The sequence below is a fragment of the Artemia franciscana genome, unplaced genomic scaffold, assembly GCF_032884065.1.
Source record: "Artemia franciscana unplaced genomic scaffold, ASM3288406v1 Scaffold_1648, whole genome shotgun sequence".
NCBI classification, from domain to species: domain Eukaryota; kingdom Metazoa; phylum Arthropoda; class Branchiopoda; order Anostraca; family Artemiidae; genus Artemia; species Artemia franciscana.
The window spans coordinates 6,339-70,304 of record NW_027062905.1 but is presented as its reverse complement, the minus strand read 5'-3'; the positions used below and the strand labels follow the sequence as shown (position 1 = coordinate 70,304).

Below are 63,966 nucleotides of genomic sequence, written 5' to 3'. Positions count from 1 at the left end.
CAAGAACACCATATCTTTTTATACCATTAATAAAAAAAAATTCTGCAAAAGAAGTTTCCAAAGAAAAATAAAGAGTCATATTAAATTTAAGACAAACAGAAATAAATTCTTATAACGATTCAAAATCAAATCAACCAGAAATTTCTTTTAAAGAAAAAATGAATCTCAAAACAAACAAAACATTAAAATAAACAATTATAGAGATAACAGGTACTAATATAGATGAATAAACAAATCTTAAAACGAGTAAAAATTTATTTTAATATTTAAGTCAAACTTGAAACTTGAAAGAAAAAAAAAAAAAAAAAAAAAAAAAAAAAAAAAAAAAAAAAAAAAAAAAAAAAAAAAACTGCTATTGCATGCCCCAAAGGACCAAATTCAGTTTTCAGGGTTAATAAACAAAAAACAGGATTAAAAACATCAAAAAAGCTTAAGAAATAGCAATACACCTTAAACTGGGTAAAAGAATGCAAAAATCACATTTGCAAATGAATAGAGCATTTCAAACCATAGTTTGAACACATTTTATAAAATTCACACACACATATATATATATATATATATATATATATATATATATATATATATATATATATATATATATATATCTATATATATAAAAATAAGTTGTCTGTCTGTCTGTGGATGGATGGATGGATGTGTCAGGTGACGTCACCTGAAAAAACTGGATTAGGTGACGTCAAAACTGAAAAAACTAAAAAAAGGCAAAAACTACAAAAAAAACTAAAAACTAATAAAAAAAATAAAAAAGCTAAAAAACTAAAAAAACTATAAAGGTAAAAACCAATAAAAAACTAAAAAAAAACTGAAAAAACTAAAAAAAGGCAAAAACTACAAAAAAAAACTAAAAACTAATAAAAAAAGTAAAAAAGCTAAAAAACTAAAAAAACTAAAAAAACTAAAAAAAAGGTAAAAAACTAAAAAAAATAAAAAATAAAAAAAAACTAAAAAAAAGGAAAAAACTGAAAAATAAGCTAAAATAAAGGTAAAAACCAATAAAAAACTAAAAAAAAAAGGAAAAAACTAATAAATGACGACACTCAAAGAGAAAGCGACCAGGACAAAAGGAATGTTCGATTAGCAATCAACAAAGCACCGGGACACAGGGAGTATAAATGACGACCAGGACATAAGTAAAAAAAAAAAAACTATCTATATATATAAAAATAAGTTGTCTGTGGATCTGTGGATCGTGGATCAGGTGACGTCACCTGAAAAAACTGGATCAGGTGACGTCAAAACTGAAAAAACTAAAAAAAGGCAAAAACTACAAAAAAAACTAAAAACTAATAAAAAAGCTAAAAAACTAAAAAAACTAAAAAAAAGGCAAAAACTACAAAAAAAACTAAAAAGAAAAAAAACTAAAAACTAATAAAAAAACTAAAAAATCTAAAAATCTAAATAAACTAAAAAAGAAAAAAAAAGGAAAAAAATAAAGGAGAAAAACAAAACTAAAAAACGAATGTATATACAGACCGGTACACCGGGATACAAATGACGACCGGGACACAGGGAATATAAATAACGACCGGGACACAGGGACACAACTACAACGAGGACACCGGGGGAAACAGGGGGATATAAATGACGACCGGGACAAAAAAACTAAAAAGAAATAAAAACTAAAAACTAATAAAAAAAACTAAAAAATCTAAAAATCTAAATAAGCTAAAAAAGAAAAAAAAAGGAAAAAAATAAAGGAGAAAAACAAAACTAAAAAACGAATGTATATACAGACCGGGACACCGGGATACAAATGATGACCGGGACCCGGGACACAGGGAATATAAATGACGACCGGGACACAGGGACACAACTACAACGGGGACACCGGGGGAAACAGGGGGATAACCTGACAATCTATTTATATGCAAAGACAATGGGACAGCAAAGAATGTTGTATATTCGCAAGTTTTACGTAGTTAAAACCATATATATATATATATATCTATATTCACAGGTGGGACATAGGGACACAACTACAATGGCGCGTAACTATTATGGCGCGTAACGACTTACGCGCGCGGGGGGGCTTGGGGGGGGCGCGAAGCGCCCCCACCAACTAGGTGTTGGGGTGGCGCGAAGCGCCACCCCAACAGCTAGTATATATATATATATATATATATATATATACATATATATATATATATATATATATATATATATATATATATATATATATATATATATATATATATATATATATACATATATATATTCTGTAAGCATGAGCCAAAAGTGCCTGAGGCTGTTTAGGTGGATGCTAAAACAGGTCAGCACATTCCTCCTCACACTCCCAAACTGCTCAAACCTTCATGGAAGATTTAATGAGCCATTTATAAAACATTTTATGAGCCATTGATGCATTTGGTGGCTCTCCTTTGGACGCCTTCAATAAGCTGGATGTCACTCTTGGAGAAAGGACCAGCAAGACATGTCCTGAAATCCAGGATTGGCCAGACCAGAGCTTTGTATAGTTTCAGAAAAACTGTGGAGGATTGACTACTGATGGTTCTTTTCAGGAGTCCTAAATTTGCATTTGCTCTCAAAACTGCTTGGGTAGTGTGTTCATGGAATTTTAAAATGTCATCCAACAGGACTCCTAGGTCTCTACCACTACTAGAAGTAGGAAGCAAGACTGTCAATAATGTTTTGCCATCATACATGTGTACTGGTGCTGCAGATTACCACAGCCAAAATCAAGAGTGATGTATTTTGAGATTTTGAAGGGCAGAAACCACTTATCTGCCCAAGTTTGAATTTGGTTAAGATCAGCTGTTGCCTGCAGTACCAAATAGCTTGGAGTTGTCAGTGTAAAGAGTCAGTTGTTTTTTTTGTTTCAGCTACCAGGTCATTATTGTAGATGAGGAATAAGATTGGTCCAAGGACCAGGGGTGGATCCAGCCTTTCGTTCTAGGGGGGGGGGGTGATTCTTACCGAAAAGAGTGGGGGTAGTGTCTTTTTTGTCGGCCACAAGGCTGACTTTATTTTTTATGTTTTACGTTTCCCTGGCAGTCTCTTGTTTAACGAATATGTGGTTTTCATATATTACAATAATGATTACGAAAACTGTACTTGATCAACTGACAACTGTTTACAAGCGAAATTCAAGCTTCCTGGCTCCGCTGTTGGCAAACCTGTCGATTCCTCTATCAATGCTGATATCAATGTCGTGGTGCACATTAAGGAGGGCCAAACCACTGAGTCTAGTTTGTCCCATCTGTGCTCTCAGCCAGGTTTTCAGTTGGCGTAAAGTTGGGAAGCTATACTTGGCAGATGCCACACTCACTGGAAGAGATATAAAAATATCAAGAAGTGAGCTGACATAAGGATATAGGTGTCTGTCACATTCCTAGGCAGTTTCTTCCACTGAACTAGGAAAAATACCTCCTTCTCTCTTGACTTGAAGCCTCAATGAGCCTGTCTTTGTGTAATCCTTGAAACTTCCAACAGCCAATCGGATTTTATCTGACAATTCTTTTACTTGCTCGAATACTAATGCAAACTCTTCATCACATGTTTCCTTTCGCTTTGCTAGAACATCCAAAAGATTGAAAACATGGCCATTGGCAGCACCCAAGTCCAAAGTCTTCTTCTGGAATAGCTGACTAGGAGGCAAGGTCAGAGCACAAATACTGTGTAGACACTGAAGGGAAACCACGAAGTCCGCACTATGTAATGCTGTGACAAGCCTCTTTGCCTTTGGAGCGGTCACTGATTCACTCCAGTGACTAATGTGTCCCAAGGACTGGATGATTTTTGGAAGTTCAGACACAAATTGCATAAATGACTCATGTCACTCAATCCACCTCGTCGTGCCGATTCCCGTGAGCTGAGCTTTTAGAACCTTATTCAAGACATAATTTCTCTTTGCAGATGCATTAAAAAACGCAACAACTTTTATAATGCCTAAGGCATTTCTGATGCTCAAAACAGCTGAGCTTCTTGACAAAAAAAGTTCAGGGCATGGTTAAAGCAAGGACAACAAGAAGCATTTTTAGCTTTTATCTGAATTTCAACTACAGCACCACAGTTATTTGATACCATCATTGCACACCCATCCGTACCGATTCCAACACAGTCAAGTAAATTCAAACCCATTTCTTCTAAAAGGCTTAGAACTAGCTGACCAGTCACTTTTCCGTTGACAATCGGCTCTTTGTCTGCAGTGGAAGGTTCAAAGGTGGCATGATGAACATCAACAAAACCTAGGAAGTCCTCATCTCTTTGGTTATTGAAGGCATAGCAGAGCTAAGCTAAGTTGCGATGAATGTGACACATCTGTTGTCTCATCAAAAATGATGCTGTAATACCTTGCTGACTTTACTCTTTCTAGAATGACACCTATATCTTCTTTCACGCAACACTCAATCAACTGGTTTTGAGTTGTTTTGCTGATGTAAGTAGTATTTTTTCCTGATGTTTTCAGTTGTTCCTTTAATTTACTGTTGCCATTTTCAGCACGATAACATAGTAGTTCTCAGAAGTTTTCTTCATTGGAAAGTGGCATGTCATCCAAGTTTAAGCTGCCATCATCCTGATGGCCCTTCAGTGGAATATTCTGCCTTCCTAGAAATATGATTGATTCCAGAATCAGCTTAAGCCTCTCTTGATTTTCTGTTACTTACTTCATTTGCTGTTTGTTGACGCAATTATTTACAGATTCCTGTGGAGAATAGTAGGCTCTTAGAAACGACTTTCCAGCCTCTACTGCATCATGACGGTACTGTCAGGTTTTGTATCTTTTCCCAGTAACTTAATAAATTTTGTGACAGGCTTTGTGACCAGCTTTTGCAAGGGAACCTGTCAGTTTGAACCCCCGCTAGCCCCAGTTACAAAAAGAGGGCAGTATTTGCAAAAAATGCCTTTCTGGGCAGCAGAATATACAAGCCAGCGGAAACTCTGCAAATGAGAATTGTTCAAATACTTTTTTTTTTTGTCTTTCCCCTGCTTTAAATGAACAGAATACAGCATTTGGCATCTAATCAGGAGGTTCCATGGCCTCTCCAGAAGCTTGCACTTTATTTGGTTGTCAATGGCATGTATTGTACCAATGTGGATCCTAATATTGTTTTCTGAAAACAGGGTAGGGGACAGGGGTGTTGTTGGATGATCACTATGAACGCTAACAGGGTTAACAGAAGATTGCAAAGTGTTAGGAATTTGCCTGTCTTCACCACCTCCAACAGAACTAATTGAAGAGCTACTTGCAGTTACAGTTACACTATCCATTCTCCCAGACTTTGAAATGACAAAGCTGTCAAGCTTCTTTTGTCCGCATTTTCCCGACATCAATATCACTTAAATGACAAAAATCCTCATGACACACGCACATTCAAATTTAATTACACACTGGAACACTTCAGGTCTGGTTACATTGCGCAACCCCACCCACTTCCAATGTTTACTTCTAACAGGGAGGCCAGAACTAGCCAAAATTTACCGGGTGAACTGTTGCTATGCTATGAGTTAACAAAAAATACTTGAGGCTAGCTTGATAGTGGAAAAGCTGTGGAATGAATGTAATGTAAAAAGGTTTTATAGTCTAGTTACAGTTGTTAGAAAATGCGTTAATGCAGACTTCCATAAGTGCAGTAAAAAAAAATTATAGCCCATCTAGGGGGCGATTGCCCCCCCCCCCTCCCCTGGATCCGCCCCTGCCAATGACATTTCCTTGAGGGACACCAAAAAATATAATTTTTTCTTTTCAATTGCTTGTCAAAACACAGACAATATTTTTAATTTATGCTAACAAATTATTGATGATAATTCACCAACAAGGTGATCTTATTAGTACCCTCACATTGCATCACGCTGTAGTAAAATAGGGGCAGTCTAAGATCCCATCTTTATTATTCCAGAATGCCAAAGAAAAGTGGTCTTTCCCAAAAGAAATCTTTTACTTTATTATTTTCCTTAGTCTAAATAGCCTAGTAAAATGTAATTCTGAAAACAAATTTACAGAAACTTTTAAGGAGCTAGGAATGCTTCAAATATGGAGCCAGTTTTTCTGTGATGTCATTTCAAGGGGTCTATTTTTATGTATTTCCCCAAATTTGTTTTCAAAGTAACATCTTACTATTTAGACTAAGGAAAATAATTACCATCCCTGAATCAGCTACAATTGACAGTTTTTTGACTAACAAGTCTTTTTTAGAAATATATTTGCAGACTTTTGGTTACTATGGGCTATTTTGATCCCTTTAAGGGCTCAAAATGCAACTCCCCCAGAAGCAATTTTTGAATTATGAAAGAGCAAAAAAGACATGAGGTGATATAGGCCTATTCACTTTAATCCTAGATAAGTTATTCTATAAACTACAAATTTAGCCTAGCCTACCATATATTTCTGGCACTGTTATGGCTGGGCCACTGTGGAATGGCTTGACAGAAAAGACAGCCTAAGCAGCCACTCAAGACTTGTTAATAGCTGGGATTAACAAATATACCCTAGGCTCAACATTAACTGGAAGCTAAATTGGAGCCCAAATATCAACCAAAGTTCACATAACATTGCCAACAAAAAATAATCAGGAGGTCATTGCTACCTTACGTTGAATATAGGCTATAGGCCTATATTTTCTGGCATTGCTAGGGATGGGTCACTGTGGAATAAGGTGACAGAGAAGACAGTTTAAGCAGCAACTTTAGACTTGTTCATAGCAGGGGTTAACAGATATAAGCTAACCTAGGCCCAACATTGGTTGGATACTAAATTGGAGCCCAAATATCAGTAATTTTTTTATAGTTCATATAATTGACTTACCAATAAAATGAACATACCACTTGATGCCTTTTTTTACGTTGAATATAATAATTGCTGGTAAAATTCTAGTTAATTGACTTTTTGCTATCTTGGAAAGGGTTTAGGTTAGGAAAATGAAACTTTCAAGGCTGAATCTACAGACTAAAGTATGTCCCGGGAAGGTAATTTAAAGTACCCATCTCCACTCCTTCTCCCTCTAGAGGGCCCTGAAATTTGCCTACATGACAGGTCTCAATTTCCAGTTACTAGTTGCTTTTTCTCTACCTTTAATTCTGAAAATGCAATTCCTGTTATTTGAGTAGAATTTTGAGCCATAGCCTATCATTTTTTTTTTCAAAATTTAGGAAATGTATTTGCATATCTTTAAAACCTTATAAAATGAAATTGAGCAAAGTTATGAAGCTGAAAACAATTTTGTTGTACTTCAATTAAGCAGAAGATCTATTTTGCAAGGTTTCAATTTTATAACACACATATTTTTAAAGGTCATCAAAGGTCAGGGCCCTCTAGAGGGAGAAGGAGTGGAGGTAGTCGCTTCAAAATACCTTCCCGGGACATACTTTAGTCTGTAGATTCAGCCCTGAAAGTTTCATTTTCCTAACCTAAACCCTTTCTGAGATAGCAAGAAGTCAATTAACTAGAATTTTACCTAATTGCTTCTACTGAAATTTAAATTTAAGCACTTTTTGACCTAACCTCAACTAAGCTTATCATAAGTATTTTTGGCACTGAGAAAATGTAGTCTTATTTTGTTGAAAACAACCAAGAAAATGTAGCATTATTTAGTTGAACACAAGCAATAACTTACTTTAACTGAAAATTTGTCATTTTTCAGAGCTCAAAAAGTGCTTACATTTGAATTTGCAGTAGAAGCAATTATTATATTTGTAAAGAACATAAAAAAGGCATCAAGTGGTATGATTGCTTTATAGGTAAGTCAGTTCTATAAACTGCAAAAATTTACCCATTAACTTAAGTTGACATAGCCTAGCATTGCCAGCATAATAAATATTAAGAAGGTCATTACTAGGCTACCTTATGCTGCTGGTAGTTGATATTTAAGGTGATGTGCAGTGAGATTACATCTAAGCAGGGATGCAATTTGCTATGGGGTAGGTGCGTAACTGCCCCTCCCAGACTTTGGTTTGCCTCCCATACTTAAATTTAGTTTCTTCAAAAATCTTGTCAAAACTGAGACAGGCCTATATATATCAAGCAGCCACAGAAACGGGTCATTTTTCTTCAGTATATCTATACCCTTAAGGTACTAGGCTATTTGAATCATTTTTCACTTGATTTCGGAAAACTGGCTCCAATTTGGTCGCCCCCCCCCCCAGGACTTTAACGATGATGCTACAATTACTTACAGATATAATAGGTGTATAATAAATTGATGTGTCGAAATAAGCCTATATGCTCCTCTCTGTTCTTTGAAATTAAGTAGGAATGGAAGTAGCAGTGTTTCAACTTCAATTCTTTCAATTATATCTCAAATTCATCACGGAAATTCCTAGATGGCTCTTACATTCAGTAGAATTTTCCTTTCAATTTGTGGCTGAATCGTAAGGATTCCCACTAGTGCGAATTTACGCTAAAACGGATGTTTTGGCGTGAACCAACAAATATCTCCGTTTTCGCTGCAATTTTATGCGTCCCAACGGTTCAATGGCTGCGTTGAAATATTTATACTGAGCAGTTTAAAATCGCATCCACTATTCTGAATTGAAAGCCTTTTAAAACCATAAACTACAAGTATCTGAGAAACTAATCATGCTGATCAGAAGTTTACAATTAGTGTTGTACTAAGAATATCAGAGTCATATCTTTTTAATCGAAGACTTATAATTCTCACGGCCTGGTGGGAAATTTCTAAGAAAATGAATATACAAGATTAGAATTACGATTTAAATTGGGCATAGCTAGGCAAGGTTTTTATGGGTTAGCCCTTTCAATATTTTTGTTGGCTTCTTAAACTTGATTTAGCCATTTATGTCCATTTGTTGTTTTAGTATCTTATATTTTTTCTGATTCAATGGTTACTATAGGCTGAACTGTTTCTGCATAAGTATTTTTGCTATTTACCTGCATCTGCTATCCGTGAGCCGTTTTGCGTTAAAAATAAATCGTGCCGATGGGAACCAAGTGATAGTGAAAAAATGACAGCCCTTAGAGTCCAACTCATGCTACAGAATTCCCGGCAAGCGATGCGTTGAAGGTTTCAGAGGCGCCTTTTCCGAAAAATGGCAAGCCCATGCTACGGCATCCCCGGCAAGCGATGTGTTGAAGGTTTCCTCAATGGTTTCTCCAAGAAATTTGCAAGCTGAAATAATCCTTCGGAAATATAGACAACCCCCTCATTGCAGGGTGCTGGAACGTCTGTTCGATAAAATGCCTGGCGACCCAATCGTTAATCGCTGGGGTTTATTGCGGTACAACGTAGACATCATGTGCACACCAGAAACTCTAATCAACGGCATTATTGAAGGCTCAGAGATTAGAACTCCTGAAGACGGTCTTCTTTCTCCTTTTCAACTCTGAATCCTTTAATGGATTTGCGCATGGTAGAGTGGGTATCATTTTAAGACTCCTTGCATCGAGGTCACTTCTAGAGTGGGAACCTATCTCACACAGAGTGGCAAGAGCACAATTCAGTTAAGAGGAGCCCTCCTTTTTCTGCTGTTAATGTTGGTAAATCAGTTTTGGCTCTAGAAAAAAAAAAAACAAGAAAATAAGAAACATTTTAAAATTTCCTGAAGAACCACAAGTAATAATTTCAAAAGAATTGCTCCATTCATTAAGTTTATCCCTACTGATGCTACCTACCAGCATAATTTCACTGATATCACAACTCTTTTGCCAAATCCTAAGCCTTCAGGTTAAACTATAAGATAAGAAGGACACTTTGATACCTTTTGATTTCTTAGAATTTTATATGCTGTACACATAAATACTTTTATTAATCCTTGTATCACACATGTGTGCTTCTTTCTTTCTATTTTATAGTTTTACTCCATTATCCCTATTAAATAGTAGAGATTATAATCAAGATGACATAAGCTACTAGGGTCTGTCCTAAGTATGGCTACTAATTTTCCCACCTATAAGGCTCCATTCAATAGCCTACTTAGGACAAAATGGGGGTTTGTGCAATTAATACCTTTCCTTAAAAACAGAATGAGCTTCAAGTTTTAAACCTTGGAGAAAACTTTCTTAGTTAATGCAAAAGATGTTGAGAAATTTTTGTTTCCTTATCACACAGTATGAGAGTTGTAAGCACAAAAAAATTGTCCTAACCACAGATACTCTCCCATATAAACTAATTTTATGAAGACTTAGTTGCCTAAACTAGGATTAAATGAAGGTGAAGAGGTGTTCTTGGGTACAAGAACAGTGATGAAGTGGATAGCCTTACTTTCTGGGTGGCATCAGTAGTCTAGTAGACAGTGAATACAATGAAGATTCAAGAACAAGTTCAAAAAATAAAATTGTATTAAAAATGTCTTGGAATCATGGACTGAAATGGGAAAAACAAGGACCAGGGTCTTTTTTTACAGTAAAAAAAAATTGGAAGAATAGGCACAATTTGATTAAAATAATAGAATAAGTCAAAAATTTTGCAGATTTATAAAGTAATTAAACGAAACATTTCTTCCAAGCAAACAGTCAAGTTTTCTTTTCCAGATCTGATACCTGTATTTCCGATAAATCACATGCAATTTTGTTATAAAAAAAATCTTGAAAACATGGAAAAAAATGGGAAAAAACAATAGATATTATTGATCAAAACTTACTACTTAGTATAAAGCATGAATTGTATCATTTAAAGCTAGTTTTCTTCTGTAGCTTAGAGCTAAATGTGGTACCATTAAGTGTAGTCCTATAAAATTAGCAATCTAAAAATGTATATCTCTTTGTTTTTCTTTACCTGTCAGTAGTCCCCGAAGCCGCGCCGAAAGTAGGCGGCCCGCCACTGAAAATAACTCAACTCACCGCCACCGAAAACATGTCGGTGCGCCGGCGCACCGCCGTTCGGCGGCGGTGGTCCGCCGATGAATAAGTGTTGCCGATTTTTATTTAGTCCTATATAGCTTATCCAAGTGAGAACAGCTGTAACTACGGACGTTCTATTGTCTGTGCCATCTGTGGGCGATTTTACGCTGAATTTAGCGATTAGTCGCTGCCGAACGTTCGATGTTAGCTCCACATCGCGTGAACAAGCTCATTTTTATACGTGATAATTACAAGGTAGTCAAAGCTTTCAAAGGAATAATTTAAGCTTTTGCACTCAGATACAATGGATCTTTTTTTCCTTTCTTTGTTATTATTATATACATTCAGTATTAAAGGGTATTTGGTATTTGAACAAGTATTCCAAACTCTCAATCTTATGAATAGTCTACACTCATATTTTCTAGTCTACCGCTTGCTGAATTAAGCGAAAATCTCACGATCTAGAAACCTCTGCTAGTTTTTGCAAAGTCATGACGTAAGGCGAATATTGTAGATTTAAGTAGCCTATGTATAAACACTGCCTAAACACTCGGACAAGATATTATATAACTAGGTAACGATGAAAGAAAGAGAATTCAGGGCTTATAAATATTGTGAAAAACGCTAAGACTATCTGTAAAGACAGTACTAAAAATTCCAAAGAAAATTAAAAAAGTTACTGAAAAATGCCTTAAAAATTTTGAAAACGCCAAAAAATAGGTGGCGCGCCGCCAAAAATTTTTTCGGCGCGGCTTCGGGGACTACCTGTCAGTATGTCATCTTCGAACTTAATTATAAACAATCAAGAGAGATAAAACTCTACAAAAAGAAAACTTCAAACGAGACGACGGCCAGTAGAATTAAAAGACTAAAACAACGCGGATATTTCGCCTGTATAAAACAAGGTGTTTTCAGCACAAGATAGAAAATTAAAAGAAAACTAATCTAAAAACAAATAAAAAACACCACCAAATATAATAAATACAATTTTCGCTACTTATCCACGTAGGGAAAAGCAGCTATGCGAGTTACTTCAATGAGAATCAAAGAGCAACTGAGGAAAAATTTATGAAAATTGAAACTTAGTTAATTATTCTGTTGCAAAATAATCCTCTTGTAAGCTAACATTGAAGCAACTCTTTTTGGTCTAGTGGGTAATCTTGTCCCCTGGTGATTGTGTAAAATTTTAATTCCCCCATCGACTATTGGTCGTTTTTTAAAAGAATATCATAAATTGGGTAAATATTTAAATTCCCTGTGTTTGATTTATTGAAATAAAATTATTCGAACTTAATCTTTGATGAATCAATAGACTTTGAATTTTTGAAATCATAATTCTCGAACAAATATCGTGCTAATGGAGTTAAAATCAAGGAGATCATTTTGCGTCAGCGTAGGCAACTTTTTTATCCTTTTTCTAAGAATACCAAACCCAAAACCAAAACTCAGTGAAAGGATTAATCAGGAATAAATCTTGCTGCCATCTGTCTAATTTACTCTGAGGCGTTGTTAGGTGGCAAAAATTAGATGCTTCTTTATAGTTGTCTTTCAGTGTTGGATGATAGGCTTGAGAGCCAAAACAAGCTGATTACAGGCTGGAAGTTGGCCTTATTGAAGATTTTCCTAACGTTAACTGATTTTTGTTGGTTGAAATTTGAAAATCAAGTGGTTCGGGAATAAAGTTACAATATCTTTAGCATGGTTCGGCTCGTTTATGCCTAGTAAAATCCTTTTAATTCAGAATCAAAAAGCTGCTTTTGAGTCTATGCTAAAGAATATTATCTGCTCTTAGGGAGGAAAGGGTTTTTTGTTTTTGAAGGAATTCTTCCTACTATGTTTCTAAAGGTCTGGGATTTCAAATTGGGCTGGTCGAATTATTCAAGGAGCTACTGTCCAGCTGATCTGCTATTTCATTATATTTGATACCTCTGTGGGTGAGGACGTGATGGAACTTTCTATTAATAAGGCGATTTAGGTAGTCGATAGAATTGATCTCTAATTGTCTTCAGCTCTTTTTCTGTGGTACTCCAATGAATATTATCAATTAGCTGAAGAGTGCATGTGGAGTCTGAGAGCGATACAACTCTTTTGGAAGCCGTTGGACTAATTCTGACGAACTGTAGAGCCTCTTGTATGGCCAACAGCTCTGCACTGAAAATATGAGTATTATAAGGAAGTCAAATTTTCATATTCAATGATTGACCTGGGATAACATATGCAGAGAAAAATTTGTCGCCTTTGAGTTTGGATGCAAAGTGGTCATATAATTTTTGAGAATTGGTCCACTTTGACCATGTTAAGTGCTCATGTGTGAGTAATTTTTGCACATGGGATTTTTATTACAGAGTTGATTTTATTTTGCCAAGTGAGTCTTGGATCTACCTTCTGGTCCTAAAATTAAGTCATATACAGATTCAAGATTAGAAATTGAATCACTTCTAAACTGAAGCTCACCTAATGTAATAAGAAAAGAAAAAGGCAGTGTTGACCCTTGTGGGATTCCAACATGTAATACTGAAATACTAGTAAGCTCATTTTGCATCCAATCTTTGTAACTTTTATCTTATAGGTAGTTGAAAAGGAACTTAATGACTTCATTCGGAAAACCCATCCCTTTAAGATTGTGACGAATAGAATTCTTTCAAATGTTTTAAAAAGGGGATTCAAGATCAAATAACTCTGCTATCATAAATTTGTCGCTATATATGATGTTTCTTATAGCTACTTCAAGCTGTTAAGCCAGTATTACGCCAATAGTTACAGTATTACGCCAATTATGAAAACCAGCCAGGGGAATCAGTAGAATTTTAATAATTTTAACAAACTTTTCTAACCTCCTATAGTGAAATCGGCCTTTAGGAATTGATTAGATCTGGAGGTTTATCTTGCTTCCTAATAGGGATTATAATGCCCTGCTTCAATATCCCCAGGTGATTTTATAATCTATGCGTAGTTATATACATGAAGTAAGGCATCATGGAAAGTTTCTCTTACTTTCATCATCCTTTGGATGCTTATTTCCTTTTCTCCTGGGGCCGAAGAGGAATTTTCTGTCATTAAAGCATCCTATAGCCTAAATTAGGGGAATTGACCTATAAGATATTTTTTGACAATTGTCTTCTCATGCAACTTACGCACTAATGTAATAAGTCATCTTACTCTATATGTTACTCTATATCTTACTCAACATCTTACTCTATATGTTGTGGGTACCCCTTTTTTTCAAAATGAATAGCAAATGATTCGACAGTGTCTTTATCAGCCATTAAGGGGGCTCCTTTTGTTCTAAAACTTTGAATCATTAGCCTTATTATTGGCAATAATTTAATTTATAAACAGATCAATTTTACTTGAAGGCACATGAAGTTCCATTTTTTATTTATTATTATTTTTATTTATTTTTTTTACTAAAGCTTCCGCTTGATATTTTTAGGTTTCTTTGACAAAGAAACTGGCAAATAGTCAAATATTTTTTATTTAATTTTCTGATGCTATAAAAAAGGGTACCACTTACTTTTTTTGCTTTAAATTCAATATCTTGGATGAGTAATCTGCACTGTCTAGTCGGTGTTTCTAAAGAATCTAATTCGCTATCTTTAGAGTAAACCTCATTGTTGAGAGAGCAGCAGTATATTTAGCTCTATAAATTTTGATGAAGGATTGAAGTATGGTCAGTTTTAAAATCTGGAACTGAAGAAATATGGACTTCAGACTCAAGCCATTTTGGACTAATCTAAGACCGCAGCCAGGACAAGGACTGAAACACAAATTTCAAACAATAATTGTTAAAAAAAATATTAATAGAATTAACATTCATCAGACAAATATTAAATTCATTCGAGTACAGTTAAGACAAGCCACTGAAGAGATAAAGCGTGGGATTATAGCGTCCTTAGAAATTCTAAACCCGCCAGAAGTCAATTTAATGCTTCAAGAGCAATAAAAGCAAAGCAACGTATAAAGCAAATTGTCATTACCCTGTGGTCAGTTATTTGAGAATTTTGGCCTAAAACTTTCTTAGGCACTCTTCGTATTTGCAGACAATGTGAACCCATGACCTAAAAAGAGATATATCTGGAGTAATCTAACATGTACCTACAGCTACCAAACTGAAAAAAAAAAACAACAATAAATTATTAACGTTACTTAATATCCACAAAAAAAGTCTAAAGGTAGTGATATCGTTACTACGGCCAATTATGCGAGAGTGAGAACTTAACAGTGACATTTAAACCTACAATAAACCGACAATAAAGACAAGTTTAGGTAAGTTTGACAATAAAGGTAAGTTTAGTTCTTACCTTTTCTGATAGGTTTAATTTCGACTGGCAGATATGGACCAGGTTTTCTAATATGCCTAAGACGTACTGACAGTTTTTTCGTCTGTTTCAACAGGCAGTTCTTGCGTGTTTTTCTTCAATCTGGTTTTGAAGAGCATCTTAAAGAGTATCTGCTAAAATCATCGAAACTATTATAAAACAAGTGAAAATAATGGTGCTTTTATTATTCGATATACTGAAATAAAAATTTTAAACAGAAATAAAGCAAACTAAGTAAAATAGACTTAAAATAGAAATAAAGCAAACTCAAAACTAAATAGACTTGGAAACGAAGGGACTTAAAAAATCAACTCAAAAACTTTTCTATATGCTGACAAATGGTCTAAGTTGCGCAGGTACCGATCTCCTGATTCGATATCTTTGGCCAAGAGTGCCATGGATAGTTGGGGGGCAAATCGTCCTATAGAGACTTTTCTGTGTAGGTAGCAAATTACATAGTAATGTGATGCTTTTTAGACTCAGAGATGCTGTATGCAAAATAATAGGTGAAGAACAGTGCGGTTTTAGAAAGTGTGTTGGATATTTCGACAAAATTTTCACTTTTAGGTTAATAATGAAGAAGTGTCTGAGTTATAAACACCCCTGGTCCTCACTTTTACGGATTATGAGCAGCGTTTGATTCTGTTGATAAAAGAGCTTTAGTGAAGGTCTTATCTTTGCATGGTATACAAGACAAAAACATTAAAATGATTAGTATTATATATGAGAAAAACAATGATGCAGTTAAGGTAGGAAATTAAGTAGGCAGCTAGATTCGTATTAAATCAAGAGTTAAGCAGGATTGTATTTCATCTCCCTTTATATGATAATTTTGATAGATTTTATCCTGAGGAGCACAAGAAAAGTAATAGGAGAGCACAGAACCAAATTGGAAGGAACTATTCTCCTGAACTTAGATTATGTTGATAATTTAAGTATCCTAGATGAAATTATGAGCAAAATGAATGAACTTTAAGAGGTTTTGTGAGTTCAGGGTGCTAGATAAGTCTGAAAATAAATATAAGAAGACTAAGTTACTAAGGCTAATAATAGGCGAGGATGAAAAGGTGATGTTCGATGACGAAAAGATTGATCAGACGGACAGCTTCACTTACCTTGGTAGCATTATTAGTAAAGATGGCGGGTGCAGAGAAGATGCTACAGATGTATAACCCAGACTCCGGGTGATTTTTCATAAATGAATAAATTTTGGAAGAATAGGAAGATAAGTCTTCAAACCAAAATTAGAATATTGGAAGCTACAGTGATGACAGCGGTCAAATATGGTTCTGAAGCATGGGGGCTCTGAAAAGGATAGCCAAGACTCAGGGTGATTTTTCACAGTTGAAAAAAGTTTGGAAGAATAGGAAGATAAGTCTGCAAACCATGATCAGAATATTGGAAACTACAGTGATGACAGTGGCGAAATATGGTTCTGAAACATGGAAGCTCCGAAAAGCAAACGAAGCAGAGCTGCAGTTTTCGAGAGAAATTACCTATGGATTGTTGTGGATATCCGGCTGACTGACCATATTTCAAACAGTAGGCTGCACAAAAAGTGCTGTTCAGTCCCGCTTTCTTCGGCTATATAGGAAATGTTGCGATAGCTAGCACATGTTCTGTGGATGGAAGATGACAGATCTCCAAAGATTTTACTCTTCGGTCAATCGTGTACGACTGAACAAAAAGTAGTTCGTCCACGGTTGGGGTGGAAGGATGTCATAAAGACAAATTTAAGAGAAATCGAAAGTTTCTAGGAGGGTGTAAAGAGGAAAGCTTTGAATAGATTGGGATGGAGAAGGAGCGTGCATAACTCTGTTGGTTTCAGGCAGCTTAGTGCTGCGGTGAGTTGTAACTGCTACTGCTTTCATTAAAACTAAGGGTACTGTATTGAAAACATTTGGAATGCATTGAAACTGTATGGAATAAATTAAAACAAACTATGCCCACAAAGGCTATCAAGAGGACGTATCGGATGTGCTCTAAAATGTACCTACAACTACAAACAAAAGCCAATAGCTCATATGGAACTTGCGACGAGGTCGGAAGAGCCAAGAGCTAAATTCAATAATAGGAAATATTGGCGTTATAGGTTTAACTGAAATATGGTTGAAGGATCATTTTAATTCCATATAGGTACTTAATGTTTATAATTTTTATGGAAAGAACCGGAAAAATCACCGACACGGTGTGGTGGCTGTCTGCGTTAAGTTGTGCCTTAAGGTTAAGGTAAGGGACGACTTATGTGTATATATTGACATGGTGTTTAAAAGTTTGGTAACTGAGGTAGTTCTGACGAATCGAAGTTTGCTTTGTGTGGTTGCTCACAGACCTACTTCGGCTTCTAGACAGAATTTTTGGGGTTAAAAGAAAGTCAATTAGAAAAAACTACCTGTATCTAGAAGTCCATGTGTAAAAATAGAAGGTTTTAATGTTGATACGACTTTACAAAATGATAGTATTTGCTGTAATTTTTCTTATACCTTATTTTCTTTTAATATCAATCCTTCACTTAATATTTGTACCCAGATTACTGAGACTTCTGCGACATTAATGAATTAATTTTTCTTTTAATATCAATCCTTCACTTGATATTTGTACCCAGATTACTGAGACTTCTGCGGCATTAATGAATTAATTTTTTTTAATTTTAATTATAAACAGTCGTGTTTTTAATGATGTTTCTGACCATTGTGGAATAATGACGTGCTTTAAACTTTTTTTTAAGGCAGAAAAATTTTGATTGGTCATTTTTGAGTAGTTATTGTACGTCTTCTGAAAAGTTAAGTCATTGATATCAGAAAACAAGTGAGCTTTTGAAGGAAGTGTCTGAAGAAAAAACATATTCTAGATATTAGAAATAAACCAAGAAAACCCTGGATAACACCAAGTTTACTAAATTCAATTAATCGAAGATGTTGCCTTTATAAGTTGAGTATAATAAGTAGCAGTGAAAAGGATAGTAGAGCGTAAAAGAATTATAATAATGCTTTAAATAAACTCCTGGGAAAGGATGAAAGGGAAGATTATTTTAGGGAATTTAAAATCTGTCTGGATAATCCTGCAAAGACCTGGATCAAAATTACGTCAGTAATTGGAGATAATGCTAGTGAGCCACCATATTTAAATCAACTGGATGACCAAGGTCAACTTGCAAAAGGAATGGTTTCCCATTGCTCTAATATAGGTTGTAAAATAAAGAAAATTCTATTGAAGTATTGCCTGAGGATGGAACTTTCGAATAGTTTCTGGACCCTTCAAGTAATATGAGCATGTGGCATACAAAAGTGACTTATTAAGAAGTAATTGACATAGTGTCTTCAATGAAGAGCAGTGCTGAAGCGTCTGATTATATATCTTAGAGGATAGTGAAATCGATTTTATTTTGCCATTTTATGTGCAAAATTTTGTTGAATTTGGTCTTACTCATCAAAAGTTACGAGCCTGAGAAAATTTGCCTTGTTTTGGAAAATAGGGTGAAACACCCCTTGAAAGTTCAAAGAACTTAACAAAAATCACACCATAGCATTCAGCGTATCAGAGAACCCTGTAGCAAAAATTTCAAGCTCCTATCTACGAAAATGTGGAATTTCGTATTTTTTGCCAGAAGACAGATCACGGGTGCGTGTATATTTGTTTTTTTGTTTGTTTTTATGGCACTTGGTATTAACCAAGTGACATATAGCAATCGCAAATTCTGTCGGTCTGTCGGTCTGTCTGTTGGTCCCGGTTTTGCTACTTTAGGCACTTCCAGGTAAGCTAGGACGATGAAGTTTGGCAAGCGTATCAGGGACCGGACCAGATTAAATTAGATATAGTTGTTTTTCCGATTTGAACATCTGGGGGGAGGTGGGGGTGGGGGCCGGTTAATTCGGAAATAATAGAAAAAAATGAAGTATTTTTAACTTATGAGCGGGTGATGGGATCTTAATGAAATTTGATGTTTGGAATGATATTGTGTCTCAGAGCTCTTATCATAAATCCCGACCGGATCTGATGATATTGGGGGGTGTTGGCGGGGGGGGGGGGACCTAAAATCTTGGAAAACACTTAGAGTGGAGAGATCGGGATGAAACTTGATGGGAAAAATAATCACAAGTCCCAGATACATGATTGACATAATTGGAACGGATCCGCTCTCTTTGGAATAGTTGGAGGGGGGGGGGGGTGATTCTGAAAAATTTGAAAAAATGAGGTATTTTTAACTTACGAACGGGTGATCGGATCTCAATGAAATTTGATGTTTAGAAGGATATCATGTCTTAGAGCTATTATTTTAAATTCCGACCAGATCTTGTGACATTGGGGGGGGGGGAGTTGGGAGGGGGAAACCTAAAACTTGGAAAACACAGAGTGGAGGGATCGGGATGAAACTTGGTTGGAAAAATAAACACAAGTCCTAGATACATGATTGACATAAACTGAACGGATCTGCTCTCTTTGGGGTAGCTGGGGGGGGGGGGGTTATTTCTGAAGAATTAGAAAAAATGAGGTATTTTTAACTTATGAACGGGTGATCGGATCTCAATGAAATTTGATATTTGGAAGGATATCGTGTCTCAGGGCTCTTATTTTAAACCCAACCGGATCTGGTGACATTGAGGGGGGGAAGTTGGGAGGGGGAAACCTAAAACTTGGAAAACACCTATAGTGGAGGGATCATGATGAAACTTGGTGGGAAAAATAAGCACAAGTCCTAGATACATGATTGACATAACGGGAACGGATCCGCTCTCTTTAGGGTAGTTGGGGGAGGGGTTGATTCTGAAAATTAGAAAAAATGAAGTATTTTTAACTTACGAATGTGTGATCGGATCTCAATGAAAGTTGATATTTAGAAGGATATCGTGTCTCAAAGCTGCTATTTTAAATCCTGACCGGATCTGGTGGCATTGGGGGAAGTTTGGGGTGGGAGAACCTAAAATCATGGAAAACGCTTAGATTGGAGGGATCGGGATGAAACTTGGTGGGAAAAATAAGCAGAAGTCTTACATACGTGATTTACATATTGGAACGGATTTGCTCTATTGGGGGGGGGGGGGGTATTCTGAAAAAAAGACGTATTTTTAACTTACGAAGGAGTGATCGGATATTCATGAAACTTCATATTTAGAAGGACCTCGTAACTTAGATCTCTTATTTTAAATCTCAACCGGATCAAGCGTAATTGGGGGGGGGGGGGCAGTTGGGGGGGACCGGAAATCTTAGAAAATACTTAAAGCAGTGAGATCAGGATAAAACTGGATGGGAAGAATAGAAACCTGTCTGGGATACGTGACTGACATAACCAGACCGGATCTGCTCTCTTTTTTGGAATTGGAGGGGGGGGGGTAGTTTTGAAAATTGAGGTATTTCTAACTTACGAAAGGGTGACCAGATCTTAATGAAATTTGATATTTAGAAGGATCTTGTGCTTTAAAGTTGTAATTTTAAAATCCGACCAGATCCTGCGACATTGGAGGAAACCGGTTGGAGGGGGAAACCGGAATTCTTGGAAAATGTGAAAATTGGGGTATTCTTATCTTAAGAATAGGTAATCGGATCTTAATGAAATTTGATTTTTAGGAGGAATTCATGTCTCAGAGGTCTTATTTCAAATCCCGACCAGATCTTTTGACATTGGGGGGAGTTGAAGGGGGAAATCTTGGAAAAACACTTGGAGTGGAGGAATCGGGAAGAAGCTTGGTGGATAAAATAAACAAATGTCCTTGATACGTGATTGACAGAATCATACTGAATTCGCTCTCATTGGGGGATTTGGGGGGAGGGGTTCAGTTATTTGGCGAGTTTGGTGCTTCTGGACGTGCTATGACGATGAAAATTGGTAGGCGTGTCAGGGAGCTGCACAATTTGACTTGATAAAGTCGTTTTCCCAGATTCGACTATCTGGGGGGCTAAAGGGAGAGGAAAAATTAGAAAAAATTAGGAATCTATAACTTACGAGTGGGTGATCGGATCTTAATGAATTTTGATATTTAGAAGGACATCGTGACTCAGAGCTCTTATTTTAAATCCTGACCGGCATTAAGCCTCTTATTTTCCTTTTTAAATCAATCTATTAATTTATAGAATTTTGTTAGAGCTCATACCATATGATCTCTTGGCTCTTAGCTCTTCTTGCCTCGTCACAAGTGCCATATGAGCTCTTAGCTCTTGTTTTATCAAAATTCTGTTTTTTTAGTTCCGAATCATATTGGGCCGAGTCGCTCCTTACTTACAGTTTGTTACCACGAACTATCTTTGATTATTTTAAGACTTTTTCTGCTCGTCTTTGGTTTTAATATAGCTTTACTTTTCTCCTAAAAACTGTTTTATTTTTAGTAAAAGAGTCATATGAAATTTTCTATTGCGACTGACTAGAACATAAATCCTGAGTTATAAAGGCTTTAAGCAATTTGGCCCTAGGGTTTTCGTATTTCAATTACTAAATAGTTTTGAAAAAGATTGCAACAAAAATTATTTTTTGTTTCTCTCTCAATCTGTATTCTTTTCTTCCTTTCTTTTTTGCTACATCATAGGGTTTTTAAAAACAGTTTAATGCCAGAGCTATGTCTGTTGAAGATGATGCTCGTCTTGGAAGGTCAGTGATATAGATAATGAAATCCCAGATTGCCCAATCAGACTGTTTGATGGGTATTTTTTTTTTTTTTAAAGAGTCCGCAAAAAGTTGACAAGACTCATATATTAATATATTCTTGTTAAAAAAATCTCAAAAAATAAAATAATCGAAACGTGTTGCCATCTAATTTTTTATTTGAGACTCATGTCAAGAAAATCTGCTGGAACATTTCAATCATGCAAATGATTGATACTATTGAGCGACCCGGCTCAATAGTATATGAAACTCTAAAAAACAGAATTTTGATGCGAAAAGATACATCATAAGAGTCGGATTTTTATGCTGATTTTAAATATACAAGTTCCATCAAATTTAGTCTTTGTCATCAAAAGTTACGAGCCTGAGAAAATTTGCCTTAATCTAGTTATGACCAATAGGGTGTTTGGTCATAAAATCAGTTAACTTGGTACTCACGTGATGGTAAGACAGCAAGCCTTATTGATTATGTTATTGTAAACCGAAGACTGGTAGGATCAATAGTAGATACTAGGGTTTATAGGAGTGCTGTTATTGATGTTAAAAGTAAAGATCACCATCTGGTAGTGCATGGGTTAATTTAAAGCTGAAATTTCGGAAGAGTAACTACCTCCCGGGAAGTTATGATATTAGTAGACTCCAGGATGAGAATTCGAAAGAAACTTTTCAGGAACAGTTGAATACTAAACTGGAGAGTTGAAAATTTGACAATGTCGAAGGTAGATGGAAATATTTTAGGAAAAATTTGTGAAGTTGCAAATGGTGACTTAGAGAAAAAAGTTATTACTGCAGCTAGGAATACTAGTAAAAAAGCCTTGTGTTTAATAGTGAGAAGGGGCTTGTACAAGAATTATCTGAGTGATAAATTATATGAAAAAAAAGAAATGTAAAAAAGTGGAGAAAGTGTTAGAATATAAACTAAGGAGGTATGAAGTAGAGGCTATTGATAAAATTGTCGAAGATCTGGAAGATTCCGCCATACGGCTTATTAGTAAAATATTGTACTGGCGTGTTGATAAACTGAGAGATAGTAGTCAATTTGGATCTATCCCAGTTAAAGATAAGAACAGTGGTACAAATATTGACAAGGGAAGAGTTAAAGAGAGATCGGCAGAACATTTTGAGAATGTGCTAAACCGAGATAGAGTTGCAGTAAAAGATATAGAAGAAAATGAAAAAGTTTGTATGATACCTTAGATGTGAAGGAAGCTTTGTTTTGTGTAAAACAATTCACGATAGCACTAAAAGGATTAAAAATAATAAGGCTCCAGGTGCTGATAGTGTGGTAAATGTGTTTGTTAAATATGGTGGCTCTGAGGTTACAAATAAGTCACTGAAGATCATAAATATGACTTTCGAAAAAAGAAGAAGTACCTAGCGATTTTAGGAAAACCTTAATTAAACTACTATACAAAAAAAAGTGATAGGAGTGAGTTTGCTAATTATCGAGGCTTTAGTCTCGTCTCTGTAGGTAGGAATACTTCTTCAACTACTACTTCTATAACAACTACTTGTAATTCTAATAGTATTAAGATGAAATTGTGTCTTTCTTTAACAAGCATTAACATGCTTTTATGTCTTTCTTGGACAGCCGTTTTGGACGAATGTTATGTGTCATATCATTTTGTAATTAAATGAATTGAAAAGAATAGTCTATCAAAAGCACGTATTGGCAAAGTCAATGCAACGGCTAATTTTCTTAAGTTGAAGCTTCCAGTACTTGATGAGAGGGATGTTCAGTGAACCAAAAGGTAGTATGTTAATACTACTGCTGCTGATGGTGCTGATCCTTCTAATGTAACTACTATTGCTATACCTAAAGGCAAGAAGGTGAAATTTCCAGGAAATTTTGAGAGGGAAGGTGAACTGAATCATAATACACCGTCTGTATGCAAGCTGAGGAACAGTTTTGTGTGTCAAGTTGAAACTTACAGGGCTTGTTGTGGGGGGATATTGGGTTAACCAAAAGATAATATTTGCATCCTGTTGCTACCGCTTCTACTCATACCAATGCTAATGCTACTGCTACTATTTAATAGTACAACTACTGCTACTTTTTAATAGTACAAAACTATAACACATCCGTCTTGGTTTTGAAAGACTAAAATGATGTAATATTTTATCTACATCGATTTCCCCTTCCTTATGAATAGGAGCCAGTGCAATCCCGTTCAATCGGTCTTCTATCATGGATGACCTGAGATAAGTTTTTATTCTTTTAATTGAATAAAAACTTTGCTCGGTCGATTCTGTTGTGACCGGTAACGTAGTGACTTTCTGGAATAACATTGCCACGTTTGTAAAGGAATTTCTATTACACTTCGACAAAGAAATTTGCGACAAAGCAATGCCTTATCGCTTCAATATTGCTGCAAAAGTCCAATCTCTGCGGATAACTCTAATAATAAAGCAAAACTGTCCTCGCAGTAGATACTGGCAGCATCCATCACTTCCTCCACTGTGTGATTAGGGAGGTCAGATGGAATAAGTCCATCCAGGTGTGAAAACTCACTTACATGACTATATCTGTTGTTCAACTCAGAAATAAGGTGATTCAAAAATGAAATGTGTTTTACCACCTAGTAATACTGTTCTGCATCTTAAACTGGTAGCTGGATATTAGCTCTTTGAGTCTGTGGGCTGCATGTTCGGGGTAAGAAGATTATTTCTTGTCCTAATTGCAATGCTGTGGCTTGTGAAGATGCAAATAATTTCTTGAAGTCAATGTCTACTTTCGATCTCAATTGCTTGAGTTTGCGTAGTATTGACATTACATAAAATTTTGCAGTTGATAGGTCTTGTTTGGGGTCTGAGAGAAACTTACTCAGTTTTACAGTATGAGCTAAGGAATAAACAGCTGTGCTTAAACTCACGATAAAGTCACTTCTTCTTAATGCGACTCCAAAGGCAGCTGCTTTAGATGCTGTTTATGAGTCCTTATCTGATTTCATATGCTCCAGTAATTCAGAAACAGGACGAATAAGGACTTCAATTTCCTTTTATGGGATTCTTCAAGAGGAGAATTCATATTTATATTCTCTAACGAAGACATTCGTTTCGCTGGTCCTTTGACGAAACTCGAAACAGACGATACTACTCCCACCATATTCCTTATAGATTGAGCACTGCATCTTTTTGTTATACTATACAACCGGTGGCTGAAACAATGAGCATAAAAAGCCGGAGGCTGTTCAGTAAGCAACAAGGCTTTAGCCCCATTAAATTTTCCAGACATATTTGAGCCTCCATCACATCCTTGTTCCCTTAGGTTTGTCAAACTTAATCTCAGTGAATTCTATGTGTTAGCAATAGCAGTTTTATTTAACTCCGGTTGTTCCCTGCATTTCAACGAACTCAACAAAATCTTCTTTGAAAGACGAGGTCTTTAGATCTATATAATGAAGGCACTTACTCATTTGTACTTTAGTGCTGATATCTGTTGTTTCATCACAAAGGGTAGAGTATAATTTAGAATTCTAAACATCATCAAGCATGTCTTTACGAACTACCTCCTTTACTATTCGATTATTTTATTTCGAATCGTTTTACTTATCATAGTACACGTTATCATAGTACGTTTTACTTATCATAGTACACGTTCCTCCATCATTTTCCAAGCAATATTTTAAATATACTAATCTCAACCCTAAAAGACTTTGAAAGATTGCTTGCTTGCCTGCCAGTAATTCTTCTCGTTAAAATTCATAGTTTATCAAACCACCGCCTCTATGCCTTCTTAATGCAAGGTTATTTCTAGCACAAAATATTACCGTTATTACCGCGTATTTGACATTTGCTAGCATCAATGACGGCTTGCTTGCTCTTATCCAACAAAACAGCAACAGTCGTCTTGTCCTTGGACTCCATCAGCTTCACAAATTTTGAATTGCATATTTGTGATAATATTTTTCTTGGTGGTTTCGAAAATCCTCTAAAGCCTTCTTGTATTTCCTCAGTGGTTGCTTCGCAAACTTGTATAGATCCTATAAAAAATAGACATAATTATGGATGGTTTTATTTTGCTACTCTAACTATTCTATCATTTTTATCAACTAAATTTGTTGTTAGTTTCCTTTATGTTTATCCTTGTTTTTTTGTTTATGGAAACACAATTTAGATTTAATAACATAAATAAAGCTAGTTTATACTAGCAGTTACCCACGGCTTCGCTCATGATAAGAATTAGAAAGAAAATGAAATTATTATTTTATATAATACATAATACTAAAAAAGAAACAAAATAAACAAGACCAATCAAGTTGTCAAACAGCTCTGACAACGTGACAAAAAGGGAAACTAACTACCACCTGTTTGGAGCATTGAAAATGTGAAAACAAATCGCCCACTTGAACCATAAGGAAAAAAAAAACTTCAGAAGATGAATTTTAATAGTCTAAGAAGCGAAGAACCCGTCCAAGGTATGTATTATTCCCAGAAAAGAAGTATCATCCATATTTTTGCAATCGTTATATAATTGAATCGAGGACAAAGAAACACAATTTTTTTGTTTAAAAATAATCTACGATTTTATTTATATCGATTCAATAAAAATTGCCTACACGCCCCTACTTTCAAAAGCCACTTGGTAATTACTACCACCACCCCCCCCTCCGCCAAAAAAAAATCTGAAACTGAACGAAGGTGATGAAGACTCTTAAGAAACCATATGTTAACAGCTAGCAGACCCCCACAGATGCCTGACTGCCCGATCCAGCACCAGTTGGGCAAAATAAAGCTCAGGATTTATAGAAGGAACCACATCTTTTTTCGCTGTAAGGAAGCCAGTTAAATGAGTTGAGTTACTCATATCTCAACTTATTTGACTGTGTTACCTCCTAATTTACAGGAAAGCGGTAGTCAGACGATGGTTTCTAGGTTTCTTTTAAAAATTTGTAAGTTTCACTTTCATTAAATGCTTTTTTGACTGCATTTACTATATTATAAGTGGGATATTCATCTTAAATGCTGCTCTGAAAAAAATATAATCGTTAGCTTAAACATTAAGGCCTAAACACAGTGTTTGCCTGCCAAACAGACTTCAATGGCACAATAGCCTTGAACCTATACGTGACCTCGCTGTAAGCACAAAAACACTTAATTTAAATAACAACGGATTAGGAAAACTGAGAAAATTAACTTAAGAAGGGCTGATCCATCCAATTAACGAAACATGACAGAAACAAATGGAAAAGTGAATAATGCCAGCCAACGTACAGGAGGGAGGTTGTACTGGGGGGGGGGGCAGTGGTTACTCACTAGCGTAAACGAAGTCCAAATCACAGAATCGTGCCAACAATCATCATAGACAAGTTAAAACCTAAATAATATAGGACCTATTCAGCAAAGAGATGCCGTTATTGAATTTTTCTCGCATAAAATTTTTTGTAATCTTAAACTGTAAATGTTTTAGACATTGCTTGAAGTAAACTATTCATTAAAATTAATTCCCTTTGATGTCGAAGGTAGGTCACATTGAGCAGAAGCACTTTTTGATGGTTCATCCGTTTTTGTCTCAACACCCATCATAAAATCTTTGTCACATTCTTCAACTTTTTGTCGTTTATTAACATGGGAAAAATAGCTTGCCAACTTTTTCATCGTTCAAAACTCACGACTGCATGATCACTGACTGAGTGAGCACTGAACACCGAATGAAGCACTAGAATACTAGCGTTGCTGCTAGAGGAGTGGGAGGTACACATTAATAGCCTTGGCTAGCCAGAGAGTCAATGACCTTGGTTGTGCGTGCGGATTCCTCTCATGTTCGGTAACCAATCAAAGCAAATTAACCATTTTATATAGTGTAAATTGGATACCCAAGGAAGGTGGGGGGGGGTATAGATCCCCTAGCCGCTCTCTGGATCCGTCACTGAGTTGTAGTAGCGCTAAGATCTTCCTTTTTTGGTCAATTGATCATATTCCTTATCATTTCCTGAAAGTTCTAAATTAATATACTCATTCAGTCCTGAATTGTGCCTTTTTGACAACCCGTATACATGTAGTGTGTTTATATTTAGTTCAACACTCCCCTTATCATTCTCTAAAAGGCTCATCTGAATCTCCTTTATCTTTTTGGAAAGTAACGGTTAAAAATGTATATTTTCTAATAACATATACTATCAATAAAAGAATGGCCTAAATTATAGCCCTCGCCCTGAGGGTTGTGAAGGTATTTACATCCCCAAAGGCATAATTACTGAACCGTTCAACATGCTAAAGAAAATAGATGCCTCAAATTTTGATTGGATATTTGTCTTTGAAAATGATGGGCAGGGAGAGGGGTCTGGGTTAGGGCTAGTTGCCCTCAAATTACTTTATATTTTTAGACAGGGCACTATAACTTCCAGTTTCCGATTAAGTGAGCCCCACCCGAAGTTCATACGACCACCCCTTCAATAAGAACCTCAAATGCCCTCAGGGCATAACTTACAACCCTTGCCCCTGGGCTCTGGTGGGCTGCATTAACCCTGGAGGCATTGTTATATGAGTTTTGACTATTTATACTAAAATGGCCGTTTCACAATTTTGGTCAGATGCGTTTGGGGAAAAGAAGGTGTCGGAATGGGGGGGACTCGTTGCTCTACATTACTTTTGACTCTTACAAGGGAGCTGCAACTTTTAATTTCCAATTAAATCAGCCCCTCTAAAGTTTATACTACCGCTTCTTACATTAAACCTTACATGACCTGGGGGCATAACTTAAAACCCTTGCCCCTAGGTTCTGAGGGGTTGTTTCGACCCCGAAGGCCTTGTTACTTGATCTTTAGATCATTTTGAACGAAATGACTATCAAACAAACATATGATTCAGCTTTATTCAAGACAATGAAAGATAATATAAAACCATTATTTTGTCCGTTTCCCTATCCCAAAACTGAAAACAATTAAAATACTCCCATTTGAAAGTAGAACTCATCGGAGTTGCCATCCCATTAAAAATATTTCTCTGGGTATTCGCATTCGCTAGATCTCGAGTTATCAAACCAAGTTGTCATCAAGTTATAGAAAACAAATTACTTGTGTATTGATAGGGGAGAAGGGCATTTTAAGTTCAGTTAATAACGAGAATTTGACGATAATGGTAGGCTGTTTATCGACAAAGGACAAATTTGGTATTTTAAACAAAGTGTATAAAGAAGTAAGTTCTTTGTGATAGGCTAGAGTGATGTAAATTCAGGTAAAATTCTACTTTAGTAACTTTTGGCTATCTCGGAAAGGGGTTAGGTTAGGAAAATTAAACTTTCAGGGATGAGTCTAAAGGTTAAAGTATGTCACGGGAAGTTATTTGGAAGTACCTACCTCCACTTCTTCTCCCTCTACAGGGTCCTGACCTTTAAAATATGCGGATTATAAAAGTGAAACCTTGCAAAATAGATTTTCTGCTTGAATGAAGTACAAGAAAAGGTATTTTGAAGTACCCAACTCCACTCCTTCTCCCTCTAGAGGGCCCTGAAATTCGCCTACATGACAGGTCAAAATGACCTATTGAAATTTTGTCAAAATTTCAATAGGTATAGACTTGTCATGTAGGCGAATTCAGGGGCCTCTAGAGGGAGGAGTGGAGGTGGGTATTTCAAAATACCTTCGCAGTACATTAAATTCTAGTATTTAACTCTAGTATTTAACTATAATTATTATAATATATTATTATCTAGCATTTAACTAGTATTTAACTAGACTAAATTCTAGAATTTTACCCATTCTTTAGTCTTTAGACCCATTCTTGAAAGTTTCATGTTCCTAACCTAACCCCTTTCTAAGATAGCAAAAAGTAGCTAAACTAGAATTTTACCTTCAAATTTTTTTGGGTACTTGTGTAATATACCGAACACACTCAAGAAGTGGTTAGATTACTCATAGTGAAATATAGTATCCAAATCTGATGAAAATATATACTTTATTAACAAAATGATCGAAACGACAACGGGTAATTATTGAAACCAGGCCTCCCAGAACGTATTATATTTAACACCTATTTTACCGTTTTTTCTTTAAACGTTGAATTTTGGATAAACTCGTATTCTTAAATGGAAGATTCCTGTAAACTTTGATTTCTTTGCAATAACTTGAGTGTAATTTTATGACTATTTAGATAAGTAAATGATAGGCGTAGGCTATTGAAATTGTGCTGTTGTGTAGTAAACGTAAAATATCGATTTAATGTTGGGGGTGCGTCACACACACCTTTGCGGGTGTGTGTGAGGGAGGGGATAAAATCTGAACTAGAAGCAAAGTGTGTCGGACGATAGGGAGGAGACGAAAAAAAAATGTTATTTATACCCTTTTGCGCTACTCGGAAAAAAAAAAAAATTCTCCGTCCCGCAAAGCAAAAAAATGGGCCATTTGAGCCCCACAATAATGTCCCTGAAAGTTTAAACTCGCGTCGAAAACTGTAGGCATTCATTTTAAACAGGAAATCCAAGGAATTTACAAAGAAAGGGATAAAAAATTGTTAATTTCATATATAAGAACTAATTAATCTTAAAACAAAAGTATACTTTGTATACATTAGATAAAAAAGACAAGTTTTCTCAAATGAATAAGACTTCAAACGAACAGAAATTATCGCGCATATCAGGTGGCAGCTCCTTCCTCAACCTCCCGCTCTTCGTGCTTAAGTTTTATTGTTGTTTAAAAACACTTTTTATTTCAATTAAAGGGACCTTTGGTTTAAGCAGATGTTCTTGAAGGATTGGGACACAAAACCAAGCTTTTGTGTTATAAATGGGAGACCAAGGAGGGGACTGCCCCCATGATATTCGGGGTCATTTCCGTTTCTATAGAGTTTTAATGTTGTTACTCACTTTCATTTGAGAATACTTGCTCTTTTTATTTAATTTCTATTCTTTATTCGTTGCATGTCTAGGATTAACCTTTGTTTGGGAGAACCACCACCCCTCAAATCTGAGTCTTTAAATCATAATCTAACCTTTGCACACCAATGCTTCGAGAACAGAGCTCATTAGTGCATTTGCCTTTGAAAACTAAGATTAATCCACTTCCCAATCAACTATCATCTCCTCAGTGCGAGGAGAACTTTCGTCCCTAGAGGTCTCATCTTTTTGGTTCTCTTTGGGCTGAGCAAAATAGTAGTTTGGTGCCACAAAATGGCTGAAAACGCTATTTTCCCAACTAATTAACACGCACCCGTGATCTTTCTCCAAGCGAAAAAAAATCCGTCGTTTTGTTGATAGGAGTTTGAAAACTTGGTAATCAGGTCTTCCTGTATGCAGAATTTGATAGTTGATATTATTAATCAAGATCACTTGTCCTTTCGGGGTTGTTTTCCGCTTTCTCAAAAATCAGGTAATTTTTTTCAGGTTCTCACCTTTTGATATGTAAATTTAGGCTTTTTATGCTGATTCAATTATACAATATTCTTTAATATTACAATATTTCAAAAATCGAGGTATCTTACAAATAGGTGATCAGATCATGATGAAACTTGATATATAGAACAATATTATGTCTCACATGCTCCATTTTCAATTCGAATCGGATCCAGGGACATAGAGGGTTGGAGGGGGGAAACAGAAATATTGGAAACCGAAAATCTTGGAAAACGCTTAGAGTGGAGAGATAGGGATGAAACTTGATGGGAAAAATAAGCAAAAGTCTTAAATACATGATTGACATAACCGGAACGGATGGGCTCTCTTTGGGGTAATTGGGGGTGTGGGGGGTTTAATTCTGAAAAATTAGAAAAAATGAGGCATTTTTAACTTAATGACGGGTGATCGGATCTCAATTAAATTTGATATTAAGAAGGATATCGTGTGTCAAAGCTCTCATTTTAAATCCCGACCGTTATCTGGTGACATTGGGGAGAGTTTGGGGTGGGGGAACCAGCGTCTTTGGGGGGGGGGGGCTGGAAATCTTAGAAAATACTTAAAGCGGAGAGATCAGGATGAAACTGGATGGGAAGAATAAAAACCTGTCTAAGATACGTGACTGACATAACCGGACTGGATCTGCTCTCTTTGGTGGAGTTGGGGGGGGTGTAATTTGGAAAAATCAGGTATTTGTTACTTACGAAAGTGTAACCAGATCTTAATGAAATTTGATATTTAGAAGGAACTTGTGCTTTAAAGCTCTAATTTTAAATTCCGACCAGATCCTGTGACATTGGGGGGAGTAGGAGGGGGAAACCGGAATTCTTGGAAAACGTGAAAATTGGGGTATTTTTATCTTACGAATAGGTGATCAGATCTTAATGAAATTGTATATTTATAAGGAATTCATGTCTCAGAGCTCTTATTTCAAATCCCGACCAGATCTTTTGACATTGGGGGGAGTTGGAGGGGGAAATTTTGGAAAACACTTGGAGTAGAGGAATCGGGATGAAGCTTGGTGGGCAGAATAATCTTCTTGCCTCGTCTCAAGTGCCATATGAACTCTTAGCTCTTGTTTTTTTTTTTTACATGAGAATGAATTTTTTTTAAGAGTCAGTTTGGTATTCTACAGAGAGTACTATCCAGTTCCTGACTAAAACAGTAAATGATGGCCTTGATAATAAATTTAAAGTTGGTTCAGTGTTTCTAGATATATTAAAGGCATTTGATACTAGTGACCATCTGATATTATTGAAAAAAATAGAAAATGGATGTGGGAGGGAGGATAGACAATTTTTGCTTTTCGATCAAAGGATCTCACTCCCGATTTTCTTGATCACCTGTTTGATACAATCACCTCCGGGGAAAAATATGTAGAATTACACATTTATCTATATTTGATCGTAAAACTTCTACAGTAGGGTTTTCTGATATGCTTAATTTCATTGTTGGATTTTAATTGCGACTCCAAGATTTTTGGAGATGATTCTCCCCCTAATTAGAAAATTAGGCAAAATTCTTGAGCTCATATTATTACTTATATGAGGGGGGGGGGGGTCCCCTCATCATTTCCTCGCTCTACCCGCTACAATTTTAATCATGTCCCAATTCTTTAAGAATGACTCCTAAAAAACAAAGGCCATTTAATTAGTGTAAACAGCTCTTTCAAAAGTACTAAAAAAAACTTTATCGTAAATAGCAAGGTATTGATAAGGGGGTGATCTCCATCATATACATAATGGTTTCTGTTCGTTTTAAGTTTTAATGTTTCTCCGTTCTTCGAAAAAACTTTTTTTCAAACGAACTTTGTTTAATTAATGTCTGAAATTTTTAGATTGGGGAAAGTTTGGGGTGGGGGAACCTAAAATCACGGAAAACGCTTAGATTGGAGGGATCGGGATGAAACTTGGTGGGAAAAATAAGCAGAAGTCTTAGATACATGATTTACATAATTGGAACAGATCCGCTCTATTGGGGGGGGGGGATTAATTCTGAAAAATTCGAAAAAATGACGTATTTTTAACTTACGAAGGAGTGATCGGAACTTCATGAAATTTCATATTTAGAAGGACCTCGTAACTGAGATCTCTTATTTTATATCTCAACCGGATCCAGCCTCATTGGGAGGGGGGGGAGCTGGAAATCTTAGAAAATACTTGAAGCGGAGAGATCAGGATGAAACTGGATGGGAAGAATAAAAACCTGTCTAAGATACGTGACTGACATAACCCGACCGGATCTGCTCTCTTTGGTGGAGTTGGGGGGGGGGGGGTAATTTGGAAAAATGAGGTATTTGTAACTTACGAAAGTGTAACCAGATCTTAATGAAATTTGATATTTAGAAGGATCTTGTGCTTTAAAGCTCTAATTTTAAATTCCGACCAGATCATGTTACATTGGGGGGAGTAGGAGGGGGAAACTGGAATTCTTGGAAAACGTGAAAATTGGGGTATTTTTATCTTACGAATAGGTGATCGGATCTTAATGAAATTTGATATTTAGAAGGAATTCATGTCTCAGAGCTCTTATTTCAAATCCCAACCAGATCTTTTGACATTGGGGGGAGTTGGAAATCTTGGAAAACACTTGGAGTGGAGGAATCGGGGTGAAGCTTGGTGGATAGAATAAGCAAATGTCCTTGATACGTGATTGACGTAACCGTACCGGATTCGCTCTCTTTGGGGGAGTTGGGGGGAGGGGTTTAATGATTTGGCGAGTTTGGTGCTCCTGGACGTGCTAGGACGATGAAAATTGGTAGGCGTGTCAAGGAGCTGCACAAATTGACTTGATAGTCGTTTTCCCAGGTTCGACCATCGGGGGGGCTAAAGGGAGAGGAAAAATTAGAAAAAATTAGGTATTTATAACTTACGAGTAGGTGATCGGATCTTAATGAATTTTGATATTTAGAAGGAAATCGTGACTCAGAGCTCTGATTTTAAATCCTGACCGGCATTATGCCTCTGATTTTCCTTTTAAATCAATCTATTGATTCTTAGAATTTTGTTAGAGCTCATACAATATGAGCTCTTGGCTCATAGCTCTTCTTGCCTCGTCACAAGTGCCATATGAGCTATTAGCTCTTGTTTTTTTTTAATGAGAATGAATTTTTTTTAAGAATCAGTTTGGTATTCGTACAGGCTATTCTACAGAGATTACTATCCAGTTCCTGACTAAAACAGTAAATGATGACCTTGATAATAAATTTAAAGTTGGTTCAGTGTTTCTAGATATATTAAAGACATTTGATACTAGTGACCATCTGATATTATTGAAAAAAAAATAGAAAATGGATGTGGGAGGGAGGATAGACAATTTTTGCTTTCCGATCAAAAGATCTCTCTCCAGATTTTCCTGATCACCTGTTTGATGCAATCACCTCCGGGGAAAAATATGTAGAATTACACATTTATCTATATTTGATCGTAAAACTTCTACAGTAAAGTTTTCTGATATGCTTAAGGCCGTGATTAAGTGAACTTGAAAACATCGAGCTTCAAAATTGAAGTTAGGTTAGTCTTCTGTCTTTTAATTCTCTAGAGATCGTCGAATGTCAAAACTTCAAATAGTACCAATTATCAAGTCTTGTGAGAGGTTTTGATAGACAGCTTCCTTTGGTGAGATGCTTCAGCCGAGGAATAGTAATATATTTGGCTGGGTGTTGTAAAGCTTGGTTACCGACCAAGGGAGAAGAGAAAATGAGCAAAAGAGCACTATCATTCTCAAATACAAAATGCCCATGTACATAAAACTGGGACGGCATGCACAGAGTGCATTTGAAAATTTATTGTTTTTTCCACTTTTTTTCCTAGGAATAGGCTAATTAAAATACCTCAGTTGATTAATTCGAAACTAAACACCAAACTTAGTTGAAAGCTTTCTTCGAGGATTCTCAGAAAACCAAAGTTTTCTTACGAATTGAATTGAAAAAAAAATAACTGAAAGTAAGGAGTGACATTAAAACTTAAAACAAACAGAAATTACTTCGTATATGAAAGGGACTGCTTCCTCGTGTACGCCCCGCTCTTTACGCTAAAGTTTTTTACTGTTTTAAAAATAGAGTTAAGAGAAAGAGTCGGACTGTAGCGTGAAGAGCGGGGCGCTGATGAGGAAGCAGCCCCTTTCATTTTGAAGTAATTTCTCTTCGTTTTATGTTTTAATGTCACTCCTTACTTTAAGTTAAAAAACACTTGTTTTTATTTAATTTAATTTCTGAACGTTTTCGAATCAATGCATGTTTTGATTTATGCTCTCCGCAGATGAATAATTAAAATGAAATTTGCGTATTTATTTATTTTTTGGCTAAATGGTTTTCTCATAGTTTTGATCGAATGATCTTGAGAAAAAAAAGAAGCACGAATGGAGGTCTAGTTGCCCTCCGATTTTTTGGTTACTTAAAAAGGCAACTAGAACTTTTATTTTTTTATGAATGTTTTAATTAGTAAAATTATTAGTAAAAATAAATTTTATTAGTTAAAGATATACGCAACTTAAAAATTAGCTTACGTAAAGAAACTTCTGTATTCTCATATTTTCATTACATATATGAGGGGGTTCACCCCCTCGTCAGTACCTCACTCTTCACGCTAAAGCTTAAATTTTGTCCCAGTTTCTTAAGAATGACCCCTGAATAACAAAAGCCGTAGAATAAATAGTTGAAATTTCTAAAAATACTTTAGCGTAAAGAGCGAGGTATTAGGAGGAAGAGAGCCCCTCATATGCGTAATAATTTCTGTTCCTTTCAACAGAAATTATTCTGGAGTATTTACAGGAATTAATATTTACAGGAAAATAATAACAGGAATATTCTGTTCCTTTCAGTTGAAAAACTTTGTCATATTTATTTTTTCATTGTTTTTTTAAATAATGCTAGAAAATCCTGCGCTCCCTTCATGGAAATTTTCTTCCCCCATGACAAATTCTTCCACGAAAAGTTCCCCCGACATATCCCCCTTTTCTCAACCCCTACCCCAAACCAAATGAAAACGCCCCAGAAAACGTCTGTACACTTCCCAATAACCATTACTATATGTAAGCACTGGTCAGTGTTAGTAACTTGTAGCCCCTCCCACGGGGACTGTGGGGGAGTAGGTCATCCCAAAAGGCATAGTTGTAAGGATTTTCAACTACGCTGAATAAAATGGCTATCTCAGAATTTTGGTCCAATGACTCTGGGAAAATAATTAGCGTGCAACGGTGGCCTAGGTGCCCTCCGATTTTTTTGGTCAATTAAAAAAGGCACTAGAACTTTTCATTTCCGTTAGAATGAACCCTCTCGCAATATTCTAGGACCACTGGGTCGGTACGATCACCCCTAAAAAAAACAACAAATAAACACGCATCCGTGATCTGCCTTCTGACAAAAAATACAAAATTCCACATTTTTAAACAGTTCGTGGTAACGAGCTGTAGTAAGGAGCGACCAGGCTGAATAGTAACCAAAAGTCTAAAAAAATGGAATTTTGATACCAATAGTTATATCAAAAGAATGGCATTTTAATGCTGATTTTGAATATATAAGTTTCATCAAGATTAGTCTTACTTATCAAAAGTTACGAGCCTGAAAAAAATTGCCTCATTTTAGAAAATAGGGGAAAACACCCCCTAAAAGTCATTCGATCTTAACAAAAATCACAAATCAGATTCAGCGTATCAGAGAACCTTGTTGTGGAAGTTTCAAGCCCCAATCTATAAAAACGTGGAATTTCGCATTTTTTGCCAGAAGACAAATCACGGATGCGTGTTTATTTTTTTTTTTTCCCCAGGGGTGATCGTATCGACTCAGTGGTCCCATAATGTCACGAAAGGGCTCATTCTAACGGAAATGATAATTTCTAATACCCTGTTTAAGTGACCAAAAAATTGGAGGGCACCTTGGACCCCTCCCACGGTTATTTTCCCCCAAATTCACCGGATCAAAATTCTGAGACAGCCATTTTATTCACCACAGTCGAAAAACCCAATAACTATGTTTTTGGGGACGACTTATTCCCCCGCAGTCCCCGTGGGAGGGGCTGCAAGTTACAATTTTTGACCTGTGTGTACATATTGTAATGGTTACTAAGAAGTGTACAGACGTTTTCAGGGGGATTTTTTTGGTTTGGGGGGATATTTGAGGGGGAGGGTTACCGGGGAGGATTTTTCCATGGACGAACTTCTCATGGGAGACAAGACTTTCATTGGAGGGGGCGCAGGATTTTCTAGCATTGTTTAAAAAAAACAATGAAAAAATAAACATAAAAAGTTTTTTTTCTACTGAAAGTAAGAAGCAGCATTAAAACTTAAAACGAACAGAAATTATTACGCATCTGAGGGGTCTACCTCCTCGTAATACCTCGCTCTTTACGCTAAAGCATTTTTAGTAATTTCAACTATTTATTCTACGGCCTTTGTGATTCAGGGGTCATTCTTAAGGAATTGGGACAAAATTTCAAGCTTTAATATCAAGAGCGAGGTATCAACGATGGGTGAGCCCCCTCATATACGCAATAAAAACATACGAATATTGAAGTTCGCTACTTAATTTAATTCGTAAGTTACGTATATTTTTTACTTATGAAAACGTTCGTAAAAAGTTAAAAGTTATAGTTGCCCTTTTAAGTAATCAAAAAATAGGAGGGCAACTAGGTCTCCTCCCTCGCTCCTTTTTTCTCAAAATCTTCCGATTAAAACTGAAAAAGCCATTTAGCCCCAAAAAATTAATATGCAAATTTTGTTTTAATTATTTATGTGTGGAGAGCCAAGATCAGACCATGCATTAATTCAAAGACGTCCAGAAATTAAACAAAAAAAACGAGTTTTTTTAAATGAAAGTAAGGAGCGACATTAAAACTTAAAACGAACAGAAATTACTCCGTATATGAAAGGGGCTTTTCCTCCTCAACGCCCCGCTCTTTACGCTAAAGTTTGACTCTTTCTCTCAACTCTACATTTTAAAACAGTAAAAAACCTTAACGTAAAGAGCGGGGCGTTGAGGAGAAAAAGCCCCTTTCATATACGGAGTAATTTCTGATCGTTTTAAGTTTTAATGTCGCTGCTTACTTTCACTTAAAAAAAAACTTTTTTTTTGTTTAATTGTAGATAGGAGCTTGAAACTACAGTAGGATTCTCTGATACGCTGAATCTGGTGGTGTAAATTTTGTTAAGGTTCTATGATTTTTACGGGTTGTGTCCTCCTCACCTGTGCTTCCAAACTTAAGTCTCTAGCCGGCAATCCTTCAATTCGTCGCAATCCAAGTTTCTACCACCAGTCACGACCCGGTAGGGCAACGGGGAGGAAGCTACGGGGTTCTGCTCCGCCTCAAGGTTTGTCGCTTGACCTAAATCTCTTGACTTGTCTAGTTATTCACCGTACCGCATTATTAGGTATTTTGGATATTTACATCTACCAAGCTCCAAATACTTTTTACAAAGGCGCTGTCTATGTGTGGTAACACTTTTAAGATGTATACCTCGCTTTGATTTAATTTTCCCCATGATTTCGGCTTTGTGTGCACAACTTCTGAAGGCTCCTGACCATTTCTCATTTCTAGGTTTCTTCATTGCATTGAAATAATTTATGAAAATTTCACACTCTATTAACAAGCAGCTGATTATACCAGCTTGTCATTTTGGTCTCTGGGGGGTATTATCGGTGATCTGAAAAGATTCTTTCTGGCAACCGACTTGTAAAAATTTCAGGTAGCTGAAAATATTCTAGGGGACTGTTAGAAAACAGGAAAATAAATCGAAAAATGGTTCCAATCATCTTACAGGTTATTGTCTCCTGCTCATGATAGTACCGATTTTGTTCTAAAAGCAATATCCTTTATCGAGTACACTTGTGAAAAAGACCTAGACATTTTCTAGGATTTCTAAGCAATTAGAGGAAATAGAGCAAAATCCTTTCAAACATTTTGTAGCATCTTCAAGAAGCTATGGCCTGATATTAAAAGCGGCATCTTCCGCCAATGAATACTTGAGTACTTTTTAAATATAAATTTTCAATTTAACATGGGATTTTCGAGTTCCATCAGTTCACTTAATCACGGCCTTAATTTCATTGTTGGATTTTAATTGCGACTCCAAGATTTTTGGAGATGATTCTCCCCCTAGTTAGAAAATTAGGCAAAATTCTTGGGCTCATATTATTACTTATATAGAGGGGGGGGGTGTCCCCTCATCAATTCCTCGCTCTACCCGCTACAGTTTTAATGTTGTCCCAATTCTTTAAGAATGACTCCTAAATCAAAAAAGCCATTTAATTAGAGTAAACAGCTGTTTCAAAAGTACTAAAAAAAATTTATCGTAAATAACAAGGTATTGATAAGGGGGTGATCTCCATCATATACATAATAGTTTCTGTTCGTTTAAGTTTTAATGTTTCTCCGTTCTTCGAAAAAACTTTTTTTCAAACGAACTTTGTTTTATTAATGTCTGATTTTTTTTTTTAACTGGGTAATTCGGCTCATCCTCCGTTGAAAATTTTCTTCTCCCATGGAAAATTTATTCGTGCAAAGATTCTTCTCCCCCTGAAAATGTTTGTATGCATCTTAATAACCAATACTATATGCAAACAATGGTCAAATTTCATATGGTCAATGGTCAAATCACACCGTCAGATTCAGCGCATCAGAGAACCATACCGTAGAAGTTTCAAGCTCCTATCTGCAAAAATCTGGAATTTTGATTTTTTTTTTTTTTGCCAGAAGACAGATCACGGATTCGTGTTTATTTGTTGTTTTTTTCCAGGTCCCCTCCCACGTTCATTTTTTCCAAAGTCACTGAATCAAATTTTGAGATAGCCATTTTGTTCAGCATAGTTGAAAAATCGAATAACTGTCTTTGGGGACGACTTAATGCCCCAAAAGTGCCAAGGGAGGTACTGCAAGTTAGAAACTTTCAGCATTGTTTACATATAGCAATAGTTATTGGGAACTGTGCAGACGTTTTAAGGTGGACTTTTATGCGTTGGGGTGGGCGTGGGTCGGTGGAGGAGATTACGTGGGAGGATCTTCCCATGGAGAAATTTTAGTGATTCTAGTGATCCAGTGATTGTAGTGATTCAGAGGTCATTCTTAAAGAATTGGGACAAAATTAAAGCTTTAGCGTAAAGAGCGAGGTATTGATGAGGGGGCCAACCCCCTCTTATACGTGATAAAAAATATACAAATATAGATACGCCCCACTCTTTACACTAAAGTTTGACTCTTTCTCTTAACTTTACTGTATAAAACAGTAAACAACATTAGCGTAAAGAGTGGGGCGTTGAGGAGGAAAACCCACTTTCATATACGGAGTAATTTCTGTTCGTTTTAAGTCTTAATGTCGCTCGTTTGAAGTTTTAATGTAGCTCCTTACTTTCAGTTAAAAAGCCTATTTCTTTTATTTAATTTCTGAACGTTTTAATTTTGGCTCTCCGCCCATAAATAATTAAAACGAAATTTGCATTTTTTTTTTTTGCTAAATGGCCTTTTCATAGTTTTAATCGGAAGATTTTGAGAAAAAAAGAAGTGGGGGAGGTGGACTAGTATCCCTCTATTTTTTGATACTTAAAAAGGCAACTGGAACTTTTAATTTTTTGCGAACGTTTTCATTAGTAAAAAATATACGTAACTTACGAACTAACTTACGTAACGAACTTCTATATTGGTATGTTTTTTATTACGTGTATGAGGGGGCTCACTCCCACGTCAATACCTGGCTCTTTACACTAAAGCTTAAATTTTGTCCTTTTTTTAGGAGTTATCTTATCGACCCGGTGGTTGTAGAATGTTAAAAGAGGGCTCATTCTAACGGGAATTAAAAGTTCTAGTGCCTTTTTTAAGTGACCAACAAAATTGAAGATCACCTAGGCCTCCTCCCACGCTCATTTTTCCCCTGGGTTACCGGATCGAAATTCTGAGATAGCCATTTTATTTATCATAGTTGAAAATCCTAACAACTATGTCTTTGGGGACGACTGACTCCCCCACAGTCCCCGTAGGAGAGGCTGCAAGTTACAAACTTTGACTAATATTTACATATAGTAATGGCTATTGGGAAGTGTGCAGACGCTTTCAGGAATTTTTTTGTTTGTTTGCTTTTTGGTGGAATGGGGGAGAAGTTGGGGGGGGGTACGTGGGAGGATCTTTACATGGAGGAATTTTTCATGAGGGAAGAGAATTTCAATGAAAGGGGTGCAGGATTTTCTAGCATTATTAAAAAACAAGAATGAAAAAATAAATATGGAAAGTTTTTTTTTAACTGAAAGTAAGGAGCAGCATTAAAACTTAAAACGAACAGAAATTATGCATATGAGGGGTTCACCTCCTCGTAATACTTCTCTCTTTACGCTAAAGCATTTTTAGTAATTTCAACTATCTATTCTACGGCCTTTGTGATTCAGGGGTCACTATTAAGGAATTGGGACAAAATATTAAGCTTTAGTGTAAAGAGCGAAGTATTGACGAAGGGGTAAACTCCCTCATATGCGTAATAAAACATACGAATATAGAAGTTTGTTACGTAAGTTAATTCGTAAGTTACGTAGATTTTTTACTAATGAAAACATTCTTTAAAAATTAAAAGTTCTAGTTGCCTTTTTAAGTCATCAAAGAATTGGAGGGCAACTAGGCCTCCTCTACCGCTCCTTTCCTTCCCAAAATCTTCCGATTAAAACTATGAGAAAGCCATTTAGCCAAAAAAAATTAATATACAAATTTCATTTTAATTATGTATGTGCGGAGAGCCAAAATCAAAGCATGCATTAATTCAAAAACGTTCAGAAATTAAATTTTAAAAAAAAGTTTTTTTTTAAAACTGAAAGTAAGGAAATACATTAAAACTTCAAACGAACTGAAATTATTCCGTATATGAAAGGGACTTTTCCTCCTCAACGCCTAGCTCTTTACGCTAAAGTTTTTACTTTTTTAGAAAGTAGAGTTAAGAGCAAGAGTCAAACTTTGGTGTAAAGAGCGGGGCGTTGAGGAGGAAAAGCCCCTTCCATATATGGAGTAATTTCTGTTCGTTTTAAGTTTTAATGTCGCTCCTTACTTTCAGTTAAAAAAACTTGTTTCTTTTTTTTTATATAATCATAAAAAAGAAATGACCTCAACTTCACTTAAATTGTAACAGCCATTCACGACTTTCAAGCACAGGGAATTATTGGGCGCAGACCACTCGATTCCCGCCTATGTTAAACTGTAATTGTAAATTTAACAAATAATTACCCTTATTTAAGTTCCAGAAAAAGTCGTAAACTTTTGATATTTAGTGAGGAGACAATTGAATGAGGAATTTTAACAAAACTGGTGAAAAATTGACTGGGTAATTTTAACACAATTAAATGGTCTTATTAACTTATTTACCCAACAGAGGTTCTTTCAAAGAAAAATTTATCACTGATAAATTTACTGTTTTAAAAAGAAGAATTGAGAGAAAGAGTCAAACTTTAGCGTAAAGAGCGAGGCGTTGATGAGGAAGCAGCCTCTTTCATATACGAAGTAATTTCTGTGCGTTTTAAGTTTTAATGTCGCTCCTTACTTTCAGTTAAAAAAAATTGTTTTTTTTTATTTAATTACTCTTAAGAAGCGGATAATTTCAATAGAGAAAATATTGTTTTAAAAGTGTCTATCAATACTAGCAGATTTCCAAATACTTTCCTTAAAATCCCCTTTTATTCCTCATCAGTTTCAGTGTACAAATGCTTAGCCTAGTATTTCAATCCTCAATTCTTCTTAATTTTGAAATTACATCCTTCAATCTCAGATTGGATTGAGCAAACATGAAAGGTTGAAATGTGAGAATATTTCGGCTCACAATAGTTTTGGTTACCCCCCTCCTGCTCAACAAGAAAATTGCCCCAAACTATTCCATTCTTGGTGAAAATTCCCCTGGAAATTTTCCTGCGGACGAATTTTTCTTGGGCCACTTTCATTTGAAAGACTTTAATTTCTGATTGTTTTTAAAATCATGTCGAAAATCCCCCTACATTGAAAATTTCTTCTCACAAGTTCCCCCGCCCCCTAGTAGAAAAGTACTCTCGCAGAAAATTTCCTCTGAAGAACTTATCATGTGGAAAACTCCCCCATGGAGAGATTCTCCCACAGAAAATCCCCGACCAATGGAAAGATACTTAAGACGATTCCAACCCGATAGATATTTCCCCCCAACAATTCCCCTTAATATTTTCAAATGTAAAACTGAGTCGGCAGAGAGAAAGTTGACAAAAAAGTATAAGAATTTTAGCAAATTCCCCCAGTGCAAAATTTCTGTTGGAAAGCTCACCTCTGGGAACTTCCCTTCCCGCGGAAAATTATCCAAGAAGGAAATCCCCCTTGTAGAAAATTCTCCGCCCTCCTTTTTTCCAGTTTTTTTCCCAGACATTTCCCATTTTAAATCATGAAATTTGTGACATAAATCAAGTTTTACACCCATACTTCCGGTGGAAAAAGTATTTAATTTAACCCATTGCGAAGAACCGATACGAACGAAATCAGATATCATTTGACTATTTTGCAAGCTTTTAAAGTTCGTTTGGTAAACAAATGAACGGAGACAAAGATGTCTCCGATCCACAACAGATATATTGTAAGCTGTTATGGACTATAGCAGGGTGTCATAGTCTAAGTTGTTGATCAAAACACATACACTTATATAAGTGAGTTAATTTGTTCTTTGAAGAAGAGGATTTTAGAGGGTTCTTATTTAAATATATAGCAAATGACCTACAAATAACGTAAATATACCACACAGTGCCTTTTTATGTTTTGAATATAATAGGCTAATCGCTTTTGTGTAAATTCAATTTTAAGTCCTCTTTAAATGGTGAAAATGATAATTTTTGGACGCTTGTAAAAGATAAGTTTTTCTATATTTTTTGGGTAAGCTATAAAAAGGGGTTTAAACTTTGGTTTCTAGCTTACTTTTGTATTATAGATTTATATAATCCATAAACATTGATCTTTCAAGATAAAGTTGAACGCCCCTCTATCCAAAAGTTTAAAAACATGTTTCTAAACAAAAATGAATAATGAGAAAAAATTACCTTTTGTAGCTGATTCAGGAAGAATAATTATTATTTCCTATAGTCTTCATAGTAAAATGTCCTAATGGGCCTGATGTGCAATAATTTTCAAAAAGAAGCTAGAAATCCATTAAAAATTACATCAGTTTTGCTGTGAGGTTTTTTTCGAGGGGTTTCAGGTCCTTAGCTGCTATTTTGAGCAGCCTAGGTTCACTTGAAATTTTTTTAAATTTATGAGATGCTTCTTATACGTTAGTCATTATGTATTTCAGGGGTAGACTTGTCGGGATTATTTTTATGTAGCCTAAAAACTGGAACCAAGGCGTAATGTATTGTTAATTAGGTTGTAATTCCCTGTTAAATTCTATAGGCTAATAGTTCGTTTATTTTTATTTTCGCATATTTTATTTTTTCGTATATTTTTATTTCGTGTATTTAAGCGTATAATTTGATGCAGCAATGGGGCTAAATATAGGGCTAGCTTTGGGCTACATGCACAAAATTGTTTTTTTTTTTTCAAATTTGTTTTATCTAGCAACTTGAACCAATTGTTATACGGTAAGGGGTCCTGAAATTGACAATGGCACTTCCAGCTGTTAAGAGCCATACCATATGACAAGCACCAATCCTAAACTTTTTCAAGAAAGACCTTGAGTTATGGCAGTGGCAGATGGCAGGTCCACTGCAACAATGAACAAGAGCTAAGAGCTCATATGGCACTTGTGACAAGGCCAGAAGAGCTAAGAGCCAAGAGCTCATATGGTGTGAGCTCTAACAAAATTCCAAGAACCAATAGAGTGATTTAAAGGGAAAATCAGAGGCTTAATACCGGTCGGGATTTAAAATAAGAGCTCTGAGTCACGATGTCCTTCTAAATATCAAAATTCATTAAGATCCGATCACCCACTCGTGTAAGTTATAAATACCTCATTTTTTCTAATTTTTCCCCTCCCTTTAGCCGCCCAGATGGTCGAATCTGGGAAAACGACTTTATCAAGTCAATTTGTGGAGCTCCCTGACACGCCTGCCAATTTTCATCGTCCTAGCACGTCCAGAAGCACCAAACTCGCCAAAGCACTGAACACCTCCCCCCAACTCTCCCAAAGAGAGCAGATCCGTTCCGATTACGTCAGTTACGTTTCTTAGACTTGTTTTTATTCTTCCCATCCCGTTTCATCCTGATCTCTCCGCTTTAAGTATATTCTAAGATTTATGGTCCCCCCCCCCCCAATGACACTGGACCCGGTTGAGATTTAAAATAAGAGATCTGAATTACGAGGTCCTTCTAAATATGAAGTTTCATGAAGATCCGATGACTCCTTCGTAAGTTAAAAATACGTCATTTTTTCTAAATTTTCAGAATTACCCCCCCCCAATTCCCCCAAATAGAGCGGAACCGTTCCAATTATGTCAATCACGCATCTAAGACTTCTGCTTATTTTTCCCACCAAGTTTCATCCCGATCCCTCCCCTCTAAGCGTTTTCCGTGATTTTAGGCTCCCCCCCCAAACTCCGCCCAATGTCATCAGATCCGGTCGGGATTTAAAATAAGAGCTTTGAGACACGATATCCTTCTAAATATCAAATTTCATTGAGATCCGATCACCTGTTCGCAAGCTAAAAATACGTCATTTTTCTAATTTTTCAGAATTAGCCCTCCCCCTACCTACCCCAAAGAGAGTAGATCCGTTCCGGTTATGTCAATCATGTATCTAGGACTTGTGCTTATTTTTCCACCAAGTTTCATCCCTATCCCTCCACTCTAAGTGTTTTCCAAGATTTTAGGTTTCCCCCTCCCAACTCCTCCCCCAATGTCACCAGATCCTGTCGGGATTTAAAATAAGAGCTTTGAGACACGATATCCTTCCAAACATCAAATTTCATTAAGATCTGATCAACCGTTCGTAAGTTAAAAACACTTCATTTTTTCTATTGTTTCCGAATTAACCGGCCCCCACTCCCCCCCCCCCCCAGATGGTCAAATCGGAAAAAAGACTATTTCTAATTTAATGTGGTCTGGTCCCTGATACGCCTGCCAAATTTCATCGTCCTAGCTTACCTGGAAATGCCTAAAGTAAACCGGGACCGACAGACAGACAGACAGACCACACAGAATTTGCGATTGCTATATGTCACTTGGTTAATACCAAGTGCCATAAAAAGTTACTCTCACTAGCAAAAAGAACAGGATGAAGAAGGGGATGAAGACAATCAACAAGATCATCAATGTAAATTAGAAATAAAAGTAGTCCAAGGACAGAGCCCTGGCGGGACACATCAATATAGGCAAAATAGAAGAAGTATCATTAATCGAAACATACTGAGATATCCCTGGTAGATATGACCTTAACCATTCTAGTGGGACTCCATGCACCCCAAGTAAATATAGTTTAGACAAAAGAACATAGTGGTCAACATTTTATACTTTTTAATGAATAAGATCTTGAAAGTTCTATTACACGATTTTCTTATATACAAAATCTGATAGTGGGACTTTTGTCCCACTATCACTGTCCCACTCTTCCTCGACTTTGTCAAGCGTTTCTCGCCTTTACTAGAAATCGTACAAGTTTCTCAGGCTAATAAGCTTCTGATTGAGAATACCAAGCCTGGTAAAATTAATGTGATATATTAGAAATTTTCATAATCTAATTTAGAATCTTCCTAATTCTTTGGATGTATCAATTGATATAAAAACTCTATTTTTAAGAGTTATGGTTACTTTTAGCCGCGTCTCTCCTTACATACAGTTCGTTACCACGAACTATTTTATAATTAAACAAAACAGTTTTTATTTTAACTTAAAGTAAGAAGCGACATAAAAACTTAAAACGAACAGAAATTATTCCTTATATAAAAGGCCCCTCCTCAACGCCTCATTCTTTACGCTAAAGTTCGACTCTGCCATAACTCTACTTTTAAAATTATAAAAACTTTAGTTTAAAGACCAGGGCGTTGAGGAGGGGGTAGCCCTTTTCATATGCTGAATAATTTCTTTTAAGTTTTATTGTCGTTTCTTGCTTTCTGTTAAAGGAAAACTTGTTTTATTTTTATTTTTGAAATTTTTTCAACTAATGCATGTTCGAATTTGGCTCACCGTACATGAAAATTAAAAATAGAATTTGCATATTAATTCTGGCGAACTTTCTCTCCATGTAAAATTTCCTCAGGAAAGTTCACCTCCAGAAAATACCCTTCCAATGTGAAAATCTTCCCGCATAAAATAACTAGTCATACATCGAAAATACTTACCTCGAAAAATATATGTGTCAAACAGTTCGTGGTAACGAACTGTAGTAAGGAGCGACCCGGCTCAATAGTAACCAAAACTCTAAAAAATTGAAGTTTGATATCAATAGCTACATCAAAAGAATCGCATTTTAATGCTGATTTTAAATATATAAGTTTCATCAAGTTTAGTCTTACCCATCAAAAGTTACGAGCCTGAGAAAATTTGCCTTATTTTGGAAAATAGGCGGAAACACCCCCTAAAAGTCGTAGGATCTTAACGAAAATGACACCATCAGATTAACGTATCAGAGAACCCTACTGTAGAAGTTTCAAGCTCCTATCTACAAAAATGAGGAATTTTGTATTTTTTGCCAGAAGACAAATCACGGGTGCGTGTTTATTTGTTTTTTTGTTATTTTTTTTCCAGGGGTCATCGTATCGACCAAGCGGTCCTAGAATTTCACAAGAGGGCTCATTCTAACGGAAATGAAAAGTTCTAGTGCCCTTTTTAAGTGACCAAAAAATTGGAGGGCATCTAGGCCCCCTCCAACGATCATTTTTTTCCCAAAGTCAACGAATAAAAATTTTGAGATAGCCATTTTGTTAAGAATAGTCGAAAACCATAATAACTATGTCTTTGGGGATGACTTACTCCCCCACAATCCCTGGGGGAGGGGCTGCAAGTTACAAACTTTGACCAGTGTTTACATATAGTAATGGTTATTGGGAAGTGTACAGACGTTTTCAGGGGGATTTTATTTTGTTTGGGGGTGGGGCTGAGGAGAGGGGGCTATGTTGGAGGATCTATCCTTGGAGGAATCTGTCATGGGGGAAGAAAAATTCAATGAAAAGGGCGCAGGATTCTCTAGCATTACTATAAGAAAACAATGAAAAATAAACATGAAAACGGTTTTTCAAATGAAAGGAAGAAGTAGCATTGAAACTTAAAACGAACAGAGATTATTCCGCATATGAGGGGTTCTAAAAATACTTTAGCATAAAGAGCGTGGTATTTAGGAGGAGATAAATACCTTGCTCTTTATGCTAAAGTATTTTTAGTAATTTCAACTATTTATTCTACGGCCTTTCTGATTCAGGGGTCATTCTTAAAGAATTGGGACAAAACTTACGATTTTTTGTAAAGAGCGAGGTATTAACGAGGGTACAAACCCCTTCGTATACATAATAAAAATATAAGGTTATGAAAGTTTGTTACGTAAGTTAATTCTTAAGTTACGTATATTTTTTACTAATAAAAACGTTCGTTAAAAATTAAAAGTTCTAGTTGCCCTTTTAAGTAACAAAAAAATTGGAGGGCAACTAGGCCTCCTTCTCCACCCCTTATTTCTCAGAATCGTCTGATCAAAACTAAGAGAAAGTCATTTAGCCAAAAAAAGAATTAATATACAAATTTGATTTTAATAATTTATGTGCGGAGCCAAAACCAAACATGCATTAATTCAAAAACTTTCAGAAATTAAATAAAAAAAACTAATTTTTTTAGCTGAAAGTAAGGAGCGACATTAAAACTTAAAACGAACAGAAATTACTCCGTATATGAAATGGGTTGTCCCCTCCGCAATCCCTCGCTCTTTACGCTAAAGTTTGACTCTTTGCCACAATTCTACTTTTTAAAACAATTAAAAGCTTTAGCGTAAAGAGCGAGGGATTGCGGAGGGGACAACCCATTTCATATACGGAGTAATTTCTGTTCGTTTTAAGTTTTAATGTCGCTCCTTACTTTCAGCTAAAAAAATTAGTTTTTTTATTTAATACTTCCCAATAACCAATTAAATATGTTAACAATAGGCAAATCTCAAAGCTTGTAGCATTCAAAGCTTTGTTCCTCGTGGATAATAAATCTTTCGACTATTTTAAACCCAAAATTCTTTATTTCAATTTTTGTATCAGAAAACTTTGGTGAAAGTATGGGCCTAGGATGGAGGCAAGCTGATAGCGGAGAGGGATGTGGGAGGGAGGATAGACAATTTTTGCTTTCCCATCAAAGGATCTCTCTCCAGATTTTCTTGATCACCTGTTTGATACAATCACCTCCGGGGAAAAATACGTAGAATTACACATTTATCTATATTTGATCATAAAACTTCTACAGTAGAGTTTTCTAATATGCTTAATTTCATTGTTGGATTTTAATTACGACTCCAAGATTTTTGGAGATGATTCTCCCCCTAGTTAGAAAATTAGGCAAAATTCTTGGGCTCTGTTAATACTTATATGAGGAGGGGGGGTGTCCCCTCATCAATTCCTCGCTCTACCCGCTACAGTTCTAATATTGTCCCAATTCTTTAAGAATGACTCCTAAAAAACAAGGCCATTTCATTAGAGCAAACAGCTCTTTCAAAAGTAATAAAAAAAATTTTTATCGTAAATAGCAAGGTATTGATAAGGGGGTGATCTCCATCATACACATAATGGTTTCTGTTCGTTTTAATGTTTCTCCGTTCTTCGAAAAAAACTTTTTTTTCGAACAAACTTTGTTTAATTAATGTCTGATTTTTTTTTAACTGGGTAATTCGGCTCATCCTCCGTTGAAAATTTTCTTCCCCCATGGAAAATTTATTCGTGCAAAGATTCTTCTCCCCCTGAAAATGTTTGTATGCATCTTAATAACCAATACTATATGCAAACAATGGTCAAATTTCATAACTGGCGGGCCTTTCCCTGGGAAAAGGTGGGGGAGGGGGTTTGTAACTCGAAGACATAGTTTTTTTCTAATAGATTGGAAAAAATGGCTAATACTACTACCACTTTTAATATTGCTCAAACTACTACTTCTATTCCAAGTACTTGTGATTTTAATTTTCATCTTTAAAATTTCTATTTTAAACATGAAAGTTTTAAGAAGTATATGGCTATACTGGTTATCAGAAGGACATATCAATATTATATCAATGGCTAGTTATATTAAGTTGAGCACTAATACTACTCCTGTGACTACTATCACAACTATACCTAAGGGTATGAGAGTGAAAGGTTCAGAGAGTTTCTAGGGGGAAGGTAAGCTGAATCACAACACACCACCTGTATGCTGGTTGTGAAAAGGGAACATCAGCTGTATCTTAGGAACAGTTTTGTTGATAAAACTAAAACTTACAAGGCTTATTGTGGGGGATACTGAACTAACCGAATTTGCATCCATGTATGGAAAAAGTTCCGAGGCTGGCACTAGCGGAATTTGACAGAATTCCAAAAATTGTCAAATCTGCCAATAAATTTCAGGGGCCATGAACAATGCCAAGTAGTATTGCTACTATGCTATCCCATCTTTTCATTGACAGTGCATCATAATACTACTTCTTTTACTCCTACAGCTACTACTGCTTATAATATTATAATTACTGCTACAACTACTATCAAACAATTCGTGGTAACGAAGTAAAACCGAAAGCCTAAAAAACGGATTTTTGATACCAAGAGTTACATCAAAAGAATCACATTTTTATGCTGATTTTAAATATATAATAATCAATTTTCGTCAAGTTTAGTGTTACCTGAGTCTGAAAAAATTAGCCGTAATTTATAAAATAGGAGGAAACACCCCCTAAAAGTCATAGAATCTTAACGAAAATAACACTGTCAGATTCAGCGCATCAGAGAACCATACCATAGAAGTTTCAAGTTCCTATCTACAAAAATCTGGAATTTTGAATTTTTTGCCAGAAGACAGATCATGGATTCGTGTTTATTTGTTGTTGTTGTTTTTTTTTTGTTTTTTTTTCAGGTCCTCTCCCACGTTCATTTTTTCCCAAAGTCACTGAATCAAATTTTGAGATAGCCATTTTGTTCAGCATAGTTGAAAAATCGAATAACTGTCTTTGGGGACGACTTAATGCCCCAAAAGTGCCAAGGGAGGGACTGCAAGTTACAAACTTTCAGCATTGTTTACACATGGCAATAGTTATTGGGAACAGTGCAGACGTTTTAAGGTGGAATTTTATGCATTGGGGTGGGCGTGGGTCGGGGGAGGAGGTTCCGTGGGAGGATCTTCCCATGGAGAAATTTTAGTGATTCTAGTGATCCAGTGATTATAGAGATTCAGAGGTCATTCTTAAAGAATTGGGACAAAATTAAAGGTTTAGCGTAAAGAGCGAGGTATTGATGAGGGGGCCAACCCCTTCGTATGTGTGATAAAAATATACAAATATAGATACGCCCCACTCTTTACGCTAAAGTTTGACTCTTTCTCTTAACTTTACTGTATAAAACAGTTAACAACTTTAGCGTAAAGAGTGGGGCGTTGAGGAGGAAGCCACTTTCATATACGGAGTAATTTCTGTTCGTTTTAAGTCTTAATGTCGCTCCTTACTTTCAGTTAAAAAGCCTGTTTCTTTCATTTAATTTCTGAACGTTTTTTAATTAATGCATGTTTTAATTTTGGCTCTCCGCATATAAATAATTAAAACGAAATTTGCATTTTTTTTTTTTTTTTTGCCAAATGGCCTTCTCATAGTTTTAATCGGAAGATTTTGAGAAAAAAAGAAGTGGGGGAGGTGGACTAGATGCCCTCTATTTTTTGATACTTAAAAAGGCAACTAGAACTTTTAATTTTATGCGAACGTTTTCATTAGTAAAAAATATACGTAACTTACGAATTAACTTACGTAACGAACTTCTATATTGGTATGTTTTTTTATTACGTATATGAGGGGCTCACTCCCTCGTCAATACCTGGCTCTTTGCACTAAAGCTTAAATTTTTCCTTTTTTTTAGGGGTGATCTTATCGACCTGGTGGTCCTAGAATGTTAAAAGATGGCTCATTCTAACGGGAATTAAAAGTTCTAGTGCCCTTTTTAAGTGACCAACAAAATTGAAGAGCACCTAGGCCTCCTCCCCCGCTCATTTTTGCCCTAAGTTACCGGATCAAAATTCTGAGATAGCCATTTTATTCATCATAGTTGAAAATCCTAACAACTATGTCTTTGGGGACGACTGACTCCCCCACAGTCCCCGTAGGAGGGACTGCAAGTTACAAACTTTGACCAGTATTTACATATTGTAATGGCTATTGGGAAGTGTGCAGACGTTTTCAGGGATTTTTTTGTTTGTTTTTTGGTGGAGTGGGGGAGAAGTTGGGGGGGGGGGTTACGTGGGAGGATCTTTCCATGGAGGAATTTGTCATGAGGGAAGAGAATTTCAATGAAAGGGGTGCAGGATTTTCTAGCATTATTAAAAAAAATGAAAAAAATAAATATGGAAAGTTTTTTTAACTGAAAGTAAGGAGCAGCATTTAAACTTAAAACGAACAGAAATTATGCATATGAGGGGTTCACCTCCTCGTAATACTTCTCTCTTTACGCTAAAGTATTTTTAGTAATTTCAACTATTTATTCTACGGTCTTTGTGATTCAGGGGTCACTCTTAAGGAATTGGGACAAAATATTAAGCTTTTTTGTAAAGAGCGGAGTATTGACGAGGGGGTAACTCCCTCATATACGTAATAAAACATACGAATATAGAAGTTTGTTACATAAGTTAATTCGTAAATTACGTAGATTTTTTACTAATGAAAACGTTCTTTAAAAATTAAAAGTTCTAGTTGCCTTTTTAAGTCATCTAAAAATTGGAGGGCAACTAGGCCTCCTCTCCCGCTCCTTTTCTTCCCAAAATCTTCCGATTAAAACTATGAGAAAGCCATTTAGCCAAAAAAAATGAATATACAAATTTCATTTTAATTATGTATGTGCGGAGAGCCAAAATCAAAACATGCATTAATTCAAAAACGTTCAGAAATTAAATTTAAAAAAAAAGTTGTTTTTAAACTGAAAGTAAGGAGCTACATTAAAACTTCAAACGAACTGAAATTATTCCGTATATGAAAGGGACTTCTCCTCCTCAACGTCTCGCTCTTTACGCTAAAGTTTTTACTTTTTTAGAAAGTAGAGTTAAGAGAAAGAGTCAAACTTTGGTGTAAAGAGCGGGGCGTTGAGGAGGAAAAGCCCCTTTCATATACGGAGTAATTTCTATTTTCTCACAATTTTATTATCACAGTGAAATTTATCACACTGAAAATGTTATATGTTCCTAGCTTTTATGACCTTTACTAACACACACTCATTTTTCAGGAGCGTCAACGTGCATGTAAAAAAACACCAATGAGCGGTGCCGACATCCACTTGTAAGCAGCTATCCACGAGCTCTTGATATACCAAGCAGACAGTATGTTTACAAGGTATCATAAAGGTATTTTGGTAAAAATGTAGTATAATTACATTAATTTAGCTGAAACATCACTCAGGAATAAACGGCTGTTTGCCTATTGGAAAGCAATGATTTAATTAGTTTCAGCTGTTCCTTTGAAAGGTATCTATTGACCATATGAAAAGCCAAATCATGTGTCAAACCAGTATTTTTTTTGTATAAAATTATGCCTGTAAATACAGCCCCCCCCCCCAAAAAAAAAAAAAACTTTAGGCTATCTGTTGTCCCAATTTCCCACCTCGCTTAACTCCTCAGATGTGACTCGAATAACTTAAATATAATTTCAGCCAATCGGTTCCTTCATAGCTTGTGCAGCTGTCACATTCTCTCAAAGAGTAACTATAACTTAAGTTTGGTCCGAAAATCGTTCCTTTGTTATCAAAATTCATAAAAAAAATTACATATTTTTTTTTCAATTGAAAGGAAAGAGCATTATTAAAATCTAAAACTAACAGAAAGTGGTCAATATAGGAAAGGAGCTGTTGCTTCCTCATCCCCTGCTGTTTACACTAATGTTCTTTAAAAATACTTCTCATTTAAGTTCAACGGCTCTTGTGTATATGCAGCCTTTTTTAAAGAATTTTGACGAAAAGTCAAACTTTAGAATATAGGGACAGTCCCTCTCATATGCGGAATAAATTTTTTTTATTTTAAGTTTTAACGGTCTTTGAAAAACTACCATTCCCAGGAAAAAAAAATTCCCAAAAGCTCCTCCTAATGAGAAATCCCCTCCACATATTAAAATTTGTTTTCTTTTTTCTCAGTCGCTATTCAGCTAAATCATTCCTCATAGTTCACCACCACGTAACTGTTTGACTAGGGGTCTAGTTCAGATCCAGATCTGCAATACTGGATTTCATTATTTCTGTGTCTTTGCTGCAAGACATTTCTGTGTATTAATTTTGCTACAATTTGTTTTTTTGTGCTCAACAAAAATCCCCAAGATCTGTTGAATGACTCCTAACCAGCTTCAGGGTGGTGTCAAATCACTTACGTCTGGTTAAAATACAAAGTAAATCTACCTGAAATTTCTACTTTCTAATATGACAGAGTTAAAAGGGAAACCCTTAAAATTGTCATCTTATCTTTTCATTATGCTAAAATTTCGTGTAAAGATGTCATTTTATGCAACTATATAATGCTTTATCCATCTAGATCTTATTAAGTTATATGGTAAAAATTTTACAGCTCTAAACCTTTTCAAATTTTACGGAACTCACTCAAAAACTGTTTTATTGGTGAAAAGTTGATTTGATATCTTGATCCATGCTGTTGTCAACAAAAGAAAAAAAAATTAAATTCTTAAATTAACTCTGGCTTCACAGCAATCTACCTAAATGAATTTTGTCAGATCATTGTTTTCAAATTTATAAACTATTTCGACGTTGCGGCAAATTTTTTTTCTTTTTAACATGGAAATGCAAGGTTGGGCGCCAGGCTTGCTGCTTGTCTCCATAAAAAAAAGTCCCAGCTTTGACACCAACATCACTAGCAAGGACTCGGGAGAATCTTAATTTTTGTATCCTTTTTCTTTGTTGGATTCAATTTTTACTCTTAAGAGGCGGATAATTTCAATAGAGAAAATATTGTTTTAAAAGTTTCTATCAATACTAGCAGATTTCCAAATACTTTCCTTAAAATCCCCTTTTATGCCTAATCAGTTTCAGTGTACAAATTATTAGCCTAGTATTTCAATCCTCAATTCTTCTTAATTTTGAAATTACATCCTTCAATCTCAGATTGGATTGAGCAAACATGAAAGATTGAATTGTGAGAATATTTCGACTCACAATAGTCTCGGTTATGCACATGATTTTTCTTTATTTATTTTATTTTTATCGATAAGAGCTGATCATAGGCAGCGCAATCGAACTGTATAAACAAAGACTGGTATGTAAAATGTTAATTTTTTTCTGACCAAGGCGCTTCCTATAGTTGTTATAGAAACTTCGAAAAGGGTTCATTTGTTTGTAAATTAAAATTTCCAGTGCCTTTTTCAGAAGTCAAAAATGATTATTGTGGAGCCAAGCTCCATTCCCCTTCAACCACATAACCATAATTTCCTCAAAAATATCAAATTAAAACTTTGTGATAGCCATTTTGTTCGATATAGTAAAAAGATCCAGGATTTCTATCCTTGAAGACAATCAAAGCTGAAAGTTATACTGGTTGCCCATTATTAACATATGAGGTTTTATGGAAGAGTTTCTTGTATAAACCTTGAACAGGGTCATTAGACTGGAATTCAGAAGTTCTATTTCCTTTGAAGAGTAGAAATCAATCGGAAGGCAAACCCCCCGCCTCCTCTTTTCTCAAAATGTATCCAATCGAAATATTTGAAACAGGTTGGTTGTTCAAAAAAAAAAAAAAAAAAAAACAGGTAGGTTGTTCAAAAACTAAAAAAAAATACATCAAAATTTTTCACTATTTAATTTTAATAAATGAGGAATTTTAAGGCTTTAAGGCATAAATAACAGTAAATGCATAGCAAACTGAAAATCTACGTTCTTTTGTTTTGTTTTCTTTTTTCAGTAAAGCGCAAAGTATGTTCTGGTCTTGTGAAGGCATGGGGGTTGTCAGTCCTATTCATGTTAATTTCTGCTTATTTTGAGTTTGGCCCGGTTACCTATTGCAATTTATGTTTGTTCCCAAGTTTCATTTACTTTTCATGGTGTTTTTGGGTAGTTTTAGGTTTGGAAGATTATTTGACTTTATTTCTGCTAATTTTTGGTTTAATGAAGCTCTTTAGTTTTCTTTGAAAAACTTATTTTGTGGAAAGTTTGTTTTTTAATTAATTCCTCTACAAGGCTAACGAGTGCCTTTAGTGAATTTACTTTTGCATAATCACCAACCTAATGAGAATTAGGGAGAATTCATGCTTCTCTTATGAAAAGCCTTCACACTAATATTTTTCTTATTGTACTCATTGCTCATGAAAATTACTGACAATTTACAGTTGACAATTGACTGTCAATAGCTGTTATTAAAAGATGTATTAGGCAATAATTGATAAGCCATTAGGGATTCGCAATTCATTAACTTTGAAGTAAATATGACTTTCAACCCCTAACACATTATCTCACATCTATACTATTGTTTTCTTCTTTTAGGTGACCATTGGAAGCAAGGATATTTGAAAAAAAATACAACTTGATAAGGAGGATCCCCTGGATTTTGCCATAATCAGGAGTTTCAATGAACTTGCTCCTAATGGTAATGATTACTTTTTTGTATCACCATGCCCAGAACCAAATGGCACTTCTCACATGTTATTCTTGACTAAGGTCATGGGAAAGATCTTAGAAATGTAGGTTCTTGACCTAGATAGATTTGTCTAGGGGGAAATTTTATTGTTTTGCAGCACTTCCAACATAATATCAAATTATACAATAAAAACCGAGTGGAGTAATGAGAGTAAGACATTAAACTCTTAAAAGTAATTTCTATGTAAATTTTTAAGTAAGTGGGGGATGGCAGGCACTCGGACAATTTTTAAATAGGCCACTGGAGGCAAAGTGACCCTACTTCACATTGGCTGTCAAATAAAACTTGCCCACCCACGAAATGTCATTGAATAACGCTCAGTCCATGCTTGGATTGAATAATGCTTCTTTTACCCAACTTCATTGGACATTGTCAACCTTTAGGAAGGCAAGGGAACCTGATATGATGACTTTTGAGGTTTGCAATAAGATTGAAGTGAAATGCCTTGCAAAACCTAATAGATCATATGTGGGATAATACTAATAGATTGAAAAGATGGATTAAATAAGCATAAATTCTGATGAAGAGGGAGTAAAATGAATGTTTGGGAGGATTCATGGGATACTATTAGGTGGCTAATAAGATTTATTGAGATAAGCAGGGAAAATGCTGATGATACTATGATGATTATTAATATAGCATATATATTGTACGATGGATAATTAATACAAGATACAACATACACATACATACCTAATCACGTGTGTATAGGAAGTGGTATTTTAAAGAGGAGCATGATCAGAAATATAACAATCAAAGTAGCTAAATTGCATACAATTCCAATCTATGGCCAGTTCTTGGTGATGAAATACAATCTGAAGCAAATTATTAAATGAACTTGAAGTATCAACATGAAGTCTTTAATATGGTTCTTCTTTCTGACAATTTCACTGTGCATACATAGCACATAGCACACAATGTAATAGAATAATTTAAAGAGCCTGTACTGTCCCTAAATAAGTACTTCAATGTTAGTACCCAAAGCATTAAATAATACAGTTACCAAAATTATAAAAGGTGATGTACACAGATCAATTCCTTTTCAAACAGAAATAAGACAACTTTTCTGCAAATACATGCTGTTACCAGCTCTGATTGGAACACTCTCCTCCAAGGGATGTTTGAGGGTCAAACAGAAGGCTTACTATAGAATAGTTATAACTCTATTGATTCTTCCTCTTGCTTCAAAAAGAAACTGATTATGAACAATTGAAGCTGTAGATTTATGTTCAAAAATACACTTATTTTTATGTTCAAAAATAAACTTGGAACAAAGTCAATTTTTTTTTGTGGGGGGAGGGAGTAAATTAAGATGGAGCACAATAGGTAGCAGATGTTCCATAATGTAAATTACTGAGAGATAACTTTGGACAACATACTTTACCATAAGAACTATTTCCAAAAATTGTTTCATATATAAGTTTTGTATCATCTGTCCTGAAACCTTTGTGTGTTTAAGTACAAGTATCTCTGTGTGAAAGTATTTCAAAGGCATTAGATAAATAAGACACTTTGTGCATACCTTAATCATTTTTCACTTGGTATGTCATATGTACATTTAAATCCAGGTTTGTGTTATCTTTTGGAACATGTAGCTATTGCAGACCCTCTATTTGAATCTTATCCATTTCAACCTAGAAATATGAAACTTGTCAGAGAAAGTTTCAAAAGTTTAAAATGGTTAAATTGATAGTAAAAATCGTTATCAATGCTCATTTTGATACCCAATAGTCAGTATACTTAACTTATGTGGAGTATGTTGAATGAACAATAATATAGAGAAGGAAACTTAATCCATTTACCTAGCCAGAATTGTCTACAAATGTTGAAGAAGTAAATACCACTCTAAACTGTAGACAGAATATATTTCTAATTTATAATTTATATATTAAAAATTATTCTACACAATTAACTTTGTATCTGTGCTAAAATAAGTACTTCAATGTATAATATGATTGTATTTAAATTGTTAAATTAAATAGTGGTTTAAATGTTAAACATTTTGAAGGTTTTTTTGGGAATAATATAACCTATAATGCCATCATTCCTGTATATGTTTTTTTCTATTCCTTTTTCTTTGACAGTAAATTTAAGTTATTTGATGAGCATTAAGGAAGATAATGAGCTATAGTGCATCTGGATTCAATTTTGAACCAACTACTATAATGAAATTCTAGCTTAAGTAACCTGTATTCAGCTTAGCCATATCTAATAACCTATTAGAGTAAGCATTGGCTAAGAGATTTACCGCAAAACCATGAATGAGACCCTCATCAAACTGTACAGATTAATAGCGACACTAGTCTCCAAGGATTTTTTTTTTCAAAAGGTATATTAACCTAAGCATATATTGGACCTTCTGCAAATTTTTCCAATAAATTCTTGTTGCTGTTGTTTAGTTGACGTTAAAATTCTTTATCTTCTTAGGACACTAAGCGATGAATCTGATGCCGCACAAAAAAATGGCTGTTGCATTGTAACGATTGTTCCGCTATAATAGCTTATAAAGATTCCTAATTCAAATATTCAAAATGAAATGAATATGTGGTGGTATTTTACAGGAAGAAGAGAAAGGATGAAACAGGTCAATCCAATGATGGAAGGTACCCTGCTGTTACTGAACCTCAAGAGAAGATTAACCTTCTACTAGAATAATTAGTCACTGGAAACATTAAGTAGTTTCTTAATTGTGGAAAACCCTATGATTATGTCGCTACTCCAGGTAGGTGAAGGCCCAAAGTTTAATTTCATTTTTGTTTAAGTCGATAAAACTTAGTAAGTTGATGAAACTTTAGTTGATAAAACCGCAAATCCGGCCTGAAATCTAGAGGAACATAGAGAGAGCAGCATAGATTTTTGCCCAAGAGGTAAGGGCTTAGCTCTAGAATTTTTATTGGGGAGGGGGGGGGGTATAGATTCACATCCGGATAGTCAATGGCCATAGGCTATCTTTCAGGGGAAGCAGTAATGTTTCCCGCCTCTTGAATTTGTTTGTTATTACCATAAGTATATAAGTGTTACAGTAATCTATTTACTGCCTGCTGTAACCTCTACTCTACTTTAATGTAGATGAAATTTTAAAACAAAAAATTGATTAACAAATTGAAGCTCAGATCCCATACAAGAGTGGTTGATGTTAAAGCATCGCAAAGACTAGGGTTAATAAAAAGTAAAATCTCCTCCAGAGCTCATCAGTCCTTGCTAAAGTTGCAAAAAGCTCTAGTTCAGTCTGTCGTATAATATGGCATGACTGTTGTCTCCCTTATAATTAAGGATGATGCAACTGCCCTTGAGTTTATTCAGTGAGCCACAAAATGTAAAGAAGGGCGCAAAAGTCTGGATTGTCCCGCAAGATTTCGAAAACTTGAGCTATCTTCACTAGTTTACTGAAGACAAAGGGAAGATATGATCATGACTAAGATTTAATTATCTAGAATTGTTTTTTGTAAATCGGGGTATGGGCCCATGGGGGTATATTTCTGGGAGTTTGGGAAGGAGGGTGCAATATATTTTTAATTCTTAGAATTCCCTTCACCAAAGGAGGCCTAGTCTCCTAGTGCTACATGGTAAGGGGCGGCCGGTGTCCACACAAAATAAGCATACAATTCAATTTGATAATAGGTGGATTCGGAAATGAATGGGTTTTACAGGGAATGATGTGCATTAATGTGTAAATTTATGTTAGTTCATATAATTGACTTTCCAATAAAGTGAACATACCACTCGATGCCTTTTTTATGTTCTTTATGAATATAACCACTTATATTTAGTATTATTTTGTTGAAAACGACCGAGAAAATTGCGCTGAGAAAAAGTAGTACTATTTTGTCAAAAACGAGCGATAACTCATACTTCAATTGAAAATTCATCATTTTTAAGAGCTCAAAAGTGCTTAAATTTGAATTTGCGGCAGAAGCGATTATTATATTCGTAAACACCATAAATAATGGGATCACTCGGTCCCTTTTTTTGTATGTTCACTTTATTGGTAAGTCAATTATATGAACTGTGATAAATTTGCCCATTAATGGAGACAGTATTTTCGTATCTCTCTGTTATGGGTTGCTACTTCGCCGATTAATTTCCGGGCTACCAACTGTCTGTCGGTCTGTCGGGTGACGTCATGTTTGTGTGTCGACTGACGTCATGTTTTCGACTGACGAAATTACAGACCGGGACATCGGGACACAAATGACGACCGGGACACCGGCACATCTATCTATATATATAAAAATAAGTTGTCTGTGTGTGGATCTGTGGATGGATCAGGTGACGTCATGTTTCGGCTGACGTCATGAAATTAGTTGCCATCATTTTTGCTTTGAAGGTGACGTCATTCAAGTTATATAAGACATATGTTCGCCGTCATGTTTCGGCTGACGTCATGAAATTAGTTGCCATCATTTTTGCTTTGAAGGCGTGACGTCATTCAAGTTATATAAGACGTATGTTCGCGTAGAATTCTATTAATGCTTAAGTTTATAATGACTGATGAAGATGCTCAAAGAGTCTATGCCAAAAAACTTGCTGCTGATAGAGAAAGTCAGAAAAGAAAGCGTGCCGAGGAACTACCAGAGCAACGCGAAAGCAGACTTGCTGCTAAAAGAGAAAGTGAAAAAAGAAGGCGTGCCGAGGAACTACTAGAGCAACGCAGAAGCAGACTTGCTGCTAAAAGAGAAAGTGAAAAAAGAAGGCGTGCCAAGGAATCAAAAGACCAGCAGGGAAACAGGCTTGAGGCTGATAGAGAAAGAAAGAACAGAAAGCATGCCGAGGAACTACCAGAGCAACGCAGAAGCAGACTTGCTGCTAAAAGAGAAAGTGAAAAAAGAAGACGTGCCGAGGAACTACTAGAGCAACGCAGAAGCAGACTTGCTGCTAAAAGAGAAAGTGAAAAAAGAAGGCGTGCCGAGGAATCAAAAGACCAGCAGGGAAACAGGCTTGCTGCTGATAGAGAAAGTAAGAAAAGAAAGCGTGCCGAGGAATCAGAGCAATCTGAAAGTTATCGCCTGGCATTCAGGTACAACCCAGTCGATGATTATAGCTTGAGTAGATGTGTTCAAATCGGGACAATGTCTAAAATTTGTCCCTATTGCAAGGCCTTGAAATTCAATGGTGAAACAATGGGAATGTGTTGCGCCTCAGGAAAAGTTAAACTTCCTCTATTGGCTGCACCACCAGAGCCATTGAAGACTTTCCTTACTGGAACTACGTCAGAATCTAAGCGTTTTTTGTCAAAAATCAGACAATACAACTCATGTTTCCAAATGACGTCGTTTGGAGCCCAAATCGAAAATCCAGATCAATTTATGTCTTTTACTTTCAAAGTAAAAGGGCAAATTTATCATAAAGCAGGGTCCCTTCTACCATTCTCAGGCGAGAATCATAAATTTTTACAATTGTACTTCATCAGTGATAGAAATTCTGAATTGAATGCACGTTGCAAAATTTCTCCCAACGTTGAAAGGACAATCGTTTCCCAATTGCAACATCTTTTCCACGAAAATAATAAGTTAGTGCGTCTGTTCAAAACAGCCATCGATTTGATGCCTACTGATACTCATAAAATTGTTATTTCCGCTGACAAAACGCCTCCTGGCCAACATGTGCGTAGATACAATGCTCCGACTATCGACAAAGTGGCAATCGTTATGGTCGGTGATCAGTTTTTACCTCGAGATATTATTCTACATAAGCGAAACGCTCAGTTGTTAAGAATTGCTGAAACTCATCGATGCTACGATGCCCTACAATATCCTATCATTTTTTGGGATGGAGCCGACGGCTATCACTTTAATATTAAATTGATGAATCCAGCCACTAACAAAGAAATGAATAAGAAATGCAGTGCAATGCATTATTATTCCTATAGACTAATGATTCGGCAGGATGAAGAAAATTATATTTTAAAATGCTGTGAATTGTTTCACCAATTTATGGTTGATATGTATGCTAAAATTGAATCAGAACGTTTGCTATATATCCGCCTGAATCAGACCAAGCTCCGCTCTGAACAATACATTCATTTGCGAGATGCAGTTATAAATGACGGTAATACCACAAACGTTGGAAGATTAACAATTTTACCTTCGTCATATGTTGGCAGTCCCCGTCATATGCATGAATATGCTCAAGATGCTATTGCGTATGTTCGTCTCTATGGTCGTCCAGATTTATTTATTACATTTACATGTAATCAATCTTGGGACGAGATACTGCAGCTTTTACTTCAAGGACAATCGGCGGTTCATAGGCATGACATTACGGCACGTGTCTTCCGGCAAAAGTTGAAATCACTGATAAACTACCTTGTAAAACATGAAGTGTTTGGGTCAGTGCGATGCTGGATGTACTCAGTGGAATGGCAAAAACGAGGTTTGCCACACGCACATATACTAATCTGGCTACATAAAAAAATTACTTCAAACGAAATTGATGATGTGATTTCCGCTGAAATACCTGATAAAAATGTCGATAAGGGGTTACATGATATTATTGTAAAAAATATGATACATGGACCTTGCGGTGCACTGAACGAAAATTCACCATGCATGGCCAAAGGAAGGTGCACAAAGCAATATCCTCGACTTTTAGTACCCAAAACAATTACTGGCAATGATGGTTACCCACAATATAGAAGAAGATCTACTGAAGATGGCGGTAAAACAGCAATAATAAAGAAGTGTAACGGTACCACCATCGAAGTAGATAACCAGTGGGTTGTTCCATATTCCCCTTTATTATCAAAAACATTTAATGCACACATAAACGTTGAATACTGTAACTCCGTAAAGGCAATCAAATACATATGTAAATACGTCAACAAAGGCAGTGACATGGCAGTTTTTGGCTTGCAGTCCGAAATCAAAGATTTCGATGAAATCGTAGAATATCAGGCTGGAAGATACATAAGCAGTAATGAAGCTGTTTGGCGAATTCTTTCATTTCCGATACATGAACGTAGTCCAGCTGTTGTTCACTTAGCGGTACATTTACAGAATGGTCAACGTGTTTATTTCACGGAAACCAACGTGCAACAAAGAGTCCTGAATCCACCGGATACAACATTAACAGCTTTTTTTTCGCTTTGCAAAAATGATTCTTTTGCGAAAAAACTGCTGTATACTGAAGTGCCTTCGTATTACACGTGGAATACTAAAAATAAAGTATTTGAACGTCGAAAACAGGGTAAGTCAGTCGACGGCCAACCTACCATCTTCAAAGATACCACGATAGGAAGACTCTACACC

General features: G+C 35.8%; 1 long non-coding RNA gene across 4 annotated transcripts; it reads right to left on the bottom strand.

Annotated features, from left to right (window-relative positions):
* Positions 1 to 9,155: 9,155 nt before the first annotated feature.
* LOC136042640 (uncharacterized) lies at positions 9,156 to 59,133 on the bottom strand. Of its 4 annotated transcripts, none has more exons than XR_010621369.1 (6): positions 59,059 to 59,133; positions 58,242 to 58,353; positions 25,462 to 25,674; positions 15,079 to 15,230; positions 14,755 to 14,835; positions 9,156 to 9,492 (listed from the first exon to the last, which is right to left on the bottom strand). It is a non-coding gene; the product is annotated as an uncharacterized LOC136042640 (long non-coding RNA). The 4 variants fall into 4 exon arrangements; XR_010621368.1 differs by having other exon boundaries at positions 15,079 to 15,227; XR_010621370.1 differs by having other exon boundaries at positions 25,471 to 25,674; positions 59,059 to 59,119.
* Between the last annotated feature and the right edge of the window lie 4,833 nt (positions 59,134 to 63,966).